Source organism: Aplidium turbinatum, chromosome 13, assembly GCF_918807975.1.
Source record: "Aplidium turbinatum chromosome 13, kaAplTurb1.1, whole genome shotgun sequence".
In the NCBI taxonomy this organism is placed as follows: Eukaryota; Metazoa; Chordata; class Ascidiacea; order Aplousobranchia; family Polyclinidae; genus Aplidium; species Aplidium turbinatum.
Genome location: NC_137484.1, coordinates 18700620 through 18772414, shown reverse-complemented (window position 1 = coordinate 18772414; position 71795 = coordinate 18700620). Strand labels below are relative to the sequence as shown.

General features: G+C 37.3%; 4 protein-coding genes and 1 pseudogene across 5 annotated transcripts; 2 read left to right on the top strand and 3 right to left on the bottom strand.

Moving 5' to 3' along the window:
- Positions 1–17381: 17381 nt before the first annotated feature.
- Positions 17382–22133, bottom strand: LOC145782192 (universal stress protein YxiE-like). 2 transcript variants are annotated; one of them, XM_082593962.1, is made up of 4 exons: positions 21967–22133; positions 21010–21099; positions 20290–20399; positions 17382–18723 (listed from the first exon to the last, which is right to left on the bottom strand). In XM_082593962.1, exons 1-4 carry the CDS (start codon positions 22019–22021, stop codon positions 18523–18525), a joined length of 456 nt encoding a protein of 151 aa, XP_082450088.1. In that variant the 5' UTR covers positions 22022–22133; the 3' UTR covers positions 17382–18522. The 2 variants fall into 2 exon arrangements, with proteins under 2 accessions (XP_082450088.1, XP_082450087.1); XM_082593961.1 differs by lacking the exon at positions 21967–22133 and having other exon boundaries at positions 21010–21318.
- A 4687-nt stretch (positions 22134–26820) lies between these two features.
- On the bottom strand, positions 26821–27610 carry LOC145782582 (protein GVQW3 pseudogene; annotated as a pseudogene).
- Positions 27611–31832: 4222 nt separating this feature from the next.
- Positions 31833–34901, top strand: LOC145781597 (uncharacterized). The gene is made up of 4 exons (XM_082593267.1): positions 31833–31961; positions 32470–32626; positions 33637–33814; positions 34241–34901. The coding sequence occupies exons 1-4, from the start codon at positions 31903–31905 to the stop codon at positions 34615–34617; spliced, it is 771 nt and encodes a 256-aa protein (XP_082449393.1). The 5' UTR covers positions 31833–31902; the 3' UTR covers positions 34618–34901.
- Positions 34902–37742: 2841 nt separating this feature from the next.
- Positions 37743–40720, top strand: LOC145782514 (uncharacterized). Its single transcript, XM_082594315.1, has 4 exons — positions 37743–37963; positions 38835–39011; positions 39130–39319; positions 40300–40720. The coding sequence occupies exons 1-4, from the start codon at positions 37803–37805 to the stop codon at positions 40408–40410; spliced, it is 639 nt and encodes a 212-aa protein (XP_082450441.1). The 5' UTR covers positions 37743–37802; the 3' UTR covers positions 40411–40720.
- An 864-nt stretch (positions 40721–41584) lies between these two features.
- On the bottom strand, positions 41585–63258 carry LOC145781707 (uncharacterized). Its single transcript, XM_082593377.1, has 36 exons — positions 61292–63258; positions 60548–60622; positions 60222–60349; positions 59677–59779; positions 59394–59514; positions 58888–59002; positions 58423–58559; positions 57913–58097; positions 57632–57772; positions 57353–57479; positions 56514–56709; positions 56001–56187; positions 55432–55627; positions 54936–55108; positions 54606–54780; positions 53253–54048; positions 52472–52643; positions 52283–52402; positions 52018–52115; positions 51447–51624; positions 50803–50913; positions 49857–49954; positions 49496–49731; positions 48943–49064; positions 48593–48706; positions 48105–48266; positions 47681–47791; positions 46775–46937; positions 46587–46673; positions 46163–46350; positions 45729–45813; positions 45331–45465; positions 44791–44949; positions 44558–44656; positions 43386–43513; positions 41585–42560 (listed from the first exon to the last, which is right to left on the bottom strand). Exons 1-36 carry the CDS (start codon positions 63256–63258, stop codon positions 42476–42478), a joined length of 7473 nt encoding a protein of 2490 aa, XP_082449503.1. The 3' UTR covers positions 41585–42475.
- Between the last annotated feature and the right edge of the window lie 8537 nt (positions 63259–71795).

Below are 71795 nucleotides of genomic sequence, written 5' to 3'. Positions count from 1 at the left end.
GTACAAATTTCACAAAACAAGTTTTAGTAGGCTATTCATGTCTTTCAGAAAAAGTAATCCATAAATGTAATTGCGATTGGTCTTACCTTTAAGTGAACAATTAGATTAGTTTAAAGTTTACCACTTTATTTAGATCCAAAAATGAAAAAGGTCAAAACTTCACAGAACCACCTGTACACCAGACAATCTGTAAGTTACAGTTTCTTTTTACCAATGAATGGTACCCTAATGATCTTGCTTTGATTCATCCAGAACGTAGTCTTTTCCTCTGACTTTTCGATAAGTTTTATTGCTTCATTTGAAATTAAATTCGGCTACTCATCTCTCTTCTCCCCCCGGCCATAAAAATGTGGATAGCATATTTTTGCACAAGTCTATGTCAAAACTATGACGCCTAAAAGGTCCAGACTGACCTGTCAGTAATATTCGCAAGTTGAGCTGGATTAGCACAACCAACTTCAATCGTCTGTTTTCCATCTACAAGTTGCTACAAATACTGCATGAAAAAGATATGAAGTTGGAGTCTTTAGGCCGAGAAATTTTTTTATTTTGTAACTAGCTGTTAAACATAGTGAGTCGGAATCCAGTATTTTGTTTTGATACTCAACCCCAGAATCACGATAACAAAGTTAATGAGAGTTATGAATTATACTCAGCGGTTACGAACAGTTTGTACGAAGACATTGATGGCAGAAGCTTTTCGCAAAGTGCGAATCAACCAACGTACGATGACGTGCCAGATGAAGGTAATTTTTTGGTTTAAATTAATGTTTTTTTTATGATAACTCATAAATGAATCAAGCGGCTTTGACAAAAAAATATGCAAAATTGCCATTGTTAAAACTTTTGTGCCTTGCAAATTAATTTTATGATATCGTATATTTTCCAAAACTTACTATGAACTTACGTATATTAATACTTTTACAGTTTATTGCAAAAAAGCAGGTTGTAGTTTTTAAAATCTATTGTGGTTAAATTAACTGTCTATGTTTTGCTTGAAAATATTGTGATACCAAGCTTTCAAATCTCCACCGAAAACTTTTGTGTTCTTACATTTTTCAAAACCAGATACTTCTGCCTACTTGACTCCGATTCCATGCAAGCCTGACGCTGAAGAAGAAACAATCAAAACAGGAGAATCCCATTACGTAGATTTGCCTTGTTTCAGGTCCGACGATGCCACCTACGCCAATATTTCTCTGAGTGGCGGACCAGTAACAAAGGATGGATATTTACCAGGAGAACATTATGACTTATTAGACAAAACTCGATAAAATCCAATGACTGTACAGCATTTCGAAAAAATACTTTAAACTTGCGTTTCTGTGACAAAATTAATGTTATTTTGATGCGATATGTTTTTTTGACTGTGAAACTCTGTTAGCTGTGGAGCTAATATCAAAACCATTAACCAGTTTTTGCAAGTAACTTCACAAAATCAAATTTTTAGCCTAAGCTTATTTTTGTAGTTCCTGTACAACCTGTTTCCACTGCATACATTGCTGAGTACGCTTTTCTCACACTACTGTATTTCATTAGATCTTCTATTATTATCGATTCTACAATATATTGATGCACAATAGTTTCGACAAACGAGATTTGACATTATTTAGTTCAAAATGTAGCTGTACTCTCACATCGAAATATGGATAAACGACAATGAATTAGCTGCCAGGAAGCAAGAAGATGATTTCCTTCTAGCAAGCAAGCTCAAAAATAGAGTCCATATTTGCTTATGTTTTATGACAAAAAGGCGCAATTTGTGTGAAGATGAGGCCAGTGGCTAATTTTCAGCATTCTTGCCCCCCTGGCCAACCTCTAGGTGGCATCATTAATTGGTAATTTTACTCTGTGACAAAGTATAACAAAAAAAACACTTGAACATTTACGAATAGCAGCAATGATAACAATTTTTGACACGTTTTTTGTCATACATTTCTGAAGTAATTTCTCATGCCGATTTTGGAAAACAAAAACGAAAAAGCAGCCTTAACCCTTAGAAGGTTGGGCTCTCTGGAGTCTTTCTCAGTTTGGGGGGGGCTGTCGATTCTTCTTATGCTTTAGGAGTGATATCTCTGTTATTTTTTAAAGCACGGTTTCAAAACTTGGGATTCACTTTGTAAAATTATTCACTCTGAGCAGTGAGCATATCCGAAAATTAAAACTATGTGGGTTTTAGAACTGCTGATATACGTTGAAATGTTGAGATGACTTATGACGTTTGGGTTATTTGGTATTTTTTGGTAGAGTAATGAAAAACATGCATTGCAATGTTGTGATTAAATTTTTTTTACATAATCTCAATTTGAATCATTTGATTAACGAGGCCAAATTAATTACTTTCATCCAGCTGGTGGGAAAATTTTGATCAATAGAATATGAAATATTTCAGAGGATGTGCTGAGAAATGCCTTATATCTCTCAATTTGTAACCTTTATTCGCTCAAAATTTCAGCTCAATAGAGGTGAATAAAAGTTAGGAAAAGTCAAGAAGTCTCATAGTCGCAGCCTCATTGGTTTTAGAGATACAAATGTTGATACAAAAAAGTTGAATTGACAGCCTCCCCCCCAACTTTCAAAGGGTTAACACAAGTCGGATGTACTCTTTTGGTAGATTACAAATCATATGGTGTCCGCTCCTTTAGCTCAGTGATTACTTGTCCGACTCAAGGTCAAGCGGCGCTGGTTCTACTCTCGGGGTGTGCACTTGAGCAACGCATTTCAGGACTACTCTCCATTCAGTAGCAATTAGTGGATGAAATAGTTCCCCGGTAACAACACTACTCACTTTGTCAATCTCTGTGACCGGGCCTGCGCCAGTGGTTTAAAGCCCGTATAAGTAGACGAAACCGCCAGGATAAAGCTGTCAAAGAAGCTTTTGCAACCCAAGAACAAAAGAAGTTTTTGCAATCCAAGAAGCTTTTGCAATTCAAGAAGCTTTTGCAATCCAAGAAGCTTTTGCAAATCAAGAAGCTTTTGCAATCCAAGGACAAAAGAAGCTTTTGCAATCCAAGAAGCTTTTGCAATTCAAGAAGCTTTCGCAATCCAAGGACAAAAATTAATCAAATAACGTTTTGGTGTTGAGTTTGTATTTTTGGAAAAAGTCTAATTCTTAAAGATGCCTTTCATAGTTCAATGTTAAGGCGAGATAGATCACCGACGCTGGTTTTCAGCGTGTTGTATGCAACAACTTGCAAAGCGTGATTCAATAAACTGTAAAGTGGCCACAGTTTATTAAAAATTGTGAAAAAATATACCTTTAGATCAGTGGTTCCCAACCTTTTTTGTTGCGTTCCTCCCTTTGCCTATTTTGGAACTATTCATTCCTCCCCATATTACTAAAAACAAAAAAGGGAGTCCTAAATTTTAGAAACCCTAGAATTTTAACTAAAATGGTTTCTCTACAATTCCCCCAGATTGTAATAGACACCATTATGTTAGGGTTCTAACACTCTTTCCTCATTCCGATCGGAAGTAAAAACTGGATCAGGGACCGCACAGCCGGCGGTCTATAAAAATTACCGGATAAGCCAGTTTTTGGTTTGGCTTCTCAAAACCATCGTGTCGATCATATTCATTCTGCGCAAGCGGAACCCAAGGTATGTGAAGGCTTTTTAGTGGCGTGTTGGCCAGTGGCGTAGCTAGAAATGTTTTTTTGGGGGGGCCAAATATTTGATGGATCGAAGAGAACGACAAAGTGTTTGATTAAAGACATCGCTACCTCATGTGCAGTGGCGTATCCTGGTGGGTTGAGCAAGGAAAGCAATAAAACTGGTGGGGGGTTAGAGCGTGCCAAAGGCACGCGTATTCTAGGGGGGTCCGGGAGCATGCTCCCCCGGAAAATTTTTGCAAAATTACACTAAAATAATGGATTATAGCGCTTTCTGGAAACACTTTTAGGGTAATATTTGTATGAAATTTATTAGCAAATAAACAGCTATTAACTTATTAAAGGTAGCTCTTGCACACGAACGGGCAATAACTGAAATTCCTCCCCTGAACTCATGAAATTCCTCCCTAGGGAGGAATTCCTCCCCGGTTGGGAACCACTGCTTTAGATTAACAAAACCTTTTCGAACACTATTTCAAGTTCTGCATGATGGTACCCCAATTATCAATGTCAATTATTTTAACTTTGGTTCAAAGTATGTATAGTATACTGTATGATGTATGGTGAGGCTGGCCTGGTCAAACGTGGTAGAAAGTAAAAAAAATTCGCTTCACATTTGCAAACAAAAATTTTATTGTTTATCGTTTTCTATCAATCCGGAGTCGGTCGTTTTTTTTTTAACAACTCCGACTCCGTACAATGACTCGCTGGTCTGGTCATTGAGGTAGAGTCGGTGGAGAATTCATTCAACGAAAGTTATCAAAGTAAGTCAATTAATTCTTCGTCGAAAACAAATCCAAGTTTTCTTTTTGCGAAACTAGGTTTCAACAAAGTGGAACTTGCTGTGAGGCAAATATAATTTCGCAAATTTTACTTCATAAAATTTGCACGAAATATCGCTTCTATAAGCTTCCTTGCTTTTTTTCGCAAACTGTTATACAATGAACTGTCGGTTGGGCAAACTGTGTCCTGATGCGCTGTGGTTTGATCAAATCATAAATCTAATAAAGGGTGAAGTTTACGATTGTGAATGGAGTTTTTGTTACCTGTAAAGAGGTACGTTTTTAAGTTGATAAGAAATGAAAAGATGTCCTTGAAATGTATTAATCAACTACCAATGTCACAAACTGAACCGTTAAGTTGAAAATTGAAAAGATCTAGCCTCGCTACTTAACAGGAATATCTTATAGAATGTAGAGTAGAGCCTTTTGAAGTTCAACATGTGCTTCAACTTTGCCACTGAAATGGTGGAGACCAATAACATAAGCAGGAGGGGGGCTTAGGCCATCAGACCCCTTGATGAAGTCAGTCATGCTGACTGACGCAACGTCAAAAATAAAGCCAGTTATTATTCTCAACATCTTGTGGTAGCTTATAGTTTGCAGTCACTAGAAGAACGCAAGATGCTACTGTATCTTATAAACACTGTAATGTTACAGTACTTTGCCTTTTTGTAATTTTCCAAGTTTGGCCCAAAATGTTGCATTTGTTGGTCGTGTTAAGCAATAACTAAAAGATGGATGTATGCATTAACGACACCTTGCGCATCATCACTTGCTGTCTCCGCCCCACACCTACGGCTTATCTGCCAACATGGCTGGCAAAGCTCCTGCTCATGTCCGTAGGGAAGAAGCCTCTCACAAACTGGCTTTGCATGCAAGACTCGACTCTCAACAGCTTCTCCACAGTCACTCCCAAAGAAATGCATGGACAGTCAGACCTCAACGCCTATCATCAAGGCGCCCATTCCATCGATATGCTACACAGCTTGTAGATAAGAACTTCAGCTGCATGGAGACATGGGCCCAGGAATGGAACGAGCTGCCACATATCCCTCCCCAGTTTTCAGTTTTACCAGCACTCTCCATCCCTCCTGGAGCAGACGTTTCAAGAAAGGCATGGGTCACATTGAACAGGATCAGATGTTACGTTGGCTGCACTGGAGCTAATCTGTTTAGGTGGGGGTTGCATAATTCGCCGATATGTGTCTGCGGAGCGGTAGAACAAACAATGCAACACATACTCCACGAATGTTTCATCTTACGGCCCCCAAGTGGAATCATTGGTATTCGACAACTGGACCCAACTACCGTATCTTGGCTGCACGAGGAGGCATTGCCAATCTAAGCTACTACAAGTCAAACGAAAGAAGAAGAAGAAGAAGAAGAGATAACTAAGCAGTAGTTGGGCATAAAAAAGAGTAGCATACCTACCCAAAATTTCTAGGCTTTATTAAATTGGAATTTACTGTCAACAAATTCTGATATTGTTAACGATTTTCAACCTCATAAAGCAGAGATAGACAATAAAGTTGAGCAGGCATTTCAAAGCTAAAGTTACAACACTGAATCAAAATGATCTTCATGGCTGTTTCGCGGACATAAAATTAAAAACCACGGCTACTAGTTTACAGACATGAGAGATGAAGCAGATGTCTTTTTGCATGCAAGTAGCATTGTAACTCTGTTGCTTCTACAAATCAAATTAGGAAAAGGAATCAGCAAATACGCTTTCTCCACTATATACTAGCAAAACCCGGCTGTTAAATATTGAGAAATTGTTAACCTTCCAGTCAAAAAGTTTGCCTACCCTTGCTTTAACAGTCCCGTACTCACTTTGGTCATTTTAAAATAAAAGTACAAGACGACTAATTTAATAGTCTGCTCATTATCGTACTGAATACAATGATAGGGCAAAGTCAATGGATCAGACTCACTCTTCTGGATAGGAGTTTGCTAAACGGTGTAAGTGAAGTTTATAGATAGATACGGAAAGTAGGAGGCGAAGAGGAGGAAAAAAGGAGAAAATGTTAAATTTTTTTTTATAAAAAAAAACAACTTAGTTGTAATGAAATAAAAAAGGACCGTAAAAGATAGAAACGTATTGTCAAGAGGGGAGCAACACTCCTGTCGAGTAGCAAAGAAATTTAAACGTCACAGCGCATCGGATATCATGAATCTGTCATCGGATTTTTGGATACCATTGGCCTTACAAATTCTCACACAGAAACTCTACAGAGGCCGCAACAATTGTAGTGCACCACATAGACCGTTCCCATGCAAGCGAGCGACAAGAATGTTGGAAGGTTTTTTTTTTTTTCTCTAAAAATGCACAAAACGTTGCTAAAACAAGGTTAAATTTTTCAAATTTTCCAAGAGCAAGCCCGTAGACCCCCTACTAAGCTATTTTCTATTTCCGACAGCGACTGTTGCATGGCCTATTTTAGCTTATGACTTTGCATTGTCAGAATCGCTGACACCCTTCGTCCATTTTTTTTTATACTGTATCCGCTTCTGCCTACGCATGACCGCATCGTATCAAATTCATTTTGGAAGAAAAACAATTCTTAAAGAGTAAAAAATTGCATAGATAGTGACTGACAGTTCTATAAATAATGATTCTAAAACCAATTGCCATTTTCGATGCTCTCTTTTCTCGGTAATTTCGTTTTTGTTTTTCCGCAGATCTCATTTTGTGCTAAATATACATGCATGTATGTAGCCTACACGTATTCTTGCGTGTATTTATTTTACTAGAAATGATTTTACAAGAATGGCAAAGAGCGTGCCATAAGATTTATTATAATATTAAAACTGTTGGAAAGTGATTGGAAGCATGTTAGCAACTAAGTTTTCAAATGTTGATTTAAATGTTAAGCTCTTTTGAAGAATTCTAGTTGCAGACAAACGTGACAGATCCACTATTAAATCAGGTGTGCTGCTACAAAGACAAGCGTTTATATGTCTCAAATTACTGCTGCCATTTTTGCTTGTTTGGTGGTGCTGATTCAAGCATCTGCAGAAGTGTGGTGTCCCTTTGGGGAAAATGAGTATTTGGTATCTCAATTTACTGTCAGGACCTATGATGGAGCTTACCAGCGTTGTGCAGAGAAAGGCTCTCAGCTTGCAGTGGTTGACAGTGCAGAAATACAAGACTTACTACAAGAAAATATCGGAAGCGCAATATCAGGTAAATCGCATAGAATTATTTTAAGTACTGGTACATTAATTTTTTTTTAATTGCTTGTGTAAACATCTATTTTCCAAAGAAATGTTATGTTTATTGTTTGATTTACACAGCTTCGAGTTCTAATGTTATTATCGGTTGACTGTTAAAGCTTGTCATCCCGATTGGCATGGCTTGTCAGGAGACTAACGTTTACTCTTGTTCTGTTGTTTCATTTTGTTCATGTTTATAAAGTTGTTTAGTTTATGTTGATTGTCTATGAAGCTGCAGTGGCAGTGGTTTCAAGACCAGTCCAATTTACAAGAAAACTGTTTCGTTATAATAACTCCTGTACACAATAAGCATTTGTTTTGTCAGTTACAACTAAACCCAGATAAATCGTGTAATTAGTTTTTTATTCTAGATGGTGTTATTTTTCTGTGTCTTTTCATTGTTGGTGCTACAGTAGGCTACGTCACATTTCAACTTTTGTATTTTTGTCTTGCAAAGTTTTTTGTAAATGTCCTATGTTTACCTCTGTAGATAGGTACCAGAACTTTAGACAACCCAAAATGATGTGAAAGTAATGACAATAAAAATCATTTTATTTTTTAATCTTTATTTTCATCGGTTACTGGTTATATTACTGTAACTTTTCTGTAGAGTCTAGATAGCTCAATCGATGAGCATTTGGCAGTGTAAACAAAAAAATGACAAGGTCAAACAACTATGTAACTATCATTTATTAGCCGTCCAGCAGCACAGTACAATAGCAGCTTTCAAAGATGCTAAAGCGTCAAGTCAAATGTTGCAGCAAACGTGTCGACTAATCACTAAACTGAACTGGAAACTGGCAAAAAAAACTGAAAGAAATTAACTAGTGTTATGTGAGGCTAGCGTATGTCGGATACCCGCCATGGGTACTTGGCAATCTTTCTCAAGTAGCAGAGAACGCGGCCCCAGTATGGGACCCATGCATCTTCTATACCAACCTCGAAAATCTTCAAAGGACGCAAATTAGTGAGGCAAGAATTATGACAACTACCTCTGTTCCATTCCCACTGAGTATGCTCTTCATGACTCACCTTCCCTTTTCGCCTCTAGCTTCTAACGTCTCTCCATGCGTGAAACCGATGACTGGCCACCTCCTCTTTCGACAACCGACGTTACTCCAACGTTAACGTTTTCATAAACGTGCTGTTAAACGCCTAAAACGCTGAACATCTTCGTTTCACCTTCTTTAAAACTTTAAATTATCCGTTGGAAGAAGCCCCAATGTCAAAGAGTAACCTTCCTGACTTTGCGTGTTTTTGATGCGGTCACCACCGTGTTCTATAACCTATGAAGATGTTTACGTCAGACGGAGAAGAGCAACGACAATCGATGTCGTCTGTGTGACGAGGAAAAAGAGTCAACAGAACATCTTGGGTTTCGGTACCCAGCACTGATAACGTAGAGTCCACTGATGACACAGTAGAGGCAGTATCCACAACTGGGATAATCCTTTCGAAACAATAGAAACAACAACAGCTTTCTGGTTACACAATTAGTCTTCTTCGTTTAAGCTTCTAGAGCTAAAGGTCCATGCTTTCACCTCCTATGGTTCACGTTCTCCATACTACACTGGAAGGCTACTAGAGAGCAACTAGTGCTTGGTTCCATGATCCAAGACACGCAAACTGTCCACTCCATTAGGTGGGTTTAAGATAGTGGAATCGTTGATGATGTGATCTGCAGTCTGATTCTCAGCATCACATTCACAAGAAGAGGAAGATGCTATTCCCCATTGATGCATGATTGAGTTGAGAATTCAAAATTAGTCAAAAACTGGCGACGCAGTAGGTCTTTAACAACAAGCAGAAACATCACCCTTTCAATCTTAATAGCAAAGCGAACCTCGGGGTTCCAAGCAGTGACGTCGCCAGAAAGACAAACTTTAGGGATGTAAAAAGTTTCTTTAAAATATAGCTACAGAATGCAGCCAAACATTAATGAAACATCATTCTTTATAGGTACATGTAATACAATGTCATTAAAACGTTGTAATTGCATTAAAAACCTATTTTAGAGGGACAAGAGAAAAATTTTGGGGGTGATTGCTTCCCAACTGCCCTTGGCTACGTCCCTAGTTCCAAGCCACGCAAAAAAACTTGGTTTAGTTTATGAAGCGGTTTTGTTTTTCCGAGCATAAATGTTCTTCTAATTAAGGAATTTTTAGTTTATTTTACATTTTGCCTTTTATTATGCAAGAGCTGTTCTTCATTTTAATGCTTGTGATAGCAGCTGAAAGTTTTAATTTCAATTACAATACCGTATATTTTATTTTCAGCATATCCCCATAGATTTTATATTGGACTAAGACGTGCGGGTAATACTTTCGCTTGGCTGGATAATACCTCAATCTCTTATCAAAACTGGGCATGTTACCAACCTGACAACTCGGAGAATAACGAAGACTGTGTGACCTTAGGTTTAGAGCCAGGGATACAAAATACTGGTCTGTTTCAATGGCAAGCCACAAACTGTATCACAACTAATGCAAAGTATATCTGTCAACGACAAAGAAACTCAAGCGCTGTCGTGTCTCGAGATTGTCCAGTTGACACAAGTAAAAGAGAAAGTCAAACACCAGTCATATGCCCTACCACTACAACTGCAAGAACCACTCTTTCTACAACCACCACATCAACCATGCCTACAAGATCCACCACACTAAAAGAGACCAGTGCATCGAATACAGCAACAAACCGGGAGCGTATGAACAATCTTAATAGAACAAATGTCCTTGCTACACTACCTGTCTTACAAGGCACAACAATCGAATTCGGAAAGGAAGTGACACCACTCGATAACACAGTAGAAGAAAATAAAGAAAGCAAAGGTAAATTTTGGTAAAGTAAAAAATTAATATTGACATTTGTGATATGTTGAGAATATGTGACATTTCGTATAAGCCACAATTATTCCTGTGTGTTTTTTTCTCTGCTTAGCTTTTTGCTTGGCATTAAACACCTTATGTAGTATTAATAGTATTTATTGTTTACAATACATCTCAAAAAGTCTAGCCCAATACAAACCGATGCGCTTATGCAGTAAATTGGATTAACCAGCAATATATCTTGGAGTATTATCAGCAGAGAGCACTCTCAACGACTAACGGTATTTTTTGTGGTGTCACATTTACTAGGCTACAACAGGGAGGCCATGCGCTCATTTGTTCATGAAGGATGTATGATTAAGTCAAGCCCCCCATTTTCCATAGAGCATTCAATAGTTAAAGTATGGTAAAGTAATAGTAGACAAATGTTTTATTTCTGTTTGAGAAAATCAGTTTTAAATTACTTTTACAGCAAACACAAACACACCATAAAGATTACATACATCATTCAAATATCAGAAACGTCTTAAGTTCTAGGTAACATTCGATAAAATTTGAAACTAGAGCTCCAATATTTACTGAACTTAGTATTTTTCAAATTTTTTTTTTTTTTTATGTCACTTTTAGTTTGCCAAACCTTTTCCTATTTGTCTGATAAGCAGAACTTATTGACAACAACTTTTCTAAAACTAAGCCTAGCTAGTTTTTTTTTTACTCTACTTCGTGATAGTTATATAAATATAAGTACAAAAATTAAAATAAGTATATAATTTTGCTTTCAACATTTATTTTCAGATTCTGACATGGATCAATATCTTTTAACCATTTTAGTTTCTGCTATAGTTGTGGCCATAGTATTGGCTACCATCATAGTCATCGTGGTGAAGTACTTGAATAGAAGAAAATCGTAAGTATGTCTATTTTTCGCACGCATTTTGCTAAAGCAATCAATTTCATGATAGATCAGATTGAAATTGGTCCAAGAAAATTTTGAGTTTGAAAGTAAAATTCTCCGAGGTCTAATAATTTAACTTTAACACTAACATTTGTACCAAACTTTACTTTACAACTTTGTATTTTTACATCTACTGTATATATTATGTTAAACCTTTGTGCCTTTGTTTCCAAGAATTCGAGAAAACCTTTTTGAAAATTTGTTTTTGGGGTTTTATTTATGTAATTGTCTTAGCTCGGGTCCTTTAATTGATTCAGATCTATAGCCACTGAATGCCAATCTTGAGTTATTGCTGTCACTGTGATGAAATTGGTAGATTTTGAATTAATTTTTGTTACTCAAGTTTTTGCCGAATATTGTAAATTGGTGTTATTCAGACTGTGCATTGTTTAAAAGCATAGAGGCATATGCGAGGTCTAAAGTATTTTTGTTTAATTAAGCCATGTATTGCACTGCAATAAACAACGGTTTTCTTTCTTTTTCTTTCTTGTTTGGACTTTACATATATTCTCAACCAACAATGTAAATGCTGAAGTTGCATTTTTCAATTGTTACAAACGAGGTCAGCCATAAAATTCAACACTAAATCTATCAATTCTGCTGAGCTCTATCCTCTACGTTCGCAGAGCTTTTGTTGTTATCTATTGTCATGCTGTTCATTTTTGCAATAAGCTAAAGTCACTTTAAAAAAAATTGAAAACAAGTTTGCAAAGATGGCTTTGGTACTTTAACCCTATTAAGACTGGGGCTGACATAATGTGCCTGCGCCAATTTCAAAGATAGCTTTGGTACTTTAAATAAACCACAGTACATTATAATGGAAAATACATTTTACTTTTAGAGCAGGAAGTGAATTGCCACCCAAAGGGATTCGGCAAACCAGTACAAGTTCTGACAAAGGTAATTTTACAAGTGGAATTTTTGTATTAAATTCACACACAACAAAATCGAATTTAGCCTAATTCTTTCAAGGAAGTTTGAAATTAAGTAGTTTAATTTAACCGGTTTGTCAATAAGTTTTCAATAAGTGCAATAATAATAGTTGTAGTTGTAATGCCTAATTTTTGTATTCAAGCTTTGACTTCAGCAATCAGAGGGATTGAAAAAGCGGCATCAAATTCATCTAACGACGATTTTTAGTTATGGTTTTGGGCACATAAAATTTTTAAATCCACTGGCAAAGTTTCGAAAACCTTTTAACGGATCTAGTCCGTTTAGTAACTAACTAACTGATTAACGCTTACGCTTTTCTTTTAATCATTTCTAGAATCTCCAACTCATTCTATTCAACTCATCGATGAAACAACGAAAGAAAACCAGAAAGTCAATACAGAAAACATCACAGCTGCTGTTCCTAAGCAGAATGGAGGTATTCCTGCCTCTAATGTAACATTTAATTAAACAATAAATTCTATCAATACTACAAAAAGTACTCAATGCCAAGGAAAGCGAATTAACATTAAGTAACATTAATAACATTTACTTAAACATTTATTGTAAGGTTGTGGTTGCGTGGTACAGAACTACTGTATTAATCTCTGGAACATGTAGCTTCCTTGTAGTCAATCAACCAATCAGCTTATTAGCCTATTTGTCATTAATGCGTCTGAAACAAAAAAGGCCTACTATACAACCTACAATAGTCGAAATACCAGCACGTCAATGAATGAGAAATGATGGCAAAATCTCCTTGACAGGTTTAAGACATGCCTAAATAGAAGTTTATGTAGAAGATGTATGTTTGTAGCTAACACGGCCACAAAACCCCAATAGTTTTGACTGGATCGTAAATAGGGTTGCACACTTAGAAAAATGAAAAAAATAAAACCTTTTTCTTAACTTTCTATTTGATTCAGTTTCTGAATTCGTTTATATTATTGACAAACTGACAAACTTCACCTTCAACATAGTCGCTAGGTGAAACAACTGCATTTTGCTCAATAGAATTATATTTGACCTCATACATGATTACAATATCATGACCCAGACGAGAAAATCCGTCGTTTTTACATTGATTCAACGCCTACAGACGTGGAATCAATGCAAAATGACGGAATTTGCTAGCTGGGACTTTGCCAGTAGCAGTCTACAGTGGAATGCTTAGTACTCCTAATCGCTTTTATGAAGTTACAATGTTTATTGCTTGAACTATATTCTGTTGATAAATTTAATATTTAACAATTGTATTTTGTTTAGATGTAGATAAAATTGCTGTATGTTATTCTTGAAGAGGACATCATGTGATGTCGTAAACGTTTGATGTGAAATTTCTTTCAGTGTAGTTTTTGTTTTCTGTAAATGTTAAAATAAATGTAAATACATTAGGTTAAACCTGATTACGTTACTCGGATTCGTATAGCCTACTTTTGGTACAAGACAAACTCTCTACTAAAGCTCTATCATTATTTCATCCATTAAATTATTTTCCTTAAGTCAACTTCTCCCCTTCCTCAAGTAAGAAGTTGATTTATAAGATATTTCAAATCAAACATTTTAAAACCTCAATCAGGTCACTACTGTCACTATTCATCAGCTATTGCTTAAAAATTCTTTTTTTCAAAGGAGAAACCACGAAGCCTTTGTACACAAAAGTGATAAAGAAGACCACTGCACAAAAACAAAAGCCAATCATACTGGTGTCACTTGACCACGAACAACCAGGTATCTTACATCTATACGACTTACTTATTTAGCATCATCAGTCGCCATCAACCGCTTGCAGACGATCGCGCAATAACATGGGTTCACGCTTCATAAATTTTGATTCGATGCAAGTTCACTTAGTGTCTTCAAATCGAGCGCCATTCATGCTTTAATTCATCCTGCCCTATTTTCTTCATCTTTTTATGTAATTTATTTGCAATAAATGGCAAGTTAGTAGATATAATTTGTAACACATAAAAGAGTTGTTCATTTTACTTAGACTGGAAGAACGTGCCATTCATTTAAACATAAATCTGTTGATTTAATCGTCTGTGAACTAGTCTAGAATTATATTTAACGAGTAAATATAATGACATAGGTTATATTGGTACCGTAGTTTTTTCATGTCATCTTACAATACTGGATGCTCATACTGTAGAACATTACTTTATTTAACATTTATTATTACATTTGATTTTTTAGGTTGAAAGATGTTGAATATCTATAATAATTTAGCTTTAGAGTTAACGGTTATTCCCTCTTGATTTTTGCTTAATCTACAAATCTATTTTTCTATCACATCCACGTTCATATGTTACAGTGAAGACGACGCCTCCTTACACGAAAATCAATAAGCAAAGAAACAACCAACGTAATACAGAAGTGTATTCAAAATTGAACTTGCAGCAAGAAGTTGAGGAAGGGGCATACGTGACACTAACGGCGGCAGGGATAAGTGCTGCAAATGTGTATGACACGCTCAACAAATCACGATGAAGTCCTCAAGAAACACTGCAAGAATCTTTGAAACGTAAAAGCACATGTTTAGCGATCAACTCAAAAACACCATGTGTCATCTGTATTGCGATTTTACAGTATTTTGTATGTAAAGTGAAGAGATGCTGCAAAGCAGTAGGCTAACGGGAATGCTGGGATTGATTAATTTGAAGTCATCTCACTTGTGTCTCAACCCCATATAAAATATTTTTACAAGAGTATTTATTAGTTGCTAAATCATCGCAATTCGTTTCTATATGTTTTAAGCTTAAACCCTTCCAATATCAAACCGTGCAACAACACAGCAGAGAATAGGATCATGCTACTGTATGACACTGTCATAAAATACAGCTAATGTATAATTTTATCCTGGAATGTTTTTACAAGCATCGAAGTATTATTCAAAGCCTCTACAAGTATACGAAACTGCCAGGATTAAGCTCTGCAAGAAGCTTTCCCAGTCCGAGGAAAAAGATTCAATCAATCAAGTGCTTTACTTTGAGTTGGTTCTGCTGTTTCAGTTAGGCCTCTTACATTTTATTTTTGCCCCTGGTGATATCGCATTGTAATGACAGATGCAAAACATCAGACAACTGGAAGTAGCAAAAGACTAGCAATCGTGCAGTCAGTTGCTTTCATTTTCGGCACACTAGCAGTGTCTTGCAACGGCACAGTCACACGTTCTCAAACCGACAACCTTTTGAGCATTATGCAGGCACCACTCAGCTCCACACCAAGCATGCAAAGTGTGGTAGGGATAAGGCTTTGTTCATTAAAATATCGAAGTGCAAGCTGGGCTACAGAAACGTGAAAATAGCTCTAAAACGTAAAAGAACTAACCTGTTGTCAGCAACCAAAGAATCTTAGCGATTAAATCATCATTCAAAATCAACGCTTATGTTTTCGTAATCAGTTTCAAAACACTTTTAAATCTCATACAGAAGAATAAGTGCAGACAGAGCTTTGTTTCGATTCTCTGGGTCTCATCCGTACAGTGATAACTGGAATACAACTCATCCTGTTCATTTCAGAAAACTGGGGCTTTTGACATTTACAACTATCCTGTTTATTATGCAATGTGCTGTAATTTAGCCAATCTTGAGTTTCATGACAAATAGAACAGAGACCTACTGTAGTTGATTGTTTGGAAATAAACAGTTTTAGTGTTTATTTGTTTAATCAATAATATTATAAGCTGTATGCTATTGAACAATTTGTGGTCACTTCCGTCGACATCGTCAACAATGGGTCCGTTTTCCAGTAGGACAACATATTGATGTTGGTGAAGAATGTGACTTGAAGTCCTTATCTCTGATGAAATTGTTGAGGGCAAAACTGTATAATGTAGGCTAAAGTAGGCATGTCAAACTGGCACAATTTCCCATTGCAGCTCGCCAAAGCATCGAAGCATTATTAATGTTAAAATTATTAGTAGTAAGGGAATCTGTGTAATTTGGTACCATGTGTAGTTCGACCAAGTCCAATAATTTTTTCACTGACTTATCAAAGTAACCGTTAGAGGACGTGGTTGGTTCAACTTCTCCTTTCTGGCCTAAGCTTCCATCAAATGTAACAAGTCATACTTTTCGTTGGTTGGTGTCCTTGAGCTTGTTCAAATATAATCAGGTTTACAAATCCAAAAACCAAACAGAACTTGAAGCTTTACTACAAAACGAAGGAAATACTAAACGCATACATTGAAAATTTGATATTTAATGCTTTCTGTAGGCTAATGATGACAGTAGGTTAGTCATATAAAAATAGTCGACAACCAGCAAAAATTAAATTATTGATGTTAGCTGATTAATATTTCAAACAGTTCATATCCCAACATAGCAAACGATAACGTAGACCATTTGATCGTATGGGGCCCACATCAGTGATCAATCTTCCCCAAAATGAATTTCATCCTCAAACATATCGTCTGGAAATCGAGAAAGTTGTAAAACTAAGCAAAGATTTAAGCAGGTAAACAGCGAAATTCCAAGACCAAGGTGGGTTATTCTCTTTTGACACTCGATACGTTATACCTTTAAAAACTTCCTTTCCTGAGCATCTTTTATTTCACAACTTTTCCACGCTTCCGGAAGTGAACCATAAACTGGCCGCATAAGAAAATAGTTGGAACTTTAGTTTAAACATATCGCCGCGTTAAACCTGAAATCCTTTTTACAATAAAAGACACTCCAAAATATTTTTATTCATTTTCCAAAATTATAGAGCAAGTACAACGAAGCTTTTCAATTTTGGAAAAAATACGAGTTTTCTACATTTTTAATATGTTAGTAACCTAGGCTGAATTCAGTCGTAAAAATTTATTTCAATGAGAAAAGAACGAAAATCAGGCAGACGCATTACGTGCAAAAATTACATGACGCCACGTGCGTTTAAGCAACACTTCATATATGCAATACCGTACTGTAGTATAACAAAAAGCATTAGGTTAAAATTGCGACGCGGCAGTCTGCCTTGAAAAAGTTATTTAAAATGTACGCGATGTAGAATCTTCAAAAATACAATCTTCAGATTAACTAAACAGCTCAACACAAAGAGGCACAATGCAAAGCAGAAAATGCTCAATTCAGCATTTCTTGACATCAAAACAACTAATATATAAGCTACGCAATTTGTACTAAGAAAACATGCACAAGATTAATGTAGGCTATATGCTACTCCAGGTTCGGCAATTAACGACCAAAAGGTGAACAGCGATGTTGAAACACTGCTGTGTGTACTCGCTGCTCCATAACGAATCTCGGTTCAGCAGGCCATAGCCCTAACAGCCGTAGGCATTTCTCTTTAGAAGAGCGTACCCAACTGTTCAAAAACATGAGGGAAATCAAGGGCTATATAGGCCAAGGGACGCCATTCTGCAACGGCATGCCTTTAATTGTCTTGCTAAAAAATACAGATACATGCTCTTGAGCGGTGTCGAATCGGCACCCTTCGAACATCGAACCAAGGATCTCGCCACTCGACTATGCAGCCAGAATCTATGTAGCCTATGTTGTATACATGTACATACATGTAGGGCATGTTTGGTTAGACTTAGAAAAGCACTTTATTCGGCAAGCCTAAAAGGAACTTCTGAAATGTGGGCTGGTAAATTTTAAAAAGCCTTGCAGAAGATTAAAATCAATTTATTTATGTTGGCTTATGTGTTACTTATCAAATAATGCGGAATGGTGAGTCGTTCCTAATAGCATCAACTTAAAGCAAAAACTCTCGTTGCGAGTTGCAGTTTCAGACGAATGAAGAAAAACGATGACCAATAAATATAAAGCATAAAATCCCAATACCTCTGCTTGTAAGCATTAGGTGATAAAACTGATAAGGATTAATTTATTAGAAAAATATGAAAAAACTGTCACTTTTTGCAAATATTTGAAATATTCAATATCAACATGGGCTTCTGACATTATCAACATATTTGAAATATTCGATTAAAACAGGGCTTCTTTTCAAAATAACTTATATCTAAAAAAAAATATATAATGGAAAATGTTGTCGACCTGGTTTGTAAAACCACCCCCTGCAAAAGTTGGAACGGTAATGACGACATGCTTCCAATATTGTATCCGAAAAACACTAAATTATACTTTTACATTTCACAATCATAACATTGTCTCCGCCGACATGAGATAATGCTTTGAAGTGACCACTCAGCACCATTTTGACATGCAAAAACACTGAAGTAGCTTATTATAATTATTCTTAAGCGATCGGGCAAACCACCACTGGAATTTTAGAATGGTGAATTACATAATCGCTAACGGAACCTAAAATTGTTCGTCTGATGCCGCCCAAGCCTCTTGATCCCACCACGATGACGTCACAATGTTGATTTTCCGCTACAGCGATGATTCTTTCTCCAGGCTTTTCCTGGCCGATTTGAAAAAAGGATTTGTGTTTTGTCTGAAAGGTGAACATAGAAGTTTTAGACTAGAATAAATCATTTAAAGATATCTTGTATGAACTCCGGGGTGTTTATATCGCAACAAAATTTATTCCGAGCGCTTCAATTCCAAAGTCTGTAGGTACATGCGTTCTTGCAAAACTTTTAGTAAATAAAAACAATAACTGGCTATCTTTTAAAATTACAGTATTCATGTGGACGTGAGCATGGTATAGTAAGGTAGACTAAGTAAAAATCTGTTTAGAGAGCATACAAAAATGAAACTTATTCTTTGGTTTTGCATATAACTGTTTCGAAAAAGTGTAAAAAAAGTACAAACTCATATTCTCATGCTAACAATTTATGAAATCGAAACACTTGCTTCCTTATCTTGTTCAAAATAAAAAACTTTATACCTCACACGCACAAAACAATTAGCCTATAACCACTTGGCTTTGCTTGTTGTGATAATAATAATAATAATGTTATGGTTTTATTTATTGTCGCTCTACAACAGCTAAGGTCTTTTAGCGACAGGGCTCATTTTTAATTTGTATCAGGTTTACGATGTTATCACATTATTACCCGACTCATTCTCACTGCGCTATGCAGGATAGAACATAATCGGTACCGTTTTTAAAGTCTTCGGTTTGACCCGACCTGGAATCGATCTCAGATCTACCAGCACCAGAGCCGAAGGCGAAACCACTCGGCCACTGAGCTGGTTTGCTTGTTGTGAAAACAATTTGTTTCGCAATTCCTTTAAATCTACTAGACACTATGGTTCAAGAAAAATCCAATCTAAATGGTTTATATGCCTTTGTCGCTAGCTGCACTGTTTAAAGGTATTGCAGGCGATCAAGATGCAGAATTGTAGATTTCAACAATTGAATAAAGTGGTCTTTTTTACTTTGGCTATAATTTCTTTGATGAGTATTGTCTGCTTGTATTGGCTTTTGTAAACATAAATCAGCACGAACTACGCAGGAATTTCTATAGATGAGCACTGGCTCGCTCACAACAGCAAACAACCGTGTAGTTGTGCGATGCGGATGTAATTATTGCGTGACGCTATCGCTTCCAGAAGAAGCAATGAATTTCGAAGCATGGGCTGGCTGTATGTATTAATAGTAATGTTTAAAAAGCATGACTAAGTAATTTTTTATCTTTCAAATCGCAAACAGAGTCAGTTTATCTTTTGTTGTTGCATGACTAAAGGTAGCCTACTTTGAGTGGTTGTTAGTTAGAATTTTTTTCAAAAATGTGTAGTTCAACCAACACAGAATATTTAGCCGTACCACGTGTTGCTAGTTTGCAATATTGGAGTATAAAAAGGGGCCAATTGAAACTATTTTTGTTTCATTTTTTCAAAATTTTTATCCTACTCAACCCAAAGTCATGTACTTTCCAAAAATCTATGTTGCATATGTGCAGCATAGGGCACTACGGGGTTAAAACTCTATTCATCTAAAACGACACTCCAAGTCCAAACTAACCCCGTTAACAACAACAATGTAAACATCGAAAATACAAGTTGAGGTCGGTAAAGGAAAATAAACTTTGTGTAAGTCTATACCAGAACTTGCCTTAGTTTCCGAACATTTCATGTCATACTTGTCTTGAAGCAATTTCATCCGTTCGATGCTTTCTTCTATTATTTTTCTTATTTGATCACTTGGAAACGCTATACCTTCCACTACAAGAAATATTCAATGATGACAAGGTTGCTTTCTTTTCAGTTTTAAAAGCCTACTTCTGGGGTTTGTACATAATAGTCTGCTCAGCTCTGACAACGGAGGGAAATCGTCATCCAAGCAAAATTGTAGCTGCTGTTACTAAAGTGACTGACAAATGACAGCATCCTGACGTCAAATCAAAAGTGAAGAGTTTTTTTCACACGACTCTTGAACTGATGAGGATGTTGGCCATTTGTATGAAGATTGAAGATGGTCAAAAACTTTTTACCATTTTTTTACACAAAACTTTAGCACAAGTCTTTGACGTGTCAATGCGGAGAAGTGTCCATAACAGGAATGAGTGAGAAATAATTTTATTTACCAATGAGATTCCACAACAGTTCGCAATAAGGATACATCACAATAACATACAATTTACAAACATAGACAAACGTTTAATTACACTTAGTGAATGGACAATTCAATCTGATTAGCTAGGAGCAACGAAAGACAAGATGGTTTGAGTGGAAGATAATAGGTTGGGTCGTATCTGTGGGTTGGCTGAAAGCTATATAATGTTTTATAAAAACAAAATGACAACGTTATGATATTCAAAAATTGCTCGCCTGCCTGTAAAGTGCATGGTTGGTAGTTTAGGCTGATCGCTGGCATGGACGACCACCAGTTCATTCGAAGCCTTGTGTAAGTGATGCAAGTACCCTGAAAGCAAAATAAATCGGGCAGCTTGAAAAGTTGTATGTTTTTCACCAACGGTATGTGGTTTGTTTTTGACGGTTTTTGACCAACAGTATGTGATTGGCATTACAAATATGTTCGTTTCGCCTTTTCAAATCTTTCAAACTAGGATTTTTAGCAAAAGGATAATCAAAATTCGCAACCTTGAATAGTTCAAATCTTGAACTCTGTAAAACGTCTAAGGTTTTCTAGGCAATGCAGAAGTAGAGTATCATACTTAGCTTGCTACAAGTGGTCTGTTTATTTTCCAAAACAGTGAAGTTGTTTGAAATATTTGGTTATGTTTGCAAAGATACAGTCGTTGTTAATTAAAAAAAAAACAATCGAATTTTTTTTAAAACTTCAATCTAAAAATAATTGTCAGTAAGCTATAGAAATAGAATGGATTTGACCGAATATAGATTTAAATTCATAACAGACTTGGATAAAGAATATGGATTTAATAGATTTAGCTTTTTATATGCTGTGTGACGCTGACAAAAAGTCACGTGGAACCCAACTACTTTGAGAACTTTAAAAACAAACAGTTTCTTTTGTGAGAAAACTTCAGTCAATTGCTAACAGCTGGAAACGTGTCATTACTTCACCACAATCTATATTCGTCTTTCCTAAGATCAAAAGATGACAATTAATTGATGGGTGTGAAAGATTGCACGGTATTTAGCCTACCTTGTTCTTGTAACCGGTACGAACAGTCAAGAATACAACTTTGCTGCTGAATTTGGCTCAACATCAAATGCATTAAACACTTACAAAATTGAGAGACATCAGATGCATTATGGCTAATGAAGCCAATTTAAAGCTATGTTGAACAAAAGGTGAATCGCTTACAGTCAAATGCCTTTTCAGCGACGATGCTCCCATCCACAGCAACTAACACTTTCATCTTGATTTGGTTGACCACAAATTTGGAAATCTGCCACTTTCAGTTAACAGTATAATCAAAAGTAAACGTTTGAAACAGTGCTATTTTTCAGCGCGTGAAAGCAAATGATTGAGCTAATCGCATGTTCTGCAAGAAGATTCAATGAATGTGAAATCAGGTGAATAACCTTGTAAACGTACAGTATTTCATAACTCTTTCAATGCAGGTTGTTGATTTTCAAACGCAAGAAAAACTTGACCATAATGTCGAAAATACAGAGATCGGCTGTGAATTGATAATTTTGTGATAAACATAAAGTGATGAAGCACAGAAAAGCGAGGGATCACAGACAAAATAAAACTACACTGACGTTTATGCAACGTTAAAAAACCTTGCACAAATGTACGTTTAAAATACCTCATGAATACAAGTCTCAGCAGAAAAACAACTAAACTGGCAGCCTTTCTAAATAATAATTGAAAGCAACAACGATAGCATATTTTACACTCGAAAAAAATACTATGATTTCAACATATTCTCATCTAAAAATTTTCAAAAATGTTGTCAGTTCATTGCCCTTGTTTGCATAACAAAACTACCAAAACATAAAAGCAACAAAGCAAGAACTGTTCCTGTACTTTCTCCGCTTTTTATACGCATCAAGCTGTAGTTAAAACCGATATACAAATGGCAAAATTACTTGCAATTGCCCTTTTGAGACAAAGTATCATCAACGTTAAGAATCCTATTTGACGGCTCTTGCATGGCTATTTGCTACAACAAGTCATGGGTTGATTGCTCAGTTAGTTACGAATTTTATTGAATCGTGCTTTAATGCCACATCGACGAAGCAACTCGCCTAGGTTACTTTTGTTTGACTGTGAAGTTCATATCTAAAACTATTTATTGATTGGTTAAACGTTTTCGCCTGCTTACGTAGATTTTTGGCAATATTCAGTGGAGCATGAAAAAAAAACTTTCAAATGCACACACAACTATAATTTAAACTCACAACAACATCTGTATGCTATACATCATCTCATTGACAATTCTTTCTTTTTCTTTGACCTGCATTTAATGCTGTCCGTGGAAACCAAAGAAAAATACACTAAACGAAAAAAAAACATTTGAAGAATGCAGAACTAAAAAAAGAACTTACGAGCAGCGAGGAAATTTTCTAAATATCTTTTCAGATTTTTTTAAACTATCGTCCGTAGACTATGTAATATAATTAACGCTATAGATACTAAAGACAAACTTTCGTTTTGAAAGAGATCGTGACAATGCATGTCTTGCGCAACTTTTGTCAACACCAAAATAAACCAAGTTTGTAGAAATAATCATCACAATAAAATTAAAACTAATTTTAGTATAAATGTCTTCATGCAAGTGACGTGACTTAAAGCGTCTAAGCTAAATTATGCAATTACAACTTAACCATTTGTCCTAAACTTGATATCGGCTAATCTAAACTGCTTTTCTTTTGTGAAAAAAAAACGCGCAGCTACATTCTTGTGCTTTGACAAGCATTGCACATACTTTATTGTATCAGCACTGAATCTTTACCTAAATAGTAATTTTGCAGGTGCTTGCGAGATTACAAAATTATTTTTTCTCTATGAGCATTTAAAAGTTTTGATATATCTCAGTAGAAACACTATTACAACCAGCCCAATAAATTCTAACTTTTTATTTAAATGTTTGTCTTCAAAAGATTACCTCAAAACGGTGTAGGGTTATATCTTTTTCTCAAAAAATTTGGACGTTTATGTCATTTGGAGCAAAGTTGTTTGTTGGGTTGAAAGAATCTGGAATCAGTGCCTCGTTTATTGTAACGTAATCTATTAGTCACCCCCTTTTGTGCCTTTTTGTTTTCGAATACATTTCCGTGACAAAAGATTGGCTTTTGTAATAATGCCATCAACCACGAAGTTGCATTCTCTGACTGCATCTCAAACGCTATACCATACTCAGCAATTTTTCTGAAGAGTTGTTGCGTAAATGAAAAAATAAGGGAAATATGTTGAATTGAATTATTTATACGGAACGTTTTTGTTGTCTCATAAAATTAATTAAAAAAAAAAAAACGATTTTTAAGGTTTGGCATAAAAACCAGTATATAGAGGCTCAACTTGGCTTGCATAATTCATTCATTTATTTGATTTTTCGTCATTAACGCGTCCTGAACGAAAAAGATACTACTAACTACAGTACAATAGTCGATATAGGCAAACATAGAATTGGAGAAGTGCTTTTCACAGCTGGCTTATTTGATCCTTCGTGAAGATATCAGTTATAGTTTCTATCAGATGGAAGCTGTTCAAACTATATATAACTATGATTTATTTAAGAATATAAGATTTTGCAAGTATAACCTACTTCATTTTTGTGCTTGTACTTTGAAGTTATTTGCAACGTGAATCGATTGACCAGAGTAGCCTAAGTGAACCAGAAAGCTACGGCAAAAACTTGATTACTTTTTATCAAAATGTTTGCATATTGGGAACAGCAATCACTTTGTTTCAAATCAGCAAATCACTTTTTGTTCCTGGTTCAACGTCTGCAGACGTCTGAACTAATATACAACAAATTGGGTTTTCTGGGTTTTTGGTTCGAAAAAACATCATTATGATGTATGGTGACGTGGTCTATAGAAATCTTCTAATGCGTAAGAAATAGCTTGACGCAAAATGCACGTGCAACAAATTAGAAAAAAGTGTAGAAAAAATGTATCTTGAAAATTTAGTTGACAACATGAGAACAGCCATTTCAATCGTTTAGACACAAACAATTTTGCCAAGGAAAAAGTCAAAATTTAGTGATTTTTTTTGTAGGACAATACTGTAGCAATCAGCCTAAAAAAGATTTTTTGCAAGATTTGATATCTTGCTAAATGTATATAGTTTTTGTATCGTTATGCCACGACTTTGAGTTTGTCACACAGATCGGAGTTCCATTTGGCAATGTACAAATTACCTCTTCTATAGCCTACCAATACAATTGGACTAAACGATTATAATCACTGCACTTTATCAAAACTGGTTGCAAAATTATTTCATTCAAAGTGATCATTGTTGGTAAGTATGGAAACATATCACTTTTGTAGTGCATCGTGACATAGTTCATCAGTCAGGAGTTTCAAACGCTTTTTGTTTTTAGAGTGCATGAAGGCCTAAGTTGGAACAAGCTCCTATCGAAGCAAGTAACAACTACCTTTGGTTTTGGATAGGTTGTTGTTCAAATATCATGTCACACAATTAGGCTACCTTACTTTTCTGTATTCAACCGCTAGCCAGACAGCAAATCATACACTTTTTACGTCAATTCAACGTCTCTAGACAGTGAAACAATGTTAAAAACGAATAAATAGTTCCCTGGAATGTGCTGCAAAATTCAAAGCGTTGTTTGATCATGTATAACCAAATTAGACATTGTGAATGTGAAAAGAAAACTGAACTAAACACAATTGACACAATAAAATGTTTACAAAAGCTCATTGCTTGATTTAATTCTAATATCAAGTGATGACAGTACGTTTGAAAAAGTGTAGACCATAACATGTAGTTCGGAAATAACTTGAAACATTTTTTTTGCGGTGATTTTGTCTCGTTTTCTGGAAATATTCAGACAAAGCAAAAGATTTTTACAATTCCTCGGGCAAAACAACAAGCAAACGCAAGTCGGACGCTAATTACAATTACCGGAAAATGCTAACTTCTTATATTTTACATCAAGCCTTCGTACGAATGCCCAAGCGTCCATAGAGGGACGTACCATTTTCTGCATTCCTGGTACAGATATCAGAAAATTTTCTTTTGAATATTCATATTCAACCCATAAGGACCTTTCATGAAACTTTTTGTAAAAATATTCCGACTAGAACGATGACTGGGCACTAATGGGTTAAGGCGTGGACAACGTCCATGCGTAAAAGATTAAAATCGAACACAAAAAAATTGGCCTGTCACACTCAATTATAAGGTAATTAGCAAGCGATTTCTAAAGTCAAATAAAAAAAATGTGACCAACCATCAAATTGTTTGATTTTTCAAGTTGTGCTGTTGAACAAATTGCAAAAGACTTTCGATGCTGTGTTGTCAGATAAATTATCTGCATCATGTGAAATTTTGATCAATCTATCTTACGTAGTTTTTGAGTTACACGAGCTCAAAGTGCTAGTGTCGAACCGACCCAAGGTCCGCAGGTCAACTGGCCAAAAAACGTCACAGGGAATAGTGTTAAATGAATTTTAAACTGTTCTGTCTAGTATTTTGTCTTGACTCATAATAGCCTACCTAATTGCTTTACCCCTGCAATTATGCTGTAGTTCTTAACATAATTATGCTGACAACATGTATACAAAGTGGCAACGTACGAAGCAGTTAACAACAAAATACCCAAAAAAACATCTGTGCCGGGTTGTATGGAATAGCATTTTTGGATCAAAATATAGATTAAAACGTTGTGCAAATATTTGATATTTGAGCTAACCTTAAACCGTTGCGAAAATCTGATTTAGCAGAGATCTCAAGCACATTAGCTTGTTTGTGTCAACCTTCACCCACGCACAAAATCTATTGTAACTAAATTTAACTGCTTCATGTTTGTTTGCACGTAAAATCTTGTTCTTTAATCGAAATCTACAGACGAAAAAAGGCCTAATTTACGACCACTCTAGAGTATTTTTTCTTACAAAACAAGATGGTTCCATAGTATATCCAATTCTCCTACCTACTGCATAACACTCACTGCAGTTTGAACAATATACGAGGTCCGGCTAAAAAGAAACGAAACTGGTGAATTTTAAAGTTTATTAAAACCCATAGCAAGTGAAGTTCACTTTGAATACGAAGTACAACTATAATGTGACCTCTAACGGTCACCTTCAAAATATTCGCCATTGGCTTCCATGCACTTTGTCATTCTTCTTGACCATGTCCTGAAGCATTCTTCAAATTCCCTTTTTTCTATTGATTTGATGTGTGCTGATTGGTGAATTCACAGTTTTCCATTGCCGGCTCTGTCTTTTTGTCTCAGGATCGTATTGAAAAATCCACGATTCGTCTCCTGTGATGACCCTTTCTAATATTGTTTCATCTGCATCAATTTGTTCAAGAATGTCTTGACACACGTTCAGACGACGAGCTTTCTACTCTTGTGTCAAGAGCCGTGGAACCATTTTGGCACACACTTTTCGCATGCCCAACTTTTCTACCAAAATGCTTCGGACTGTTTCTTTGTCAAGACCAAGTTCGCCAGCCATAATTCGAATAGTGAGCCGGGGGTCACTGCGAACCAACTGACGAACCTTTTCGATGTTTGCATCTGTCTTAGAAGTGGAAGGTTTTCCTGATTTGAGATCATCATCCACATCCTCCCTTCCCTCCACAAATCGCTTGTGCCATTCAAACACTCTTGCTCTCGACATGCAAGAATCACCATAAGCCTCACGCAGCATCTTCAAAGTCTCTGTTGCTGTTTTTCCAAATTTAACACAAAATTTGATGTTGATTCTTTGTTCAGTTGTCATTTTGCAAAATTGAAAACAAAATCACTTTATTCAATAAAAAAGTGTAATGGAAATTGTTAACAGATACTTTACCACCTTCACTTCACTCTCCCTAAAAACAAACGCAACAATGTCATTGTGACAACACATCTGTTGAACACTCAACAGATGTTATGAAACTCTGTGAAAGCATTGATTCGAGTAAGACTTTTGTATTACGCAGTCTGTGGTGTCAGTCTCGTTTCTTTTTAGCCGGACCTCGTACACAAAAATATTCTCCAACAATCTTCTCATTGTCTAAGCCTGTGATACTTTCAGCATACACAATCATGTTGTTATAATCTACTTTTTAAAAAACAACCAGAGCAATCCTTAGAGTCTATGATCTGACCTAATGACCAGGCACAGATCCACAATCCCAACCAGTTCTCTCTTACCAATGGCACTGAGTTAATTGCAGATGAGTTTATACGTCTTACTTTGAGCACTGATGTGGAAAAGCGTTTTATAAAGATTTCAATTCCTTGGGCTGGATTTCAAAACCAATCAAACAAAAATTGCTTTGAGATGGTTACGCACTACAAAGTCTTCAAACTGCATGTGGCCAACAGACCACAGAGTAGGCAAAGGTGCTTGAGTCATGAAGTGTTCTTTACCTATTGTTTCTGCTAAAAAGAATATTCTCCAACAATCTTCTCAATGTCTAAGCCTGTGATACTTTCAGTCTGTCTATTTCTGCTGCAGATAATTCCGTTGTTTTCTGTCAAGTACACGCAAGGTAAGAGTTTATTTTTAAACCTAAAACAAGCACGACCGTGAGAATGTCAGTGACTGATACAAACAAGAATTGCGCACTGTACTGTACAAGAAAACGTTTTGTCAATGCTGTCCAAAGTTGGAATGCAAAAACATACAACAGTTAACACCAACAGCAAAGCAGACTTGCTGGGGATATTAACACAACGCTTTAATCTCACGATTTAGAACGTATCCATTGTTAATGGTTGCGTTCGGTTATTCAACCCGACGTTAATCAAAACAATACTAATCAAGTGACATTAATTCCTGCTTATCTGCTAACTACTGTAATAATACGTTGTTTAAAGGTAAACGTCTTGAACTGGCTTGACAGAGGAAACTACGCTATTTGACTGCAGTTTGAGGGTAGAATGCACGATACGCTCGTCAGGCAGGCAGGCTTGTCTTTTGAACGCTTTGTCAAATCAGGTCACACGGATATTGGTTTCCTACAGACAATTTATAAATAACGTCATTGCCACGCGTACGCATTTGAAATTTTACCGATTTTATTGTGAAAAAAATGATTGAATTACAATACTCGCAAGTCTATGCGAAATTTTTGCTTAATCTGCATCCACGCAAAAGCTAAAAGCGCTGTAGGATGCACACAAACCTATTTTTGTAACTTTGACGTCAAAGATAAGTCATGCATGCTCTGTAAAGAGAAGCTTTTAGTTAAATGTTTCAAGGAACGCAGGATCAGCTGTAGGTTAAGCACTTGAGCAGTGAGCTCACTATCGACAGTTTGTTTACGAGAAGTGCGTCAGCAAAAGGTTGCGGTTTTAACGTATCGACACTGCGAAGCTTTTTGCTGGCACGATATTCCCAACTGTAATCATCCATGTATCTTGCATATAAATCTTTTCTACCAAGCATGAGCCTCTGAGCCTGGTTAAAAAAAAAGATCTTGCAGTATGCTCAAAAGCACAATTTGTGAAAAGGTTTCTGTGTGTAGGAACTTGCTTGATACGCTTTTGAACCACATCGCAAAAATCATAGCTCCCTGTTTTTCTATAAAGTTAATTTTTACTTGTTTAGTTTTCGACCTAATAGCAAAACTTTCCACAAAATGTCGTTCAATATTTAAGTCTAGACAACGTTCGTTATTCAACCAAATAGTAGCAATCACACAAATCAACTTTTTCCTTGATTCAACTTGAGGTATTTGTCGTAAGCCTGTGGCAAGGGCGAACTTGTTTTAGCTGCTTGCTTTGCTTGTGCTTAACATCAACGTCTATTGCAACTCTAATATCATCAGGCATTTTGCTTGAGGAAATTATCTGCCAATTAGTTTGAATTGCGTGTTACCATTTCATCAAACAGACCAACTATTTTGTAATTTATAAATTTTCTACTGTTTTTTTTTTTTTATTTGTAGACGTCAAAGTGTATTCCGTGGGGACATGTGACCATAACCCATGCTTGAACAATTGCACATGCGTGAATGTTGGAAATGTGGATTACTACTGCAACAACTCCATAAGTGGATTTTTGGGAAAAAATTGCTCGAAATGTATTATGAAATATTAGTACTTTTTTTTAACTCTTTTTTTATCATTAACAGACATTTTCAACTCAGACAGTTTTGATAATGTTTTAAAAACGTTTTCTGCATTTTAAAATGAGATAGGCTACTTCTTCATTAGCTTACGATAGTTCAAAGTCCAGCCTAGACGATAAGACGGGCCTTACATCTTGGGCTAGTAAGTTTTAATTACTTCTACCGCTTTTACTTTTGGCAAAGTATTGTCAAATATGAAAAACTTGTTTTGCGCCAACTCAGGTTGATTTTTAATTTCACTTTTCTTTTCTTTTTAAACTGGAATCTTCAGCCCCACCTCGAGTGCTTTGCGAAGACGATCTGATCAAAATCCATGTCCCGAAGTGGTTTGTCTCCGACATGACGTCACATCACAGACGAAATGACGAAGCACTGCATGACGCCATGGTTTATATCTCACGCTTTGATGTCGCTCCGTCAAGTCAGGACGAATGCATCGCGGAAGAGCACGTTCTCCCCAACGGAGAAACAATTTACAAGTAACATTGTATAAGATTCCTTGAGTTATATTTGTAATATTGTTTGCAATGGGCCTGTCACTTCACAGATTCAGAATAAGCAGTGTGAAAAATACTCTTATAGCAATTCAAGGGTACGCAATTGCCAATTTTTATCTGAAAGCGCACCAAAGCTCACTTTTTACTGTGATACTTAATGACAAATAATGTCAGGTAGAACTTTGAAGGCATTTTTCCTCAAACTGACTTTTGTGACTTGAGCTCTTTAAAATCATATTTATTGAAACACCGACTATCAAAATTACAAACAGATCTTCATATTTAAGTCCAGTGATTTCAAGTTAGTTAAATGGTTTGTTTGCAGTAGCCAACTTTAACCAACTACATTTACAGCGTAGTTACACTTAACTTTTTCATTTATAATTTCTCTCAGATTGGCCATCAAATCCCCTTTTCACGCCTGTAGCACAAAATCAAGGATATACATTGGAGAGGACAATATTGAAAACATTGCGTTTGAGAATTCTGTTTGGTGGAAGAAATCTTTTGGATCAAAAGACTTTCTGCCTTTTCATTTGTACAGCTTTGAATGCAACTACAAAGAAAAGGGTTTAATCAGCTCTTCAGTTAACCCGAAGTAAGTTTTACAACCTAAAAACTGAAAAAGTCTTTTCATAAACTAAAAACAAAAGATAAAAATGAAAAAACAGTGATAGAAACCAAATGTTTTCCACAAAATTCTTATTTCGAAATAACGTTTTCGTTTGGTTGTTTTCTATTTAACTATTTTGTTACAAACGCATTGTTTGTCTGATGGTTCATTTCAATACGTCATCAAACGTCTATTTCAGGTGCTGTGACGCTGTGTCTACCAAGTTCTCGATTGGCAACATTCACTTGAACATAAACTTTTGGGTATCTTTGCCAAATGACGATATAAGAGTTCGACCTCTTGTGCCGCCGTTTGCATATCTTGTAAATCAGGTGAAAATGTGACCAAGAAGAATAGTTTTGCTGAGACCGTAGGCTATTTTGATTGTTAACCAATGTGGTGGCATGACAATGGTGATAACATGATCACTTTAAACATTTACGAATTACAGTAGGGTATATACCATATGATCATATTTACGATCAACGGCATCACATGATTCAACGATATATGCATGCTTACGACTGGCAACACCGTGTCATCAGACAGGAAGGAAGTATCAGCTTTCAGACGAAAATGGAAGCTCCATCGAGGACTTTTGGATTAGAACTTCAAATCTTTGTGTTACTTGACTGTCACGCAGGAAGTTTAGGCCTATCGTTTGGAAGCTAAGTATCTTGAAGCATCTATTCGAGGGATAGACTCAGTGCTAGCAACTAACATTATTCCAAATGTTAGAATCAAAGATCCCATACAATATCACATAACTGCATCTTCAAAGTACTCCTAGCAAAGTCAAACTTTATAATATTTAGGTCACGACTAAATCAAAGTTTGTTTTCACAGACCATGTTTGTGACAGTTACAGCAATTGAAGAAACTGGAAAATCAAACTTCAAATTGCTTCTCCTTGACTGTTATATGTCTGCTCGCTTCAAACGTGGAAGTTCTTCCGATGTAATTTCTTTGATAGAAGAAGGGTGAGTGGGTGTCTGTGTGGTTGCAGTAGTTTCTGTATTTCAATCATACTTTATTTTTACGTTTAGTTTTGCAGCTTTCATTCAAACCGAATTCAAATTAGGAAGTTATCGTGAAGGTACTTTATTTCTAGTTGTTAGTCATCATTGCCTCCAAGCTATCTGTTAATCCGATCTGTTTAGTTTCATCCCTAATAAGGGAGCGGGATAGAGAAATTGAGGTGAACAAAAAATGATCTGAAGGTAGTAAAAATGTGCTCAGAGGCCAAAGAAGTACTAAAAACAAATACTTGTCATATTGAAAGTTACTTATTGAAGAAAAACGGTCACGTTTCTAAATATGGCAGATTATTTTACAGTACACCGTTTAGCAAAGAATTACTTTTTGTCTGGCAAACCTGAATTGTTTGTCATTCACTGCGTATCCCATAGCCTACTTGCTGTGCTCAAGCTACCACCCCAAACACACAGATAAGGAGGTTTACCTTGCATAAAAAAAACTATTTTGCAGATGCCCTGCGAAAAACAACTTGGCTCACGTGAAATTGATCAAAAATGGAATTGGGCTAAAATCTATCTTTTCTTACCATGTTATTCCAATGGAAAATGGAACACATTTCTATTTACATTGTCATGCAACAATTTGCGAAAAAAATTGCGCAACAACGGTAAGCCTTTGCTACAAGTACGGTACTTGTGAAGCCACATTGCACAATGCACATTGCACACTCTTTAAGTTAGAGATGGGGTTCTTAACCTTTTTCCCGTTAAGTACATCTGAGTGGTGACATAATCAACACGAACCCTCAATAAGCTGACACCAAATCAGTGATCCTTTATTTGAATTAAGATTTCATTATTAAGTGGTAAGAATATTGACTAACAGTTAGTAACTAAGAAATTTCAATGGCACTGCAAAGGATTTTAATAGAAATATTTGCTTCAGCACTTTATCCTGAACTTTAGTGCGAAGGTTGTTTCATTTGTTGCAAATAAGTTTCTCAATTCTAGGAGTGGTATTAGAGAGACACAAGCGTAAGTCATGCTCCACATTAAGCCGTGATGGAAGTTTTCTTTTTATGTTTAACAGCGTTGAAAATCATTTTCAATCAGCAAACATTTTTCTCTATTATAGGATGATAAACAACAGCAACACATGAAAACTTAACTGCCACCCAAGTGCCCTTAGAAATTTTTTTGTGAACCCCTGGGGTTAGCGAACCCAAGGATAAGAACCCTTGGGTTAAGGCTTTTGGTAGTTAGTGCATCATAATGCTTGACCAGAGGTTGACATTAAATTTGCTCTGTTTTTGTTTTACGTTTGATGTAATAATGCTATGCTAGATTTGAAGAGTAAAAATAAACCAGCATAAAAACCTGACAATAAGATGCTGTGGGGGGATATAAGTTGGAAAATGTACGATGGAAAATATAAAAACGCTAAAGAAAATCGTATGATTTTTTAATTACCAACACCACGTATGAGACATCTTTGAAAGACCATCAAACTCAGCAAAGCTATCTACAGTGGAATGATGTTATCTTGCCATTCTTTTCACGATTTGACAGCAGCAATCATTTTCACATTCAACATTGGAAAATAAAATACCAAGTTTGTACAATAGCTAATCCAGTGCAGTTAGAAAAAGTGAATTTTAATCTATTCTTTAATTTGCAGTGCAAAAGTGGGTCTACGGATACGCTTCTAAATAAAACTGCAACAAATCATACAACATTAGCAAAAAGCTTTCATCAATCCACTTTACAAAGAACATTTGGCCCTGTTGAAATTCACGAAGAACAAATAAACAAGAACTTGGATTCTAAAGAAAATGTTCCCCCTCAACCTATTGAAGGTTTGTATAGACGGTGTGGCTGGCCGCTTTAGGTCACTTTGTTTAAACTAAATCAAATACAGCATAACCAAAAGTACCAACAAAGCGGTAATTGTTTGCTGGTCCGCTGTACACAGGCTATACGTGTTATCTTTCATGCAGAGCTTAAAACCGAGATCTTTCGAAGATGTCCAAAACCACTTTGGAAACAAGGTTTTAGAAATACATAGATAAATTTGAAAAATATTTATCACTTTTAATTTAAGGCGTTAATCTCTGTAGCTCTCAGCCCTAGAACAGTGTCAGTTTACTTAAAAAAACCTTTCTGATAAAGTGTTGCGATTGTACCAATTTACTTTTAACTTAATTACTTATTTTGGCCTCAAGCGCGCTTTGTCACTAAAATTTAGTGGAGCTGTTTTTTGATTTATTTATTTCAATGTTTAGATACTCATTCCACAGTCTGGAAATGGGCTTTTCCGCTTGTGCTGGTCTTCAGCAATTTCACTTGCGTTGCTTTACTCGGCGTACTCTGCTACACCATCGCGCGGTCGGTTGAAGCACGACGTCGCACTCGCTTTCGGCGCCTGAACGCAGAGAGCCTATTTATCTCGACAGATTTTTCTGCAATAGACGACAGCATTGCTATATGCCAGGTGGAAAATTGTTCCTTGAAATCAAAAAAGAAACCCAAACAAAAGAAAATGTGTAAAATTATAGCATCTGCTAATGTTACCCCGTTGAATAGTCCGCAGTTCAGTCGGTTTGAGCATTCTAATGTTGGTGAGACATCTTATGTTAAATGTCAAGACGAAACCGTTTAAGTTTTCCTTACATTACAGATACAATTAAAATTATGACTGCGAGGTACACATACTGTAAGTGTGTATTTTTTTTATTTAAAATGCTTGTACTTTGTATACCGTCCGTACCACCAGTGGCGGATCCAAGAGAGGTGATTAGGTTGATTTCCCCCTCTAAACCACAAAAAAGTAACTTTATTTACTTAATAGAGATGTACGCATCATTGTATTGTTGACATTGCCTCCCCCCTTCCACCCACCTTAAGACTACTTGCTCGATCCGCCTCTGCGTACCGGTACTACTATTCCGCTTCAACTTGTAACGATTATCGATTCCCTGACAGCAAAATTCGTCATTTTTGCATTGATTCAAAATCTGCAGACGTTGAATCAATGTAGAAATGACGGATTTTTCTGTCTGGAATTGTGCTTGCAAGGGTTTTTTCTTACTGTGAAAAAAACAGTAATATTTTGCCTATGGTGTTGAAAAAAGTTGTTAACTTAGGGTATAGCCTAGTTAATTTATAGTATTCAAAGATATGAATTTGACTGCGGTTGAAAGCCTACAATGTAGATTCTTGAAATGCATTGAATCAGTTTTAACTCCAACGGGTTTATCTGGAAATCACTGAAAGCTTGGTGTAAAGTTAAATACATTTCGCAGATAAAAGTGCCATGGCGGTGTTCTCTTTGCTCTTGTCTGATGTACAAGTTAAGAAAAAATGGTTGCTAAAGCTTAATAATGGTAATTGCTCGTTCGCACTGTTGCTGAAATGTTGAGCCCAGTCAGCATGACTTCATTTCAACTCTTGTTGTATCTTGCAATAAATAATCTTGCTTCAACCTCTCATTGTTATGGTTTGTTGAAACCGTCCACACATTCTTTTGTTTCGTACAAGGTCGCTTGAATAAAAGCGACTGCCCTCTGTGTGTTCGCTCTCAAACAATGGGGCAATCATGTCCTGTAACCAAGATACTAATTATAAAAAAAAATCTCCAATACTCTGTGTCGCTGAGTGTCTAAGCCCCAGAAACGCTCCAATGATTTAAAAATTTAGTCTCGATTGATTGAAAGAAGCTATTTTGGAGAGAGTGATAAGATAATTTTAAAAATTTCGTTCATCTGAGGTTCAAGATTATCGTTTGCAACAGCGCAAGGCGAAAGGTCAAAATTTGTAGTAAGTCAGAAAAACTACTAACGTGTTTAAATTGAGCTGCTAATTGCTGTGAAGCTTTTTTTTCAATTTTAAAATGGCCAACTTCAGGTTATTGCTTAAAATTACAAAAAAACTCATTCCGTTTGTTGAAACAATAAACTTTTTAGAATAAAAAAAAATGTATGATTTCTTAACGACAGATTTTCAATAATTTTTTTGAGTTGTAAGTATGAGCACAAGCACAGTTAGCCTTGAGTCACGACTTCAAATGAATGAGAAAAAGAAACTGTAGATTAATTCTATGCTGTTCAGCGGATTACAAAAAAATATCTTATTTTTCTTAAAATTCTGCAAGATAAAGACAATTTGGTTTGGATAGGCCTAATCCTCTATAATCTATATGCCAACGAAGTATATCATTATTTTTAATGAGTGTTTGTTAGTATTTTCTTTGATGTGGAATAGGATTGTTCAGATTTCGCGACATATGCAGGGGATAGGATTGAAAAATCATACTTTGGGTCGGTAAAACAAAAAAAAGTTAGAAAACATTGAATTCCTGTAATTAAAATGCTTGAACTTCGTTGAATTTGTACTTTATTATTGCAGTTGGAGAAAAAGAAAAAATACAACTTTTTGTCGTAAAAGATAGACTGAAGTAAAAGAATAACCCACTTAAAAACACTTAACAAGATAAATGCTTCTAAAGTAGGGAAGTATAATAGATCTGAATTTATGTGAAGTGGACACATAAAGTAAAAAGTTACTTTCCAATTTCAAACAATGAGATGAAATATAACCCTTAATGGAGTCAAAGAAAAATTAACAAGATATTTTTAGAGAATGGTATTTCTCAACAGTTTAGAGTCCAGGTCATCTGTCAAGTAGGCTACATCTTGTGCTGTTCATCCACGATCGCTGCTTGCTTTAAAGCGTTAAATTTAAGCAGATTGAGTTACCCGTTTAGTGGATGATAGCAGAAACTTCTAAATAAAACCAAAAGTGTAAGTTACGACCTCGAGTTGTAACAGTTTTCAAGAAATATTTCAGTAGGCTACGCCGTAAGCAAATGACTGTATGCCCGTATCTGATTCAGACTTTGAGAATGTTTTCTTCTGGCCAAGATTATCTGCATCAGAATCATAGTGTTCAGGTTGCCAGTTTGCTTTCATGTTACATTTATTTTTGCTAGAAAACGGCTATCCACTCAATTACTTGATGGTGGTCGAGTAGGGCCCGACCAATGTAAAATCGGACCCAAGTTGTTCAACTGCAGCCCACTTTAATTCACAAGAGAGCTAGCACTAACTCAAAATTTATGAAAGGAAATAATGGTTACTGAATTAATATACTGAAAAGTAGGCGTGCCTTTTCCCGAGAACATTAACCCTTTTGGGCGTTTAGAAAACATGTAGAGTCTGAACATGCGCAAACTTAAACAAAGTTTACAGTACAGGACTACAAAACAGATACAACAATATAGCAGTACTTTAAATCAGATTTAACAAAAGAAGAAACAGTTGATATCAATCTCTGTGTTATTGTTTTATTGTTGCTTATCTTGTGTTTTAAATTGATCTATTGTTTTTATGTAGAGATCATATTTCTTGCACAATACTATAAAGCAATATCTTTTTGGCTACTCTAGATATTGTGTTAACACCAAATCTTGTTCTGAATCATAAGGTTTGCGTAATACTGTAAATTAACACGTTTCCACGTCTTTGTCGAAGCAATAGTCTTATTAATTAGAAAATGAAAATTAATAAACTAAATTTCAACTTTGTTGTATTTTTCTGGATCGGTGACATTTAAAACTCTTGTTATAAAATTTTTGTCTTTTTTCCTCGTTATTTAATTTTTTTCTTATAAACGACTTGGAGCTAGTAAAGTTACAAAATAACCAGGACAGAGAAGGCTGTTCAAAAAGAAATGAGAATACTGGCAAGCGCAAGTTGAATTCTTTTACAATGTATTGATTCCAGAATTACATAGACCAGATGCGACTTTTTAGTAAATGCTTTTGTGTAACGTAGTGTGCTGGTCATTATGACGTTAGCAGCAACGGTTACCATGGCACCAAGGGCCAGTTCTACTGAGAAACGTCCACGTCACAGGAGAAGCGCCACTCTACCAACACGACTCCCTGACATTGGTACAAAGTCCACTCTCAGCACGCCAATTATATCAAATTTAAATCCTATTAAAAGGTAAGAATATTATTGCGGTGCACGGTCGTTTGGTCGACAGACATTTGGTCGACAGGACGTTTGGTCGACAGGACGTTTGGTCGACAGGACGTTAAGTCGACAGAACGATTTATTTTAGGGTTAGGGTTAGGGTTAGAGTCAGGGTTAGATTAGGGTTATGGTTAGTTAACTAACCCTAACCCTAAAATAAATCGTTCTGTCGACCTAACGTCCTGTCGACCAAACGTCCTGTCGACCAAATGTCTGTCGACCAAACGTCCTGTCGACCAAATGACCGGGTACCGGTATTGCAACAGGCTTATTGCAGGTTCATGCATGCAATCTTTCATTTATCCATATAAAAATAATTTGTAAAAAAATTTTGCAAAAAAATGGGGTTAATATTCAATAGACGAGATGACGAAGCAGGATCATTTCACTGTAGTCATCCAACATCCTTTTTATCGTATCAGGCTTACATCCTGTGTTTGAAGGTTTAGATCAAATGAACAGAAAAACAAGGAAGTTAACTTTTGTGTTCACCTTCAGGTACGCTCATCAGTGTTTTGCCAAAGACACAACCACATGCTCTTGAGCGGTGTCAAATCAACGCCCTATCAACACGTTTCTCACCACCTGGCTATGCAACCAGTATACTTGAATCTTTAGGACAAGAGATAAAATGACAAAGCTACAAAAACGTCGCAACATCACTTAATTTGCTGAACAATAAATTTAAACCTTCTCAGTGATACTGAAATATTTCAATATAATTCACGGCAATAACAAGCCTCACTATCCTGAATCAAGCTATAGTAGTAGGCTACGTACTACAGTACAGGTTTAATATTGTAACGAAACATAAACTCGCAGCGTCATCTTACTTTAACAGAATTAACATCCTCCATCCACCAACGATATCACGCCGTACTGTCTTCCTGGAAACAAGGGAAGCACAATATCACATGCAGAGAAGATGTGCACTGATGCAGCAGCAACAATGGATGAGAGAACATGGTGAATGGCAAAAACCCATCTATGGTACAGCTGCCGTGAAGGAAGATTACAAGTCAGTTAGTCATGTTTCGACGGCAAACACATTCTTAAAGAGTAAAAGGGTACCAAAGATGCAATAGCCTACGCCTGAATTATGTAGCATACCTCACCACCTAAGCTATTTTTAACAGGTCTCGTCTGAGATCAACGTTGAAATCACAAATGGAAGATCGGCAGAAAATAAAACAAAAACAGTGGGGACAAGCAGTAAATGATGCTATGATGATGTCCGAGAAAGATCATCGGGACTGCATGGCTGATGCCGACAAGAGGAGGAAGAGACACGACTTTTTAACTGCTTTTACAAAAGCCAACAAAGAGGTGAGTCCTTTTAGAATTTATTTTCTTTGACAAATGCTCATCTACTTTGGCTACGATATATCCATGATCTATGGCAGGGGTTACCAACCTTTTGTACACCGTGGCCTCTTTTGAAAAAGCAATAACCCCCCTATTTTTTCAACTTTTTGAAAAAATTAAGAAACGTCATTTTAATTTAAAAAACTTGTTTATACAGTAACCGATAAAGACCATTTCATGAAGATTTGGGCAAAATGTAGGCCTATATACTAATATTTTATTAAATTTTAATTTATTTCTTTAAGGCTTATGGCCCACTAGGGGGCCATAGCCCCCATGTTGAGAACCCCTGATCTATGGATTAGTTTAATGAATTTTACCTTGTGTCTGTCGCTGGTTGCCTACTTTGTGGCCCAACAATGATTCTTTGTTTTAAATTCCGCTTCGTAAGTTAGTTGACCGTATTCGTCAAGTTAAACTAGATTTCTACAAAAATTGAAATTTAATTTCAAACGATTTTGATGATCACAGAAAAATGTCTATAATTATTCTTTGGACCACAGTACAATTGATTTCAAAGAACTTTTGAAAAATTGTCGGAGGTGTCTCCATCTTGTCATAGACAAAGTTTATTTAGTTACTAACTAAAGTTAAATGAGCAATGTTTTTTGTATGATAAATTGTTTTAATTTTGAGGAGCACATAATCTAAGTTTTATCCATAAATCAGTTACCGAAAACACGCACGCCCTACATTGCCAGATAGGTGAAGAAAATGTGAATGAGAGAACGAAAACATTTTGCAAAAAAAACAACATAAAACTTATAGGCCACGTGTTGTTTTTTAATTTTAGGAGGCAAGTGACCAATTGCCTTCTGATCCGCTACTGCTTCATAGGTTATAGATATTTTGTATCAAAAAGTGATTCCATAAGTTTCTAATAGTTTAGGAGACATGAAAATAATATAAAGTTAAAAAATTATTCTTTTTTATACTTTCAGATGATGGAGTCAAAGTGGCAGCAACAGCGTCAGCAAAAAATTATGGAAAATAAAAGAGATTCCGAACAATTAAGATATAATCCAATTAACTGGAGTCACACGATGAAATAACAGCCAGAAGATGCCTTATTGCTACTGTGGGAATCATCGTTGTTTCATGAAGATGTATATTTACAGACGCGTCCTACAAATGAATGAGAAGGAATTAGAAAAGTATTTTCAAACTGAAAAGACGTTGTTCTTTCGTTTACGAAGTTTCCAAATTTTCCTTATGTCTTGTTATTGTTCCGAACAAGACCACTTATTGTTATTCCAAGGGCTGTTGTGATTTTTGTATCCAATGTAGATTTGAATCAATTTGTTTTTGTGCATCTTTTCTTGAAACAACACTGTGATAAATGGCAATAAATTTTTTTTTTTTTGTGAAGTCTGAACTTGTAGGATCATTTAAATGGAAGCAGTTGTTTTCCTCATAACATGCAAACCTAAATATCATAAAAAAAATTACCAAACCAGCAACACTGAAAATAATCTTCTTATGCCCATTCAGACGGAAGCCACTTTAACATGAAGAAACTCTGCCAGACCCCAATGACACCGCCAACCAACCAGAACATGTTATAAGAGGCTACCGTCCAATTGTGACCCTTCTAGGACTCAGCCAGGGCGTTAATCCTTGTTTTGAGCTTTATTTGGTAGTTACAGGAGAAAAAGAGTAGCCTGATGGTAGGAGTGGTAATCGAACCCATGTCTTGAAAACGACTACTTTCTAGCCCTAACTCTATATAGTCAACCAGCTGACAGAGAATCCATCGCTTGATTTGCTTTGTATTATCTTCTTTTCGCCCTTTTTCACGTCACGGAAAACGTAGCTTATGATTGGTTCGAGGTTTCAGTGGCTGTGGCAGAATTATGTCATGTTAATGTGGCTACCAATTCAGACACAACCTATAAGCTTGTGGTGGCACATTCTGAAATAGAACGGCGTCCCGAAAACGAACACTCGTGAGACTATTCACAATAAGTCAAATCCACACGATCTCTTCTCACTTAGAATCAAGCAATGTTTTAGATTGGTTTTTAGATCATGAAGCTTTCTGTAATGACGTCAATTCACAGTAATACGGTGTTCAACAGGTTGTTGATCAAACTTATAAAGAGAAAGCTGACTGCTATTTACTTTCCTGTTTAGAATTGATCCACTGCATTATCAACTGCCAATGTGTTTACTGTCTGTGACAAGAACTTGTCGGTTCACTCCGCCTTGGTTGAATATCAGCCAAAGTTACAACAAAAAATTTATTCAAACCAAACCAGAACATTATAAAATCTGTGGCAGTGTTGATTGCAATGAAATGCTGAAACAATCTACTGTGTCTTTACACCGCTACCGTGATAAAGCCTCAGCAGCCTTGCTAGCGGCAACAAACATAAAGTGAAACACACTTTTTAAGAAACTAAATGCACGGTGAACTCGTAGAAGTTATTAAAAAAGTATAATAGGTTTTTATAAAAAGGTAGACCAACGCTCAGGCAAGACTTCATTGGACTAGAAAGCAGCAAAACAACCATAAAAATGACTTTGTTTAACGTTGATTCTATGCAAAGAGAAAATGAACGGCTACAGCTATAGATGTTAGCCTAGGGATCAAAACCTACTAACAAAGCCGGTCAGGCATTTGAAGATTGGAACACAACGTAAAAATGTATAAAAACAATGCAAATAATCCATATTCAAAAATCTACGTGGCAAGAGTCAAGTACGCTTGCAATGGTAAGGTGCAAAGTAATGGGACTTGAGTACAACTAATACACAAAACAATACTTTTTAATAACACTCCACATGAAACAATCGTACAGAGCAAGAAGGCACTCAATGAACATCTTGTAGCTTGAAAATGCTGATTTCGTCTGCAGCCTCGTAGTTGGAATTCTTGAATGGCAAATTAAAACATTTTCCAAGCTGTGTTTAGTTTCCCAACTACTTCAAATGATGTCTGTACAATGTACGTCATTGTACAATGCATGCAAGTAAAAAAAATTACATTCTGTATAAAATCGCTGACAAATATCGCACGAAGTACAAAAATAGACCATTAAAATATAAAGTTGAAGAATTAACAGACGATAAGTTTTCATGAAGACCTCTGAATACTGCGGACGGGAATAAGACAAATTATTTTCGCTTCAAACGTGGGATCCGACTCTGGGTTTCGACTGCGCTCTTTTCCTTTAGCTTCCTGTTTGTTTGGGTCAATGCTCTGCAACAGAGAAAGAAAAAGGCTTCAAATTTGTTCACACCAGGTCTGGGAGAGGATAATTTGGGCCAGGTACTTATAAAATAGTCGGGCCGCAAGTTAAAACACCTCTAAAAAGAAAGTACTATATCCAAAGAATATGCGATGTTTTTTCAAGTTTCCGGGGCCCTTCTTGAGGTTACGAACCTCTAAAATCACCCTGCGTTCGAGCCCAAAACTACCCCTGAATCCAACGTCAGCGCTACTGGTCAAGACAGTATAGCGACCAATTACGACGTCATAAAAAGCGCGTAAAGCAAAATACGAGACTCTGGTAAGGGCAAATTCCCACACAAAATTAAGAGTGCAACAGTGCGATTCCAATACATTAGTTTTAACACAGCTTGCGTGGCCTTGGAAGATGTGAACAAATTTCAAAATCAACAAAAAGGTTCAATATTACAGAAGGTAGTATAGCTATGATTTCAATCAATCGCACTTTCAGGCGCCATGTTCTTTGGTTACATCACTTTTACGTGTCACGAGGGTAAAGTGATGTAAAAAAGGTAAGTTTTGGCGTCTGAGCTAAACCTTGAACTACCCAAACAGCAAATCAGTCGTTTTTTTACATCGATTTAACGTCTGCAAACGTTGAATCTCTGTACAAAAAACGACAGATTTAATGTCTGGGCATATTTTGCAAACGCAAAAATACTGTACAATGGTGGTATCCTTTTTTTTCCGAAAGTTACACCTGCTACACATCTTCAACAGGATAAAAGAATTGACTTCAAGGTCTTATTTGAGTCAATCTAAGCTTTGTAGATGACTGATGTCAAGGTTACTCACTTCCATGATCGAAACGTCATCATCAACAAGTCATGCTTCATTTCATCCCATGATTGATTGGCAGCGTTCACTGATGCGTATCGTAGCCTCCAAGCAGTCCACGCTTTAGTGACAGCTTTGTAATCGTACTGAGAAAGAAGAAAAAAATTAAGCGCACACTCCGAGAGTCGAACCAGCACTGCTTGATCTTGCGGTTTCTTTGTCAACAAAGCCGGATGGTAGTCCGACTGAGCATGAACGCAGAAAACGAACGCAGACACAAACGCAGAAAACACCTTGAGTACCAATGGTTGTTGATTGATAAACAATACTTTATAATGAAAAGTCTTACAATGTAGAGGTGCAACTCATCATCATCATAATCCATCATCGGTTTGTTCCCCACTAGTGGGGGTGGCCGATTGTTTTCGCGCAGCAATTGTTCTAATCCCTTCTCTCCATTTCACCCTGTCCCTTGCATCTTCCTCCTTCAGTCCGACTTTTTTAAATTCATCCTTCACTTGTTGTTTCCACGTTCTTCTTGGACGACCGCGTTTCCTCTTCCCATCCACCTTTAGATCTAGTGCCTTTCTAAGAAAACTTCCTTCCTCCCTCCTTATCACATGTCCATACCATCTTACTCCATTTGCCCTTGCCAGTTGGTCTATGGTCTCTCTCATCTCTAGCATATCCAACAATTCTTCAGTCCTTTTTTCCCTTCTCGTTTTCACCCCACACATTGCTCTCACCATTGACCTTTCCGTTCTTCTCAGGATTGCCAGTTCACTCTCTCTCAATACCCATGTCTCGCTACCATATAGCATTGCAGGCCGCACACAGCTCCGATATACTTTTCCTTTCATCCTTAGTGAAAATTTTCTGCCATTCAACATTTCCCCACATTCCCTGAACTTTGCCCAGCCCAATCTTGCCCTTGTTGTCACCACTGCGTCACATCCACCACTTCCATTTATCCGATCACCCAGATAACAGAAGTCTGTCACTGTTTCGATGCCATGGCAGAACTCATCATCATGGCCTTCCACTTCATTTCTTCCTTTACTGCATTTCCCACAAACAAAACACTTCGCCAATCTTGTTGCGGCTCTCTTGACATTAGCACATCTTGCATGTACCCACTTTCCACATTCACAATTCCACAACTAAAAATTCATAACTGCATGCATACTCACATAACGACGAGCAAATAGCGCACAAGATACTTTGTTTTGCCAAGCAAGTATACACTTCTTGATGGCACTGTCATTCCGTTTCCTTGTGAACAAACGAGTCTAAAAAACAGTTAAATAACTCAACATTACTTCCTTGCATTCGCCCAACTTTCAATGAAATCCTTTAAGAAAGAAAGGACATGAAGCCGCTGATGCAGTAAGTGATTCATGCAATATGTAAGTAAGCAAGCCACCTTGTAATTTTCCTTCCATCGGTTGAAGGACCACCGCTTTGCAACTCGTCGTTGTAATGACCTTACTGCCCTCTGACGGCTCTTGTTTTCTACAAACTGCATCCACTTGTCAACGACTTTCCGTTCGATGAGCCGCGTACGACATTGCGAGTCTTGCCTCTGTGATTAAAAACATGCGTATTAGCATTCAACAACACCTCTGAGTGTATTATTTCTAACCACACTATCTTTGTGCTGCCCTACTAAGACATGTATAGTTCAGCAGTGCTCCCTTGGATGAAGATGACACAACCGAGCTTTAAGATGAACCCTTCCCAAGCAGTAAAAACGGTCATTCTTACATCGATTCAACGTCTGCAGACGTTGAATCAATGCAAGCAGAATGCAAAAAATAACAGGTTTTGCTATCTGGGTTGTGACTTGTTTTCAATGACGTTTGTGAAGTAACGGGTACATTCAATTTTGTGCGTCATAAATCCACCACCAGACTTCATTTTATGTTATTTTTAAAACCCCCTTAAACCTCAGCGAAATAAATACCAGGTTAAGAGCTGACTTCCACTGTAGCCATTTTTTAGTCTGTAGCTCGAAATGGCGCCTGCACAGGACCTCATCAGCAATGAAGTAGTTGTTCTGTATTGCTCGGTGATAGTCCTTCCATATGCGCAGACATCCCTTAATAACATATCGTAAAGTTTAATTACTTTGGCAAATGCAATGAAACACAAAACAAATTTTATTCTTTCTTGTTCATCCAATTTCTAGCGCGACTGTGCAGCCACTGCCTTTTAAATGAACACCCAAACAGCAAATCAGTCGTTTTTGACATTGTAATTCTGCAGATGTTGAATCAATGTAAAAATACGAGTGACTTGCTGTCTGGGATTAACTTGAAACAAATCCAGTGTTTCGAGACATAAATTTCAGTGACGACTTGCCTTGAGCAAGGACGTTCGGTGGACTGCACTTGCTCGTGCGTTGTTTTGCTGATGAATCTTTCTTTGTTTCAAAAAACCATCCCACCTGTGAATAGGCAAATGACCGTCATGAAAGCAGAAAAGCTACAGCAAGACCGCCCAACGCAAAGATGTAATTATTTAGTTCCGATTGTATCATAGCAAGAAGCCGACCGTGTATCATTTTCTACTGCATTTAAATGAGAGAAGAATCTTTGCAGAAGATGATTAAAGAAAGTCCTACATTTCAAAGTTTCTTAAACCTTATTGATGATATACATCCATTTATTCATCTTTTCAATTATTCAGCTTTCAACTGGTTTTCAAAAACGTTTGGGCTTGGAATTAATATTCTGCAATGAGTAGATTGTTATCAAACAAACGATTACTGGTCTTCTAGAATAAATTTTTGATACCTTTGCAAAGCGTGACGTTTCATCGACATGGTTGACTGATTCGTTGCCAGTGTCAAGCGTTGGAAAGCTGCGCGCCATTCTACATAACAAGATGACGTGATGCGTCGGTTTCTGGCATCCTTGTACTCGCCAACCTGCGTCAGCACGTTCTTCTTCAACGCAACCAACTGATGCCACGATCTGACATGCTGAAAAATATCATTTGAATTGAGATTAAAGTTCTAAGTAGCTGTAGCTTATTATGCAAGAAACAGAAAAAAAAAAAAGGAAAAACGAAGACGTTTTGCCGTGAGGCAGATTTGGTTGAAGTTTGTTGAAGCAAAAAAGATCGATGTGAAGAAATATCAGCTTGTTGACTACAAATAATCATATGCTAGCCGTTATAAGCTTACAAGAACGTTCATGTGTGAAAAACTGTCAGTACCTCCCTGAGCACAGCCTTGGCCCGCAGAAGATCAAATGTGATGGCGGTTTGTTGGTTCTCATAAGCTTGGTACCAGTAGAGGAAAACCTGATCATGTAATAAACAGGTAACACTTCCAGTAACGACACGTAAATGAAACAATCGAAATAAGTTTAAAAGGTAAGAATGTAAAAAAAACTACGGGCCACCTTGTTTTTCAACTTGGTTTGGTGAAATTGTCGAGCTTTTGTCAAGTCCAAGCTGCGTTTCCATGGCAACCAGACCTGGAGTTGAGTCTTTTGTCGTTGGATGCGTTGAAATTGAAGAAGCAACCGACGCAAGTATACGCAACGAGTGGTGGCGGTGCGCCATCTAGCGAATGAAATATCCACGGTAAATAAATTTGCGGACAAAAGTACTTGAAAAGTATCAAATGCAAATTATGACTGAGCACTGTGAACAGAGTGCAACTAGCCGTATATTCGATATATACATTCAATTCACTTCAATGTTAACAATATTTCTTCAATTTTACGTCTCTCCCTATCAAGCCATTGCAGGTGGCAAAATCAGTCAGTTTTTACAATGATTCAACGTCTGAGCCAATGTAAAAACACAAATTCTCTAGCTGAACGAAGTGTATGGCGTAATGTCACTTAGAGCAGTACTTGTATTTGTTGGTTGTCTGTCGCCACATTGCCTTGTGTGCCAGATCAGGGTTCTTTTTCTCCACTCTGATGTTCACTCTAGTTTCATGTAAGACCAGCTCAGTGGCCGAGTGGTTATTGCTTTCGGCTCTGGCGCTGGTGGGTCTGGGTTCGATCCCAAGTCGAGTCATACCAAACACTTTAAGAGTGGCATCAATTAGGTTCGCTCTTGCAAAACGCAGTGAGGACAAGTCGGGTAATATTATGGTGACATCGTAAATATGGTACAGATTGACAAAAAGAACTGTTGCTAAAAAGACATTTTCGATAGTACAGTGACAATAAATAAGCCATACCATAAGTTTCATTTAGTTTGAAACCTGACTGCGTTATAGCTGCATAAAATTTCACGTTGGAGACCAGTGATTAATAATTCTTAAACAGTGACCCTTCCTGTTTCCCACCAACCTGAGCCAAGTGGACGTCAGTTGTCGCTCTACTTTCACACATTGAAACGCTGTCGCCAAACGTCTGGTTCTGGCTTCATTGGCGACGAAGCTTCTCCAAGTCAAGAAAGTTCTAACAATGCACAAACAGTTGCTGTATTTTATTTCGGTTCTTTAGTGAAAACAAAACGTGGAAACTCTACAAAACACTCTAAATCAATACTTTATAAAACACAGTAGGTTTTGTTGAAATCCAATTCATAACATCGCATTTTTATTACACTTAACAATAATCGTAATAAACTATTGCTTACATTCAGTCCAAAGCCAAGATTAAGTGTAACACAGCAATATAACTATCAATCTAACTTGCACACGAAGAGACTGCATTGGTTTGGAAGGAAATCGAACTCCGGGCTTAAAGTTTTGCTTTCGTGTTGACTTACTTTTTGACTCTTTGCCGCTGATGAAAACCGTCAGCTCGTATTAGTCTCTTGTGCAATGATGACCATTTCGTGAAAATGGCAGTCACCAGTGCATGCGACGAGCGCTGAGTGAAGGCATCGGTGGTGGCTTGACACTGACGATGTTGCAAGACCATGGCGTGCCTAGAAGGTTGGATTGAAAAGAATGTCTTGCTTATGAGGCAGTAATTCAGGCAACATCTCTCAACTGCTGCAACCAGTGCACTGTGTCAGAGATGATTGAAAGTTTAATACTTTACAATAAAACAAGATCTGCTTCACGTTATCTTGCTCAAGAGGTTGATGCAATGCAAGTTACCCTGTCTTCTATTTTCGTCAAATAAGATTTTCAACAATTGAAAAACGATTAAGTTTGATTGAATGCTATACGCAGAGTAAAATAATGTTGCAGCTAGTAAAATAATCAGGTGATCATTTCCAGCGGCAAACTACTTGATGTTCCTACCCACCATTTTGTAACAACAATGCGAGCAATTTCCAAATTTTTTCTGCTTTCTTTGTGCGCGTTCACCCATGCATATAGAAATCGGCGAAGCGTAACGCTTTTTCCCAATCTTTCAGCCCTGAAGCAAATTAAAAATCGACAGCTATAAGTAACTTATTGAAAAATATTTTAAAAAAAAGTCGAAACTATCTCCATCTAGACCAAAAACTTGATGCAGACACACACCTTTTGTAAAATAATTACACATAATTCTTGATGAACAGTAGAAGACATCGAACGTACTGGCAATTCGTAACTGAAACACTTGAATGATTTTAGTTCGTTTTTACAAAACAAACAACCAACAAAATGAACCTTCGTGTGTTAAAGCAACATTGCCACCGTTCCCATAACTTCTTTTGCTTGTATGTGTTGAACTCTCCTTCAAGCAGACGCATGTTGTAAGCTGATCTCCACGAATCGAAACATCTGGTAACCTAAACAAAGTGGATGTGTAATTCGATGTTTGTCGAATGCCAGCAAACAATGGAAAAGGTTTAATGCGTTAAGTTTCTGTTGTCTTGTTTGTTTTTTTATTTTATCACTACGATACGACTGGATTGATTTTGTTATAGCTATGGCTGCTCAAACAAGAACAGCTGCTATTTTAAAATTTTATACAGTATAGTGTATACAGTACACTGTAGTAAGAAACTTGCGTTATTATGAAAGCAACCAGAGTAATCACCACATGCAACCGCTGTTCACGAGTGGTTAACTGGTTACGTTAAACATCCGCTGATGAAAACTGGAAATTTCCAAAAGTAAATAAAGCCGCAATGCCCCAAGATAATGGCAATGCCTCAGGCCTAACAATGAACCATTTTTGGGTAACACAAGACAGTAACTTTAGATCGAGGAAACTCACCGCCATTCGGTTGCGCGTCATCGCCAGGGAGTCCACTTGCTTGGTTGCGATTTTGTTGACGACGACAATTCTGCGCCACGAGATGACGCACTTGTACAGGATAGCTCTGTCACGTGACCGATCGGCAATCAACCGCAACGAGGCTTTGTGACGCCACAAGTAAAATTGCTGCTTCATTATTTCTTTTCTTCGTAAGTTGATGAGACAATGATATCGAACGCACCTCTCACTCTCGCCTGGTATGATGAAAGTATGACATAGATTAGACGTTATAAGTAAGTAGAATCAATGTAAAAAATGACGGATTGTATGTAAAAATGCTGTATTGCTGTAACGGGTAAACAAACGTAGGCCTACTTACTTTCAGCCCAAAACTGCCACCTAGCGATGAGAGACACCAGCCAGGATTTCAAGCAACGTAATCGCATTTGTTCGATATTTTCATGAGTCTCCAGTGCTCTAAAAGGAAGTTTTTGTGACTAAGCGACAAGTCAAAATTACTTACATTTCGTTGTAACCTGAGTAAAAACTACTACACAATTTTAACGGAAACGAAAAGTAACAGAAATTGATCTTATAACTGAATTGCAGACTTTCAAGACTAGTGAGGAGGATCGGAGCCCAAACATAGTTGGACATTCGTTTCAGCCGTGGCCGTGTGGTTAGCGCGTTGGGCTCGCAGTCGAGAGCCTGCATGTTCGACTCCAGCCACCCGCACTTGCTGTTGTTTCTCTGGGCAAGAAACTTAACGATAATTGCCTCTACCTAGTGATCGATTTCGAGTAATGGGTAGTACCAAATTTAAGTCATAAGTAGAGTAGACAACTGGAAACAGACATTGCCGTCGGCTGCAGCGTGGGTCAGGTGTATGTCGGAAGGCGTACACCGATGCATAGCGCTCAAGTCTGCTTTCCCGCAATGCAGGATAAAGATAAACAAACAAACAAACATATTTCACAAACCAAATGAGATGCAATGTGGCAACAATGACTGACAATAACCGCGTGTGACTGTTATATTGACAGGGCAGTAATGTGACTTTGTGTCTAACGTTGAAACGACGTGAAAATCAAATTTAGAGACTGGATCATCGCATCGCTTACAGGCGGACACCAGCCCTCAGTGCTACAGCGCTACCTCTGATAGCCACCCTTGGCTACTCTTTAGCACTGTGCGCCTGTTTGGTGCCGCAGTGGTCACTGCCACAACATCGACACCAGCCCTCATTGCCAAAACTTTACCTCTCATAGAGTGTAAAACAAGTCAAAATACCATCGGAAAGCTTTCACATTTGAGAACTAGGATACCTTGACCAAGTATGCAGAGTCCGCCGCATTGTAATTTTCTTTCGAATTGCCTCAATCTTCTGTCTCTCTGCTGTCCTCTGGCGTGAATAATCACACCAACGGAGTAGAGCCCTGTCACGATGATAAATCAGTTACAAGTTATATGAATTTAGTTTAGTTTTTTAAATACAACAATCTCATTTAAAAAATTTAAAATAGTATAACAAATACGTAGCAAAAAACTTGCTCAGTAGCCGATAGTGGTCAAAATACCAAACCAAGTTTTCCATCACCGTAGCGGATTACAAGGCAAATTTAAACGTAATTGCATCAGCACTCGGAAATAATTGAACATATACAGTACATGTCCGCCCGTTAGCTCAGTGGTTACGCGCCGAACAAGATCAATCAGCGCTGGTTCGAGTCTCGGGGTGTGCGCTTGAGCGAGGCATTTCAGGACTGCTCTCCATTCAGCGGCAACTAGTGGAAGAAAAAAATCCCCGGCAACAACACTTCAACAAACGGAAAACTTCACTTTGCCAATCTAGGTAAACGGGCCTGCGTCAGTGATTCAAAGCCTCTACAATTACATGTAGGCGAAACTGCCAGAAATAACTTATCAACGGCTTCGTCAATCCGAGGATAAAGATTCAAAACCAACCAACCTTTGAGACAAGTTTTTGTTTTGATGAACGTCACATTCTTTCAACTGATTCAATCGCAACTTCCATGTGTTCACATAGCGTTGCAATAATGCTGAGTCATGCTTAGTCTGCATTGCAAGACTTTTCTCCGTCATCTGGCTCCGGTCTGGCACTCTGCTCTTCCAATACTTAAGTATAGCTGAAAGAAAAATCACATCATGCAGCAGAGGTGGAAAACTTTTTTGCAAGAATTAGTGGTACGATACTGGCAGGTTCAGTCTCATTGGCGACACACCAGAGTCTATCGCTGTCAATTCTTGCTACACTCGGCTACCAAGATATTCTGCAGTTTTGTTCAGTACAAAAAAAAAACTGGTTAAAAAAATTGAAAAAATTTATGTCATTGCTTGTTAGAAGTCTCCAAAATACGATTTCCATCTAATAGCTCTAGGAGATTTTTTTTAGACGAAAAGTACCGTATACTAGAATAGTTCATGTTGCTGAAGAATCTATTTTACTATATTACTTTCAAAACAAGACAAATGATGCGATGGTAAAGTTGCTACATAGAAAATTTTTAGAATAAAATTACCCTCTAACGCCGTTCGCCGATGGTGCGCTTCGAACCATTGTCGCATGCACCATGACGTCAATCTTTGATTGTTCTTTGATGACGCTTTCAGTTTCATTCTGTTTCACATGAAATTAATTTGTTTGAAAGTTTGAAGGAAACAGGTGTGTTTAGACTCTAATCTCTACTAACAGTTGGAAAAATAACTATTATCACAGAAGCTTCCTAATTAATCACTATTCCTGCAATGCAGGCAATGCTCTGATAATTGTGCTGTGAAAATCACCTTTTCAAAGATTGCTTTCGCACAACCCAGTCCTTCCAAGTCTGAATGCAAGTGGATAAAAGAGCCCGTTCACAACGTTTCTTCCAAATATGAAGTCTTCTCGTCTCATTACGCCAATGTCTGGAGTATAAAAATATTCAAACGGCTAAAATCACTTGGTTTATTACACGGAAATAAAGGGTCGCTTACGAGAAATGTTGTTTGAGACGTCGGTTTTCTACTTCGAGCTGGGAATATCTGCGCATTGCTTTGTCCCATGATGAAGCATGACTCAGCAGTTTCCATTGGTAGAAAGCTTGACTCAGCGAAGGTAAACTGAGTCTCCATGCAGCAAAACGAACAAGCTTCTCAAGACGACATTCTAAAAAGAAAATTTTCTTTAACAACTTAAAAAATTTCTTAACAACTTGCTTCATAACAACAGAGAACAAAGGACAAATCGCAAAAATAATAACACTTTAAAAAAAAATGTTTTATTTTACGTCCATCGCATTAACATAAGGTACACTGCTAGCACTAAGTGTCATGTCGACACACAGACGACTGCTTTGGAGCGGTATCGAACTCACGTTCCTTCGAGCGTAGCGTAGAATTACTCACCACTCGGCTCACGCAGTCGAAAAAATCTGGTTAGGAGTTTTGAAGCGGGCCTTGTTCATGTAAAACTTCAAATGATTTTAAAGCAAAAGAAAATTTGAAAATCGTTTTACAAGGACTCGTCAAAAAAGCAAGACAGTTCATGACATGGCTAGAAAGATACCATTGCAACTTGGCGAAGGAAAAGCCCTTGAAGTTGTCAAAAAGTGTTGGTTAAATAGAAATTAAATTTCGAATTGTGGAAAGTGAAATAGTGGAAAGGCACATAAATATTTTACTGCACTTTCTAAGCGTAATCAGTCGTCATTTCATTGACACTAACGACCATATGAGAGGTAACTCCATATACGTGAATGTTCGCCTATTGCTGTACCTTGAGCTACCACTTGGAACACGTGTTTCGGTCTCGGAGGTGCAACAACTTGGTATGGCTCGGTGAGTGATGTGGAAAAGTCTTCATCAGCAGCTGGCCAATCCACACTGTTGCTGGAAGTAGCACGGACATCCGATAAACTTCGCATATTTTTACTTTCTTCCACACGGCGTTGAGTGATCAATTCCTCAGACGCAGACGAGCAAGTTTCAACTGAAGACGAATCCATTTCCGTCCCAGCCAAATCCCTGACGGTCAACTCACCGTCTGTATCCATTGAGTGGTCGGGAAAATGGTCAACTTGGAGAGCTCGGCAGTCCACCAAGTGAACAGGCATGACGCCGGGGGTGATGAGATCAGCGCACGTCGTGCTGACGTCATACGGAACAGCCGAGTCGGCGCTGTTCATCCGAGCGCAGTCGTGGTTATGGTAACCATCAGAAGTAAAACCTGCTACTTTCTGCCGAGATGATGTAGTGGAGGAGTCGGAATGGACATCCTTGAGTAAATCCAGACCAGAATCACTGTTTGTGGCTTGATCTCCTCCAAAGAATCCCCTCGATGGAGCAGGACTCGATATTTGAGATCCACCATTGTCGTAATGGAGCAATCTTGGAGGAAAATTCAAGTCCGAATCCAAGGAGGAGGGGCAATGAATCCAAGAGGACAATGGGAGATCTACAGGAGAAAGGTCACCGTACTGGGTGCTTGATTTTGTTCTCAAAGATGCACAGAAATCATCGGATTGCGCTTGAATCGCATTTTGTGTGACTGCATGCCATTCCTTAAGGCAATTCTGAAAAAAGCGTAACAATTGATCACATTTGATCTGAATCACGTTTTCACATTGACAATAAGCAATAAAGCGAGAAACTCTGAGAGCGCATATTTAGCTTTCTTTATTTTTATTACAGCAGCAAGTACCATACGAATATTACACAGATTATTATCATAAGATGCTAAGTGTGGTGCTGTTATTGCTGATACCACAGTGGCAGCAAAGGATCACGGGATCAATGTTGTGAAGTTCTGTTATGCTTCTAGCTTTACGTTGGTCACAGCGACGTCGCTTTCTTGCAAGGTTGCGTTGCGTACACATTTTTACATTGAGTACACATTTGTTCAGTTACTACTTGCAAGTCGCTTGAGTTGAAGTAAGGACGCCAGTCGTGATTGATCTGCCATCGACACTCGAAAAATATCTATGTTTTATTATGTGTTACAGATGCGCTGTTTAGTTCGCTGAAGCCGAAAATAGGATATCACTTATCAGCAATTGTTGTTAACGTCGTTAAAGCCAGCTGTCACCTTTACACATCAACGCATTCTTAGGACAGTGCTTGGGTTTCTCACCGATACTGTCGCGAGTAGCTGCTTCTTCGTGAATTGTTTCGCCAGGCGACTGTGAAAGAGCGATACTTTCCACCGCTTGAATGTTAAAGTTTTCAAGTTAAGATTGCGGCATTCCGTGAACCACGATACGTTATCCTCACTCAGTATCTTCTCACATAGGATCTCACGCTTCCATCTGAAAACAAGAGGAAAGGACATTGAAATATTTATCATACGTCTTATTAGCAAATAAACAGGTGATGCCTTATAAACATTAAGTACAACGAACTCACAAAGAAAAAATAGTTTTTACAGCTAGATAATATGTAAAACGTTCATCCATTAGCTTACCTTGCAAAAGCTTTGGTAAGTATATGTTGAGTTTGGAGTTCACGAAGCAGTTTTTCTTCTTCCGCTAGACGGCGCTTCAACACACGAGCCTTCCAGTGACAGAAACACGACCGAATGACGCCATCCGTACGAGAATGTGTAGCAACGTCGAAGCTTCGCTGACGCTGTGTATACTGAAGCATAAAAAGGCACATGCTGAATTTTAACTTAAAAAATGAAACGATGTCTAAGGAAAAACACCTTACAGTTTAGGCCAGCAATTAAACATTGAGCAAAGCACCAGAAATGAACTTTTTGCAACGTGAATTGACTGCAAAGTTTTAACAAGCTAAGTTAACAACGTCGTACTCTAGCTTACCAAAGATGGTTTATAAAGACGGTTTATAAAGACGGTCCTAACCAAAGACGGTTTTGCTTACTAAAGATGGTTTTATACTACTGACAGGTGAAAATCGACAAAATGTAAGCTTTTTAACACAATGCAGTTTTCACTTACTTCTTTCCAAGCTTGAAAGACAATAAAGGTTTGATAATCTTGCTTCTTTTTCAAAGTCTCTTCCACCAGTGTCCTCTTTTTGAATTCCCTGCGCCACTGAAAGAACATTGCTTTTGTCTTCGCATCTTTCACTTTGTGAGTGAAATCATGCAAAGAACGCTTCTTAACCACCACTCCTCGCCATGAGTCAAAAACCCTAAGAAAAAAATAATAATTCCCATTATAGCACAATAAAGTGATTTTACTCAATTTCAAGCTTATTTTTAACATGTGCTAATTGTAATGCCATTGACATGTACAATATTGTACATAGACAATGATGGGGCGGAAATTAAACCTCTAAAAACACACAAGAAGCGGGGCACAAAACAACTTAAGTTCATCTGAATACAAGCAAAAATGTATTTTTTTGCATTGAGAAACACACAAAAAATCTGAGATAAAAACATTATGACGGATGAAAGAATTCTAAGCATTAGTATAGTCGCTTTTAAACGATCCTGTATCATTTACTATTAAAACTAGTCAGAAACAATTAGTTTCTTGATAAAATAAACCAGAAACTCCACCTTGTTCGGTGCTTGCGTTCTCTAGTGGTAACAAATGGACGGATGAGATAAGACTCTTGAGCGAGCTGATGCCAATCTTGGATAACTTTAGCTCTCTTCCGCTGGGAAAGAGCTCCGAAGAGTGCTTCTGCTCTGCTAGCTTTCTCCTCTTCAACTTTAAGTATCCTTGTCCATTTGTTGAAGCAAACTAAAGTCGCACAAAGCGCATTGAAATAAACAACTGGAAGCGTTGCGCTTTATCACAAACGTTCAAGTTCCTTTTTGGCTAGTCGTAGCCACTATGAAAAACATACAATTTTTGATGTTGAGAGGGTTTACTCAACATCAAAGACAAAACAATATTTTTACGTATGTCGAAAGTTAAACAATTTGGCTCATCATTTATTTTAGTTATGTACGTAGCCTGTGTGTCCTACTGCTAACGGTCGTTCACCGAGCCGAAAACAAAAGTAAATTGACAAAGCCTTGTCGGAAACACTTCAAAAATGACATGGTAACATCATACACGCCTACCGTGCAACTTATTTTTCATAACTTTAACTGCCATGCGTTCACATGTTCTTTCCATATTCTTCTTTTTGACAAAATCCTTCCACCTAGAGGCAGCACGTTGGACACACGTCATGCTCCACTGGTTTCGGGCGTCACGCTCCACTAATATTCGGTAAAACAAAGATTTCCAGACTAAAAATCCACGACATTGAATTGCCTGAAAGCAAAAGGCGAGAGTAAACCATAGCACTTCTTCCTTCAGAAGTGGAAACTTTAAAACTAATAAGTAAAATAAAAATATAGATGATTGCTGACACATAGTGACGTGGCGAGTGCGCAGTGAGTTCATGAACGACTTCCATCAGAGCTGTGCGATCTGTGAAAATATAAATGGCTGCTATTTTGTGAGGAACGACCCAGATAATGACAAAATCGTTTCAACTTCACAAGTTTGCACAAGACAATAAAGGCCAAAGATGCTTAACCAGTAACCATGCAATATTTTAAACATCAACTTTCCATTCCACAGCCCTAGTAGTGTTTTTCTAGCAAAAAAAAAACAGCAGTTCTATAATGTTATCAATGTAGACAGGTAGTAATTACTAAGCACTGTATGTTAAAAAGAAAGTACCACCATAAGCGAAACATCAGCGCATCAACACAATTACCGGTGGAAGTTGGCAAACTTACTGCTCAGCTTATTGTGGCTGAACAAGCTAAGAAGGTGCCAGACCATTCTGTACAAGCGTCCAAAGTTCATCTTAGTTTATCTTTTCATGAAGTTGTGTTGGTTTCAATTTACTGTGGTAGAGATATAAAAAAGTTATCAATAATAAACTTTAATTTTAACTGCGATTTACCTTACTCTGCACCACTCTAAAGCTTGTCAACTTTTCTTGGACCATTCTCTTTCCATTAACAACCTCACACCATGCGGTCAGGACTCTTCGGAGGACGAAGCGTTGCAGATGAATTACAGCGGCAAATCTGACGATAAAAAACCGTGTAAAAATATCACCGCCGTCTTCGATTGGAGCTCTATGCTACTAGGAGAGCTGCAAGGCTTCTGCTTTCATCACCCTGTGGCAGTGTCTAGTGCTACGAGTACATAATTTTTGGGACGTAGGCATATTAGAAACCTTTTTGTTTGTCTGAGAGCACAGAATTCCTTCCATTGGCAAATAGTTCGCTGCAGCAGAGATTTTCTTTGGAAGTCGCGCGACAAAGCTTGATGGTGCAACTTCATGGCGGTTTCAAATTTCCAAACGTTCAAAATCGTTCTAAAAAGAAAAAAAAAATTAAATTGAAAGTAACGAGCTTAAAAAATGTTAAGTTGAATGGTAAATATGCAAACTCAGTGTACAAGCTCTTCATAGGAAGACTACACATTTTGCTTTTGCATTTTATCAAGCAATGATACCTCAAGTCTTCGTGGCGATTTTTGTTATAGAGACAAACAGCTTTCAACCGCGATGTCCATATGTTCCATGAGCGCTTGATCAGCTGACGTAATCGTAAGTGTCGAGCAGCGCACCACTGCTTCCTGTGACGTAACTTCAAGTAATCGATGGATTTTCGCCATTCGCAAAACCGCTGTCGTAAAACCTGTCAAAATCAATGACATAAGATATCATCACGGACTGTGCATCAATAATAACAGCATAATACTGTACTTGCACACGCGTTATTCAGCATAAAATTCATACAAAATGCTACATTATTGAAAGAAGACTTTTCACAGAGGAAACTAGAAATGCAGTAAAACCAAACCAGAAATAATTACCAGTGTATACCGAGAAGGGGTGTTCAAAAACTTAGACAGTAAAATCTGTTAATTTTACGTTGATTCAACGTCTGCAAACGTTTGTTGTCTGGGTATGCGTATTAGTACACGCGTAAGATTATCTCTTGATGTTGCTTTATCCCTTACTTTTCTGTTGAATTGCTTCCTTGCAATTGACATTCGTGTTGTAATCTCAGTCCACCGCCGTAAAGATTGCGTCAGAAGTTTATATTCAAAATATTGGCTCGAGATTTGATCCTGGTTACGATGGACGTCACAGTCGGCTGTAATGTTGAACCACAATACAATACAATCATCCGCGGCAAACCACAACAACAAATAAAAACAATCCACCGTGCGCTGTAAATGAAATGATACAAAGATTTTGTACTAACACTTCACAAGAGCTTAAATACGTGCTCACGTATCCATACACTAGAGTGTATATAACCACGCTAATACAAAATAAAGCAAATTTACATCGCTGACGATTGAGTATGTGGTTGCTTGAATTCCTGTTTTGTTAATAAACTGGATTTATTAAACTTCGTGCATCAGTTTTACTTCGTTGTCAATCGACAACTCCCATCGTGAAAGTGGCAATAAACCTACCAACGAAAAGATTCCAGCCTTGAAAAACTTTCCTCTTCAGATTGGTGCGGTAGAACGACAGGGCAACGCTCTCTAGCTCCCTCTGTTGGAACCGACGTCTCCATGTGCAATAGCACTGTCATAAGAATGCAAAATCAAGTTTGCAAAGTAAGTTTTAGGTAAATTTTGCATTTAGATGACCAGCATAACACAGAAGGACATAACCCCATCACCAAGTACCCAAATCCACCACATAATTAACAATATTTTACGCTACATTATCTGGCGTAGAGTTTTTATTCGATTTGGCGGTTAATATAGTTAATACTAAAAGTGTATGATAAATTGTAAAAGGTGCTTATTAGCAAAACATAGTGCTAGTAGGCTGACATGTGCTCTAAGCTTCGCGAATCAATTCATGTGCTCTAAGCTAGCGAATCAATTCCTTTTTTTGCATTGATTGAACATCTGGAAACATTAACTTGATCATTGCAAAAAAAATACTGATTTGGCTAGCTGAGCAGTACCTGGATTATTTTTTGCCGGGTCCTCTGCTCCCAGACGATGTCCAACCAAACTGAATGTCTATGTTGAGTTTTCCAAAGGTCGAATGATCGCCGCAGAAGCTCTTCTCGGCGGATGTGAAATCTGCGGTGAAATCGAAGCAATGAAACCATAGAACTTCAGCAAAGTTTGCAACTACTATGTAGTGATTTTTCGCATTAAAGTATCATCTATTAGAGAAGCTAGTTATTTAATGACACGCAACGTTGATAATAGAAACCATGCAATTCAGAGCTTTCTGCTTACGTATGATGCCACTCCATTAACATACGCTTCAACGTCAGAAAATCACGCCTTCTATTCAACCAGGCATCCCTTTCTTTGCATTTCATCATGAACCACTTCAGAGCTGCAAACAAATACCGTTTTACGTTAATAACACGTCAATTAGGGTGAAAGTAATGTAATAAAAAACAACCTTTTTTAAGTGCAAAGCAAATAAATCTGAAACCTGTGATTACTGTTTGACACCCACTTCAAGCATTGTTAACTGAGATGGGTTTGGATGGAAGCCTATTTATTAGAAAATCGTTGGTTGAGCACATCAGTGGTAGTCTGGTGACGTTAATATGGTACTTTGAAGTTGTTTTAGTGCATTCATTAATGAACCGAACATAAAAACTAAGATTTGAAAATGAATCATAAGACTAACTGTTGAATAAGTTGTGACAACATATTAGAATAGCATTAAGAAATGAACTTTACAATAGCAAGATAAAAATCAAAACAAAAGTTTTTTTACAAGGTTACAAAATATATAAAGTTAACATTGGTAAGAGAAGAGGGAGCACCTTTGATTCCTTTAGTCAGCATGTGTTTTCTGTGCAAACTATCTGCTAAGAAAGAAGCTTCTTTGGTACACATAGACCATGAATAAAAGTGACGAGTCAGCAGCTTATTTTGATAGTGGATTTCAGCTCTAAAGTTGTAGAAAATTTATTGAAGTTATATATCATAAAAAAAGGGAAAAAAAGTACTGTAGAATAAATTTACAAATCGTATAAAAAACAAAGACTAAAAAAATTAACAAAAAATGGAAGACACGGCATTGCTAACTTCATATTTTATTGCAGTGACCACATATATACTCAAAAAGTAACACGTTCAGGTCGTTCACCTTTGCCATTTTTCTATATAAGATTGCTTCAAAAGTTGATTCAAGCGAGCATTTTTTCGCCATTTGAAAAAGCATCTGCAAATCAAAGATACTCTGTTTCACAGTCGACAACTGCTCTCTCACTCTCATGCAATGTTAAAATTTAGTACAGTTGTCCCCGTTTGTTAAGTCCACTTCGGGACTGGACAATTTTGGGCTTATTAAGCGAGGGGGAGGGAGATGTTACTCTTATACATTCAGTAATTCCAGACCAGACACATTGAGCTTAATAAGCGGGTGAGCCAATTAACCGTGGATTCAATAAGCGAGAACTGCTGTATAGATATTCAACAAAAAATCTGCAAACTATATTCTGTTTCTCAGCAATTGAATAATCTGGTTACCGTAGCTCATTTATTTCTATCATTGCCCGATAAAGTAAATTCAATCTGAATCATTTAAAAATATCGATTATCAACCTCAACCTCATAGTGCTCAATTATAAAAATCAAATCTTAAGATTTTTAGCCTAAATTAAGAAAGTGTAGTCCAACCAACAAAGAATAAGCAGTGCAGCTTGTGGCAAACATGTATAATAATAGTGGGCTACAAAGAGTCTTCAAAGATTTTTTGTGTTATTTTCTTCATAAATATTTGCCCTACCCCCAAAACATCATGCTGCAATCCCTGCATATAGCCTATGCACTATAAGGTTAACTTTATTCATTGAATGCACTTTACAACACAAAAGAAGCATTACTTTACCTGTACTTTCTCATTACATCTTCTTTTCTTCTTTGATCAACACCTCGGAGAATTCTACGCAATCGCAATAAACGCAAAGACATCCCAAGAGGCACAAGATGGGCACTATTGAAAGAAAGATGGTTGATGCTGGCATGCAATATATCTTCTTCATCTTCACTTGTGGTGTCAACATAACCATCTGTGGAGATCACTGCATCTTTAGACTCTCTTGCTTGAAATTCAACATCATTTAATGAGGCAATGCCCACAGAAACACTTGGTGAAAAAGTTTCTTGGGAAGTGGAAGAATAAGGTGAAGAATTAGACATAGAATTGGGAAAACTACGCTTGGAAGCAGAATCATCAAATGTGGTGTGTTCCATGTTGCCAGTGACCCTTGAAGAATCACCACACGATGCAACAAGGAGTGTGCTTGAAACAGGTAATTCTTTTTGTCTGTTGTTATCTATTTTGTTTTGCTCAGTTTTCTGACTTTCTTCATCACTGTAGAGATCTTCCATAGTGACAACATCCCATGCATTTGATTGTTTAGCATTCAAGTGGCTTAATGACTTTTTCTCTTTCAAAAAATCATCTTTGAACATCATTGCTTGACCATAAGAAGATTGTGATGTTTGATTACTATTAGCCATCAGTGGTGGTAAGTCAAAATGAACAGTTTTTTGAAGACACAAGCTTTGTACTGTTTTGTTATCAACACTTTCAGAGGTTTTACTGTGAAGTTGTGGTATGCATGAAGGAAGATCAGTCTTTAATGAGTGTGGATAAAATAAACCATTTTCAATAGAATCAGATGATGAACTCTCGTGAGGAAGAAGTGTATTATCTTTGTTACCTATAAGTGTTCCATAAAATTGCTTTTCCTGAATGGGTGAGTCAATCACAGGTGAAAAAGTGTCTGACTTTGACTCCAAATCACGCACCCGTATCACTGGCAGATCTGAAGCTGTTGTATCTTCGGAGTCATATAAAAATTCAGGAAGAGAACCTGAAACCACCTCACCTGATTTTATTTCAGAAGAAACCAATTGTTGCAAAATTTGTGATGGAGAGCTGCAATTTCCATTTACAAAGTCAAGTATCTCTTTTTCAGACTTTGCACTGTGACTTTGGGAAAGATCAGGCTCTACAGCATTCTGTAGTATGTCATTTTCTTCCAATTCTTGAAATGAAAGAACTGATCCTAGTTTGTGAGGCTTATGTTCCAAATCCACAAAACTTGAAGACTCAAGGTCCCTGACTCGCAATATTGGTGAATGAGAATCTGAATCCACTACATGACTTGAAACGTCAAGTTCACAAAGTGATAATTTGGGAATATCAAGAGGCAAGTTCGCTATAGTATGACTATAGCTTTTCTTGAGCACAGAACAATTATCCGAGATGTTAGAGTTATCAAGAAGTGCTGCTGTTTTTGTATGACCATAGGGTGTCTTTATGTTGGTGCCATTCACAAATGGAGTACAGTTAGATGGATTACTGAAAATGGGAGTAGGCACTACAGATGATGAATCTGAGCCAAAAAGATCACATCTCAAATGGTCAACATTTTGATACAAGTTTTCTTGATCTAATCCTTTCTTGATCAATTTATGATCTTTAGTGGGGTATTCAAAGTGCAACAATGGCTTTTTACAAACAGGAAAACGTTGAGAAGATAATCCTTGGTTCAATTCTGATGTTTGAATGCCAGCATAAGCATGCTGCAATGAATTGCTTAATCTTGCTTGGTGCTTCTCACAGCTTAATTTCTTTTTGGTGTCATCAAAAGAAACTCCATATATTGGAGAGCAAAAAACATTAGTTTGCCGAAGACAAAGCGTTTTTGTTGGATGAGTGTTAGTTTGACTGTTACGAAATTGATGATTGCAGTTGGAAATCCAGCAATCAACTGTTTCATGCTTTTCAATGTTTGACTGCTTTTTAATCAATTTGTGACACTGCTTGTTTTTCTTGTGTGACATTATACACTCCACATGCCTACAACTGCATCATTTTAAAGACTGATTGTGGCACAGTCTCTTTCTTTAATTCTCAAAACATGGCTCACAACAGTCTAACATAAATCATATGAAAAAACACCATTAATACAGCAATGTTTGGCAACAGATAATCTATAAAATTGCAATAACATGGGACTAAAATAGTAAGCTTATTTAGTAATCCTTAAGATGGTTATCTCTATTGTGGCATAAACCTGCAGGTCAGTTAATACAACAATCCTGTGTTTCTAGATTCTACGTTAATATATGCAGCATATTAGCCTATGTTTGGTGACTGCTTTCCTGAGCAGCTTAGCAAGAAACAAAAGTGTAAAAGTAGTTGACACAACTGTTACTTAGAAGCTAGTTTTATGAATGTAAGCTATAATATGGTAGGCTGCTGTTTAAGGTGTACGATACCATTTTGTATCTAAGCCTAGCGCAGATCCTGTGTACCTGCATGAAAAACATGTAGTCAGACTAGACAAATAATAAAATTGTTAGATTTTATCTTATTGCCTTTTGACATTTTACCTTGCCAGGTGTGTGGCCGAGAGATGAGAATCTGTACTACTAGGGACTGTGGAATACTACTATACTCACAACAGTCTAACATAAATCATATGAAAAAACACCATTAATACAGCAATGTTTGGCAACAGATAATCTATAAAATTGCAATAACATGGGACTAAAATAGTAAGCTTATTTAGTAATCCTTAAGATGGTTATCTCTAATGTGGCATAAACCTGCAGCCTGCAGGTCAGTTAATACAACAATCCTGTGTTTCTAGATTCTACGTTAATATATGCAGCATATTAGCCTATGTTTGGTGACTGCTTTCCTGAGCAGCTTAGCAAGAAACAAAAGTATAAAAGTAGTTGACACAACTGTTACTTAGAAGCTAGTTTTATGAATGTCAGCTATAATAAGGTAGGCTGCTGTTTAAGGTGTACGATACCATTTGTATCTAAGCCTAGCGCAGATCCTGTGTACCTGCATGAAAAACATGTAGTCAGACTAGACAAATAATAAAATTGTTAGATTTTATCTTATTGCCTTTTGACATTTTACCTTGCCAGGTGTGTGGCCAAGAGATGAGAATCTGTACTACTAGGGACTGTGGAATACTACTTCTACCATCCCTATGTACTACACTCAAAACGGTGTCGGTTTGACACCGCTGTATACTGTAGCTATAATTTGGCAAAACACTCAATGACATGTGGTACCAAAATAGTAGGATCAGCTGACATGATAACTATGCATTCCTTTTCTGCTACCTGTTGTGTTGCATCTGTAATTGCATTGAATCACAGCATGCTGTGTGTTGTCTGAAAGAGGGCAAAATAAAACATGACTGTTATTATTTGCACATTTACAATTGTCTGCTCTCTAAATAGTATATTATACGTTAATTCTTCTTTTCACTTAAAACCTACGGTACCAGTTATTGTAAATGTTGAGTTGCAATACTTCATAGTTAGTAGGGTGTACCTTAAAAAAAAAAAGTTTGATAATTTATGCTCTCACCCCCTACATTTGTGCCATTTGACCTAAAAACAATGTCTGTTAAATTTGAGACAGATCCATTGATATTTAGAGGTCAACCTGGGACTTTGAATTTTTATACTGGGTCATTCCATGCCAAGCGTCCTAGACCTATCAGTTTGACCCTCTTCGATTTTGCTTAAACTTGGTTAAAATGTTATTTGGCATGATTTAGCCATGCATTACAAATTTTAGCTCAGTATCTATTATAGTTTTGAAAATGTGATGCTTTAAAGTTTTAGGTACCCCCTAAACTTTTCCACATTCGGTTTTTTGGATCATTTTCAATTAACCATATCTTTTTCTCCGAAGGTTATACAGTAGAACTCGGTTAATCCGGATTCGATTTGACCGGCGATTCCATCTGGATTAGGCGAAGATCCGGATTAACCGATGACGGTTCTATCAAGCCTGACGTTACCTAGATAGAAGGGTATCGGTAAAAATCACCGAAATTGAACGCATTAGTGTGGTCATCTGCCAATTCCGAGACGCGCGATCACCACGTTAGCGATAGAATTCTTTTGAAATGCAGTATGCATGTAAAACGAATATATTTGTAGACTCTGCGTCTAACGCAAGAACACACTGGCAAAAGTTATATCTTAAGACATGCGTGTCGGAATAATCTGTAGTCACTCAAAACTTTTGAAAACAGTTACAGAAGACAAGTTTCTTTGGAAAACTTACAAAAAATCAAACAAAGTCTTCTATTGGAAAAACATCACCGACATACCGCCGAAAATTCCACCGACATCTTTTCAAGTTACAGTACGAGTTTGAGCATTTGCGCACGAATTTTGCGTTAGGAGGGATTACTGTTCATAAAAAGAAGAAATCCGCAATAATTTGTTGCGTCACATTAACGGAACGATAGATAAGAAATTTCTCGCAATAAGCCACGTTACGTTTTAGCATAAAATGGCAAAACTGTCGGGAAAATCCGGATAAAGCGATAGAGAAAGCGCAACTTTTGTCCGGAATAGGCGAAGATCCGGATTAAATAATCCGGATAATCCGAAGCCGTTTCTCAAGAAAAAGATTACAAATCATTTGTACTTCCAGTTTCATCCGGATTAGGCGAAGATCCGGATTAACCGAATCCGGATTAACCGAGTTCTACTGTATTATATAAAGTTTAATTTTTGTAAAATGATTCACTTTTAGCAATATTACATGATGATTGATGACATTGTCAAAATACAATTAATTTGCAGCATAATGGAGTAATCAAGCCTCAAAGTAGCTCTTTTCTTCACCAAAAACAAATTTTGTGCCATATTTGGAAGTCTGTAACTTTTTTATGAAAAGTAGGATGGTTATTATATTTATCATGTATGCTCTTTCCCTACCAGGCAACAACTTCACCAAGTTTGATAAGTAACATTATATTTGTTAGAAGGTTACAATGCATCAAATTGTGCACCCCAAGCAAAAAAGCCTTATTTTCAGCTCCTTAAGTGAAAATGGAGGTGAAAATCTCTTCTACCAGAAACAAGAACTGGGAGGCGGTCAACATACTCGTTTGCTGTTATATACCCATTGCTCATCTACCTCAATAGATTGTTCTAACGTTTTTTTACATATCTGCTTCCTAACCCTATGTAGGAGGTTCGAGCCGGAGTAGTCAAAAAGCAAATGTGGTGGGGCGATAACAGGCAAACACCGTAAGGTTAAATTTAGTTTTTAAAAATCATTCTTTGCCAAGAATTTTGTGCATATTAATTGTATTGTCACAATTTACTTTGTACATCATCATCATCATCATCATCATAATCCATCGTCGGTTTGTTCCCCACTAGTGGGGGTGGCCGATTGTTTCCGCGCAGCAATTGTTTTAATCCCTTTTCTCCATTTCACCCTGTCCCTTGCATCTTCCTCCTTCAGTCCGACTTTTTTAAATTCATCCTTCACTTGTTGTTTCCACGTTCTTCTTGGACGACCGCGTTTCCTCTTCCCATCCACCTTTAGATCTAGTGCCTTTCTAAGAAAACTTCCTTCCTCCCTCCTTATCACATGTCCATACCATCTTACTCCATTTGCCCTTGCCAGTTGGTCTATGGTCTCTCTCATCTCTAGCATATCCAACAATTCTTCAGTCCTTTTTTCCCTTCTCGTTTTCACCCCACACATTGCTCTCACCATTGACCTTTCCGTTCTTCTCAGGATTGCCAGTTCACTCTCTCTCAATATCCATGTCTCGCTACCATATAGCATTGCAGGCCGCACACAGCTCCGATATACTTTCCCTTTCATCCTTAGTGAGAATTTTCTGCCATACAACATTTCCCCACATTCCCTGAACTTTGCCCAGCCCAATCTTGCCCTTGTTGTCACCGCTGCTTCACATCCACCACTTCCATACAATTCATGATATTATAGTACAGTTGATATATATACAGGGTGACACAAAAAAAAACGTTCATCAGTAAAAATCGAATAACTTCCAAAAATTTATTTAGATTAACACAAAAATTCAGCTACATTAGGTTAAGTATATGTAGCAGACATATCCAAAGTTTCAAGTCTATACCACAAAAACTCTTTGTTTAACTGGCGCTCAAAAAATGTGCTCTAAATGAGCTCCCCGTTGCTGCAAGCACATTTGGATCCGGCGGGCAAAGTTCTCGATGACCCTCCCACATTCTTCCCTTGGGATTGCTTTTATTGTTGCTGTAATTGCTGCCTTTAGATCAGGAATAGTCTGGGGGTTGTTGCCATACACCCTATCCTTAAGGTAGCCCCACAGATAAAAATCTGGAGCGTTCAAGTCCGGTGAATACGGCGACCACTCCGGGTCACACCTGCGGCTGATCAGTCGGTCAGGAAAACGCTGCTGTAGCCATGCCAATGATTGGTTTGATGTGTGGAGGGTGGCACCATCCTGCTGGAACCACCGTCAGGGACCTCCAGTGGTTCCAGAAGGATGGTGCCACCCCCCCGCACCTCAAACCAATCATTGGCATGGCTACAGCAGCGCTTTCCTGACCGACTGATCAGCCGCAGGTGTGACCCGGAGTGGTCGCCGTATTCACCGGACTTGAACGCCCCATATTTTTATCTGTGGGGCTACCTTAAGGATAGAGTGTATGGCAACAACCCCCAGACTATTCCTGATCTAAAGGCAGCAATTACAGCAACAATAAAAGCAATCCCAAGGGAAGAATGTGGGAGGGTCATCGAGAACTTTGCCCGCCGGATCCAAATGTGCTTGCAGCAACGGGGAGCTCATTTAGAGCACATTTTTTGAGCGCCAGTTAAACAAAGAGTTTTTGTGGTATAGACTTGAAACTTTGGAGATGTCTGCTACATATACTTAACCTAATGTAGCTGAATTTTTGTGTTAATCTAAATAAAATTTTGGAAGTTATTTGATTTTTACTGATGAACGTTTTTTTTGTGTCACCCTGTATAATGATATTATAGTTGAGTGACAAAGTCAAAACTTTGTACTCAAGTTCCTTAGCTAATGTTCTTCAAATGGTTAAACAGTTTATTTTGTAAACACTTTTTACAGGGGTATTTTTATACCACAAGATGGCGTTATTTTGGCTTTATTGCTTGGGGTGCACAATTTGATGCATTGTAACCTTCTAACAAATATAATGTTACTTATCAAACTTAGTGAAGTTGTTGCCTGGTAGGGAAAGAGCATACATGATAAATATAATAACCATCCTACTTTTCATAAAAAAGTTACAGACTTCCAAATATGGCACAAAATTTGCTTTTGGTGAAGAAAAGAGCTACTTTGAGGCTTGATTACTCCATTATGCTGCAAATTAATTGTATTTTGACAATGTCATCATGTAATATTGCTAAAAGTGAATCATTTTACAAAAATTAAACTTTATATAACCTTCGGAGAAAAAGATATGGTTAATTGAAAATGATCCAAAAAACCGAATGTGGAAAAGTTTAGGGGTTACCTAAAACTTTAAAGCATCACATTTTCAAAACTATAATAGATACTGAGCTAAAATTTGTAATGCATGGCTAAATCATGCCAAATAACATTTTAACCAAGTTTAAGCAAAATCGAAGAGGGTCAAACTGATAGGTCTAGGACGCTTGGCATGGAATGACCCAGTATAAAAATTCAAAGTCCCAGGTTGACCTCTAAATATCAATGGATCTGTCTCAAATTTAACAGACATTGTTTTTAGGTCAAATGGCACAAATGTAGGGGGTGAGAGCATAAATTATCAAACTTTTTTTTTTTAAGGTACACCCTAATAGTTAGGCTATTCATGTTTTCCACAAAAGTTATCTAGACATACCGGTACGGTACCTCATCATACCAAAGTCAGTGGCGTAGCCAAGGGGGGGGGAGGGGGAGGGTTGGAGGTTGCAACCCCCCCCCCCCCTTTGGCACGCGTGTGACGTCACGATATTGAGAATGATACTTACAGTCTAAAAAAAAATTGCCTAATTTTATACAAAACTGCATGAAAAGAGCGAGTTTTGCCAATACCAAACATTTAAACATCTCAGCCAGGAATTAGCAACAAGAAAACATAGAAACTTATTTAGCTTTATTTCCGAAAAATGTCGAACATGATCTTATCCTTTTGCTATGCCACCGGACAGCACCATTTTACAGGAATATTCATACTCACATTTTTGTTGAAAATGCTCTCAGAATGCACCAAATTCAAAGTAATTTTTCAAAATTTTCTGGGGGAGGCCCCCCCAGACCCCCCGCCGCTGGGACGTTAAACTTCCCCCCTTCCCCTTTCAAAATTCCTGGCTACGCTACTGACCAAAGTAAAACACATTCACAAATAATCAGGGTTGCATTCCTGGGGGGCTCGGCACCCCGAAATACGAAAAGGCTTGATGTAGGGGGGGGCTCGTTCAAGCTTCCATTTTTCAGCTTTTCTGGCTGAATAACAACTTCTCGACTGAACCAGTAAAACTTTAACAGCTTTCCCACAACAGAACTGCAAAAAAACACGAACATAAGTTGATAGCAATCGCCAATTATCACGTTCGTCAGAAACTCTCCAGACTGGGAATATCAACTTCGTAGTAGCTAATCGTCATGTCAAATGGACTGTTAATTCTCTACTTCAAATAAAAAAATCTATTCCAGAAGGAACATATTCGTTTGATGAAGTTGTTAACTTGAGTCCCGGAAGTACAAAATACTACTCCTTTAAAGGCACAACATTGGACCAGTTCAAAGCTCGACGTAGAGACTACCCTTCTTTTGATCGTAATCGGTTTATTCAAGCTTTGGTTAACAACATTGGAAGCAGGATGGTGGACACCAACAATGAAAATTCTGTGAAGAGCTTGGAAATTACTGTACCAGAGTTATGGCCTGCTGCAGTCAAAGTTCCATGGCAAGAAGGGGAGCACAGATTACGAAAAATAGAGGAGAGATTTCATGTCATCACTCCTATTTCCGATTGTATGTTGACAATCCTTGTCATATACCAGATATGATAAAGTTGCTCAAGAACGTAGTAGGCTACTAAACATGATTGCTATAAGTTCTGCTGAAGCCGAACGTGGATTTTCACAAATGAACTTGGTCATCACACCGCTACGATCACGGCTGACCATTATATCACTTGTTTCAGCATTGTCGTTCATCAGCAATAACGGACCACCTCCTCATTTATGGAATAGCACTGCGGCAACTCAAGAAGTGGTTGCAGACTCATCGGTCGGCTGTGGATATTCAAGTTAAGCATTCTAAGCTGCCCACATTGAATGAACTCAGATCTCTGCAAAAACTGTTTGCTGGCTAAAATCAAGGACTGTCGTGAGTGCCTTGGTGCTTATAACTTAGCCCATAAAACCAAAGACCTGGCAGACAGGCTATTTGTTTTGTGTAATCTCGTTTGCACCAACTTGCAATATGCTTTTGCTGTAATTGGAGTTTTTTAAACTGTTCGTTAATAACTAAATGAGATTTTAGTGTAACTGTCACATTGGCAGCTTATTGGTTCTTATATAGCAAATCTGCAACCACAAGCGCTCATTTCAAGAATGCATTTCCTTAGCCTACTTTCCTATTGCAGTCAATGTTTTTGCAAGTGTGCTTAGGATTGGCTCATACAAATAAGTTTACAATTGAGTTAAGAGATTGGAATTAGCTCATGCAAATCGAGTTTCAAGAGCAGGCCTACGCAGTAAAAAAAAAGCAAAGGAGATTGCAGTGTAGCAACCACGCCAAATTTCAAACTTATAATTTTATATCGGATTCAACTACGTTTTCACGTTTTGTTGCTTCTACCTTTTTCTGTACTTCAAGCTATGTTTTAGCATGGGTTGTTTTTCGACATGATGTTCAGAAGTAAAAACATACTGAACACTGTTTCCTTTTAAAAAAGTTAAACATTGTTGGCTAACCTACACCGATTACTTATACATACTTTGTCTATAACAACACAGCTAAATGTTAGAGCCCCCCCAAAAAAAATTTTAGGAATGCACCCCTGCAAATAATATACTGTACAAGGTTACAGTAGGAATTACAAAAAAGTTACAGAATTACAAAAAGATAGACCAAATAATTCTACAGTTAACTTTTCTCTGTTCCTTAAATTATTCTAATTGCCAGGATAGCCAAGGCCAAAACGAGATGACCAAGGCCAAAAAAGTGTCAACAAAAACAAATCAAGGCAGAAACGACGCCTGCCAGAACAAGATCTGTTGCGGTCATGCATGAAAAATGCAAACTTTCTTTCAATCGAAAAGGAGGAGTGGCCAAAATGTGGGGCGTTGGCAATTGGTGCTGCACAAACAAAAACTTAAATGTTCATGCAAGAGCTTGTGCTAGTTTGTTGCTAACTTTTTCTGTTCTGAAATACAACAGGATTTGCAACTGCCTTTTGGGATCTTCAAAAAAAGCTGCTGCTTGTTTGTTTTTTTTTTTGATGAAAGGTTTATTTATCAACCAATCAAACATTATTCATTTTACTTTTCGGCATTAACGAGTCCGGAACAAAAAAAG

Coding starts and splice junctions, on each gene's coding strand:
- LOC145781597 (XM_082593267.1), top strand. CDS start 31,903: ATGTCTGCTCGCTTCAAACGTGGAAGTTCTTCCGATGTAATTTCTTTG. Junction 31,962..32,469: donor ATTTCTTTGATAGAAGAAGG/GTGAGTGGGTGT, acceptor ACTATTTTGCAG/ATGCCCTGCGAAAAACAACT. Junction 32,627..33,636: donor AAAAAAATTGCGCAACAACG/GTAAGCCTTTGC, acceptor TTTAATTTGCAG/TGCAAAAGTGGGTCTACGGA.
- LOC145782192 (XM_082593961.1), bottom strand. CDS start 21,202: ATGCCAATCACATACTGTTGGTCAAAAACCGTCAAAAACAAACCACAT. Junction 20,400..21,009: donor ACCAACCATGCACTTTACAG/GCAGGCGAGCAA, acceptor TATTTCTTGTAG/TGGAAGGTATAGCGTTTCCA. Junction 18,724..20,289: donor TGAAATGTTCGGAAACTAAG/GCAAGTTCTGGT, acceptor TTCACCTTTCAG/ACAAAACACAAATCCTTTTT.
- LOC145782514 (XM_082594315.1), top strand. CDS start 37,803: ATGACGTTAGCAGCAACGGTTACCATGGCACCAAGGGCCAGTTCTACT. Junction 37,964..38,834: donor AATTTAAATCCTATTAAAAG/GTAAGAATATTA, acceptor TTACTTTAACAG/AATTAACATCCTCCATCCAC. Junction 39,012..39,129: donor GCCGTGAAGGAAGATTACAA/GTCAGTTAGTCA, acceptor TATTTTTAACAG/GTCTCGTCTGAGATCAACGT.
- LOC145781707 (XM_082593377.1), bottom strand. CDS start 63,258: ATGTCACACAAGAAAAACAAGCAGTGTCACAAATTGATTAAAAAGCAG. Junction 60,350..60,547: donor TATATAGAAAAATGGCAAAG/GTGAACGACCTG, acceptor CTACAACTTTAG/AGCTGAAATCCACTATCAAA. Junction 56,188..56,513: donor TATGAAAAATAAGTTGCACG/GTAGGCGTGTAT, acceptor GTGCGACTTTAG/TTTGCTTCAACAAATGGACA.